This window comes from Rhinolophus sinicus, linkage group LG03, assembly GCF_036562045.2.
Source record: "Rhinolophus sinicus isolate RSC01 linkage group LG03, ASM3656204v1, whole genome shotgun sequence".
NCBI classification, from domain to species: Eukaryota; Metazoa; Chordata; class Mammalia; order Chiroptera; family Rhinolophidae; genus Rhinolophus; species Rhinolophus sinicus.
In genome coordinates this window covers 98,408,929-98,478,896 of record NC_133753.1, presented here as the reverse complement: position 1 = coordinate 98,478,896, position 69,968 = coordinate 98,408,929, and the positions used below count along the sequence as shown (strand labels likewise).

The 69,968-nt window shown below is 54.1% G+C and overlaps 1 protein-coding gene and 1 long non-coding RNA gene across 4 annotated transcripts; one reads left to right on the top strand and one right to left on the bottom strand.

Moving 5' to 3' along the window:
* Positions 1–18,784: 18,784 nt before the first annotated feature.
* Positions 18,785–28,853, bottom strand: LG03H15orf39 (linkage group 03 C15orf39 homolog). 3 transcript variants are annotated; one of them, XM_019751030.2, is made up of 3 exons: positions 28,659–28,853; positions 21,957–24,715; positions 18,785–20,163 (listed from the first exon to the last, which is right to left on the bottom strand). In XM_019751030.2, the coding sequence occupies exon 2, from the start codon at positions 24,664–24,666 to the stop codon at positions 21,964–21,966; it is 2,703 nt and encodes a 900-aa protein (XP_019606589.2). In that variant the 5' UTR covers positions 24,667–24,715; positions 28,659–28,853; the 3' UTR covers positions 18,785–20,163; positions 21,957–21,963. The 3 variants fall into 3 exon arrangements, with proteins under 3 accessions (XP_019606589.2, XP_019606588.2, XP_074184398.1); XM_019751029.2 differs by having other exon boundaries at positions 22,005–24,715; XM_074328297.1 differs by having other exon boundaries at positions 20,011–20,163; positions 21,968–24,715.
* Positions 26,840–45,950, top strand: LOC109457836 (uncharacterized). Its single transcript, XR_012494878.1, has 2 exons — positions 26,840–28,178; positions 45,765–45,950. It is a non-coding gene; the product is annotated as an uncharacterized LOC109457836 (long non-coding RNA).
* Positions 45,951–69,968: the final 24,018 nt, after the last annotated feature.

The following is a 69,968-nucleotide window of genomic DNA, read 5'->3' as shown; positions in this document are numbered from 1 at the left end:
GCCACATCAGGCCTGGTCTTCCCTGGTCTCATGGCAGTCTGGCTTCAATCAGCTGGGGGATCGCCTCCCCAGTCAGCCAGGCTTGGGGCTCCCTAGGGGCACTCAGGGCTCCCTGGGGGCACTCAGGGTCACCTACTTGGGGGGCACAGGGCTGGCCCCCCATGGGGCTCAGTGCATACTTGTAGACAGGTATGGTATTAACCGCCAAGATTTTCAGAGATGGTTCCGCACCCCACCCAGCCCTCAAGAAACACCCTGTGTCCTGGGAATGTGAGAAGATAATAGCCTGTTGTACGATGGACACCTGAGCAACGCTTCCCAGCACGCGGGTGGGCCTGCGCCTCACAGGAGAGGGCTCCCTTTCTTTGGGGAGGGGCCCTGCAGCGGGGTGGCGCTGGGCTGGGAGAGGAGAGGGACCCTGAGGTATGCCCCTTATCCTTATGGTCCTCCTTTCTGGGTGGCAGGGCAGGCTTTCCCCATCTTTGGGGGGCTGCATCAGAAAGCGGAGGTCTCTGGCAGGGTCGCTCAGTGGTTTGGGGACAGAGCTGGGGCCAGGATTTGGATCTCCTCAGGCCCCTAAAGGAGACAGGGCAGCTGGCTGAGCGGCTGTGGGCCAATGCCACCCACTGGTGGTGGACAGAATAGGCCTCTCCTGGTTTGCCGCTGTCCCGGTGGTCTTGACCTCTGCCCAGTCCCTTCTTCCAGCTCACAAAGACCTGCGCTGGTCTCCCGTGGCCTCTGGCACATCTGTTTTGCGAGGCGGCAGCAAGAAGAAAGTCCTGTCATTGAGCGCCTTGGTATAGCCCTTGTTGAGGTCTGTCCCTCAGCTGAGAGGACAGGAGGACCTCCTGGCACAAGACAGGAGCCCTCCCCAGAAGCAGCCAGAGACCAGGAAGTTCTAGCCTTTCCCCACGTGGACTAGCCTGCCCCTTTGGGAACTGCTGGGGCCTCAGGCAGGGCCACACCTGGAGCAGCTCCATCAGCAGTGGCTGAGCCTGCAGTTACAGGGCCACCAAGGCCCAACCGGCATCCTATGTGTCTGGACGTGCACAACAGCCTTTGGCCCCTGGATCTCCAGAGGTTGCTGCCACCTCATCCTCGCAGGCTTCTCCTGACCCAAAGCATCTTGGGGTTGGGACAAAGTCCAGGGAGGTCCCTGGGTTGGCTGTGACCATCCACGCTGCTTCCGTTGGTTGTCTCTGGACCAACCTGTCAGCCAGTTGGAGCACTCCTACGCCCACATCTGGATACCTGCAATTGACAGCCTGGCTCAGGGACAGATACACCAGCCCCAAAGCCTGGATCCATCTGTATCAAGGGCTAGAAACTTTGGGTCAGGGGACTCCCTACTTCTGACATTGGCTCCGAGGGCCCCAGAGAAGGCCGTGTCCTTAGTAATGCAGGGGCCACCTGTGTTTCCATCAATTGCGAACAGGTTGGCCGCCACAGAGCCTCTTCTCCCTGTAGCCCCAAGGTGGTCAGGCCTCCCTGACCGCACATGGCCTGCACATGGCCTCCCCAGTCCTCGCAGTGGGCTCAGGGTCACCCAGAAATGGCCTGGCCTCCAGTTTGGGCCCAGTGGCCCTTTAACGCTGCCATTGACCTCAGCTGCACCCTCTTCAGTTATCATCACACTATCGTCCCCATCGCCTGTACTTCTGTCTTTGCTGCTGTCACCATCAGCTTCCTCACCACCACCATCACCACGTCAGTCACCAACAGCATCTCCCTTCACCACCGCAGCCAGAACTCCTCCGGACTCTCGCATGTCTGCGCTCCCCCCACAACAACAGGCTTCATCCACATCTCCAGCCTGCCCCCTGCCCTGCTACCCGGGTTGTTACAGGCTGCCACTCTTCCGTGGGCAGCCCAGCCTGGGCCAAGTGTCCCCGGCAGCCCAGATTCTTCGGCCACCCTCTTCCTCAGCTGTGCCTCCCACCTTCCCTCTGGCTGCCCAGGCGCCACTGGGGGTGCCGCCCCCCTCCCGGTCTTCTTCCCTGCCTCGTCCTGGCCAGGCCCTCTCAGTGCAGGGTTCAGGACCCTCCTCCCCAGGACAGGCGTGTGACCTGCTCCATGACCTTCAGAATCACCAGTGAAGCCTCTCAGTGGAGCCCAGGAATCCTGCCTCCCTGGAGTGAGGCCGCTGGATGCTGGCCTCAGCCTACCCGGCCCACCTACTTTCTGAGCCTACTGGACCCAGCCACCCCTCTGTGCCCTGGCGCAAGCTGTCCCATCATGGTGGACCGGCTCATGCCCTGCACTGCCCTTTCTGCCCGGTGAAGCCTGCCTCTTGGGAGAGGCCTCCCTGCTGACTCAGACCCCTGCCCCCCATCAGCATCTCTCTCTCTGGCGCTATCTTTCCCACACAGTCCTACGCCGCCTGCCTCCCAAACCATGAGCTCCCTGAGGGCAGCTGGGCACAGAGCTACGTACAGCTAGGGGCTCTGGAGTGCTGAATGAATGAGCGAGTGAATGGACGAACGAACAAACACCCACCTGTGCCTCTCCTTTGGGTGTGGGGAGGAAGATGTGGGGTAGGAACTTAAGTAGAAAAGTGAGCAGGGAGGGAGAGCCCAGGCAGAAATACTCCAGGGGGTGGTGTGGGAGAGGACTCCCCCTGCTCCCCGAGACTCCACCCACCAGGGCACTAGACAGGGATTTGAGGGCCACCTGGCATTTTTGTCCACTCCAAACACCATCAGGGCCAATAGGCCCTCAACATTCCATGCCCCGCCTGCCTGCCCCTGCCGGAGTTCCCAAACCAAACCTGCCTCTTGCCTGGGAACCATGGACCGAGAACGTGCCCCAGCCTGTTTCCTGTCATCCAGGGGGCTTCTATCTGAATCTGTGCCCATTAGTTCATTTGTGTATTCATTCAACTAATTCCTTAATTCATACAACTAACTGAGCACCTAGTGTACCAGCCACTGTCCTAAGTGCTGGGGGAACAACAGTGAGCAAGAGGAGCTTGGCCCCTGCCCTAGGGAACCTATGACCTTCAGAAGGAGACAGAACGAAGGAATGGTGGAGCAAATCCTGAGGTAACTGGAATCATGCTAAGCTACCTACAGGAGAAGTACAGACAGGGTAAGTAGAAGACGGATTTAGGGTGTGGGGTTGCCCAGAGAACACCTTTTTGAGAAAGGGGAATTAAACATTTTTTTATTACCTAGGCATGATTGATTAAACCATTGACTCAATCTCCAGGCCCGCTCCCCTCCCCCGAAGACTGGGGTGGGACTGAAAGTTCCGACACTGAAAGGGGAATTTTAACTGGGATGGAGAGAGGCAGCCAGATGAAACAGCGTGTGGCTTTCTAAGCAGAGGAAACAGCATGTGCAAGGACCCTGAGGTGAGAAGGTGGGCAGAGGCCAATGGGCTGTATAGAGAACAAGATGGGCCAGGGGGCTGAAGGGGAGAATGGGAGACCAGTTAGGAGGAGGGGCTGTCATCCCAAGAGAGAGGTCCAGATCTGGGCCAGGGTGGCAGCTGTGGGGATGCAGGATGAGTGGACTAGGGAGCGATTTTCAATGAAATAGCAGAGAAGGAAAGGCCTAGGACAGCTGCATGTTTGGGAGACAGTTGGAGCCCCATGCGGTTTTCAGTAGAGGGTGATTGGAGGCGATCTCTGGTGGCTGTGTGGGGAATGGCCTGGGTGGCCCCAGGCAGTCCAGGTGGTCAGTGAGGGGCCAAGCCAGGGATAATGCGGGTGGAGAGGGTGAGCTGATGCTGCAGAGAAGTGGGGGGAGGGGCATGATGACCCTCCAGCGCCTCTGCCTGTCCTCAGCTCCAGCCCATCTATCACGAAGGCTTCTCTAGCTTCGAGAGAATTGATGTCCTGCCCTTCAGGTAAATGAGGCAAGTCTCAGACTCTGCCACACGCCTGCCAGCCGGTTTGTGCCTCTGCAGGCCATGAGAGCACTTTCTAGACTGTCCCATCCTGCCAGCCCTACCCAGCCCCCACAGTGTCCAGGAGCACCTTGGGGACCAGAAAGAGCCCTGGATGGGCAGGCAGGAGGGCCATGTCTGATCTTGCCACTGGCTATGCTGTGTGACCTCAGGTGACCTGCCTGCTCTGAGCCCCAGTTCCAGCTGCAGTAGGGATGCCAGGCATGGCCTGAGTGTGGTGGGGAAGGCAGGGGCAACAAGAGCACCAGGGCACTTCCCTGGGGCCGGGACCTTTAAATGACATGTAAATAGATACAAATCCCCTGGGGTGGGGCCCTTTCTGATTCTGAGCCTCTGCAGATGCTGGGGGAGGCCCAAAGCGGGTTTGCCAGTGGATACCAGCCCTGAAATCTCATGAGAGAGGAGGAGAACTTCCAAGTCATCACAACTCCACTTGAGTTGTGAGCTCAGTGTGGACCTTGATCCTATAGGCAAATCCCTCCCAGTGTAGGAATATAGGGGCTTGATTACTGCCAGTGATGGGGAGCTCACCATTGCTATCTCTCTAGGCCTTGCTCCCAGCTGGTTAGAAAATTCCCTTTTTAATGAACTGAAATCTCCCTCTCTGACTTCCCTGCTCTGGGTCTGAACAGAAGTTTTGTCTTCAACTCCAGGATGGCACAGCACAAAACTCAGTAGAAGGAAGAAGGAAAGCCATCCTGGTTCTTGAATCTGCTGGTTTCCAGGTCTCCCTCTACAAACTCCTTCAGCCCCATGCTGAGGCCAGGCTGCGCTTTCTGAGATTCCTCAGACCCTTCCTTCTCTCCAGGGCCTACTCCTTATGAAGCAGGTGTGGTCACACAGCAGCCTAGCCGTTTGTCCCCTCCAATCTTTCCTTAGGGAAAGAAAGAATCTGCGAGACTGTCCCTCTTTGGGGTTCAGTTCATTTATCCTAAGTCTCCCTATTTGGTCCTTGTAAGCTGGGTCTGCAGTCAAAGACAAGTAAAGTTTCCTCGTGGGAGGAACGACTTAACACGTTGCGTAGGGCGGGGTTTAAATCCCTCATACCCCTCTGTTCCGGCAGGTTTTTAAAAGAAACTACTTTAAAATGCACTCTTCTCTTTAAAGCGTAAATGCTTCTATGTCATTTATTATTTTTCTATGGCATTTCTTAGGATTTACTCACCTATGATGTTAGTAATCCCTCCTGGTGTGATACTGCAGAAAGCAGCTTCCTTTGTGCAGTGGGACATGGCAAAAATTGCATATGTACCGAGTTTCTCTTCTCACTTTTTTTGATGCGCACACGGGTGTGTGATATTTTTTCTTTCCTCTTCCCACTATGGGCTCCAGATGCTGCATGGCCAAATCTCCCGAGAGCCTGGCCGGATTGTCTTCCTTGAGGGCCCGCTGCGTATGCACTTTCACAGCTGGTTCCCTATCGCCACTCGTCTCACCTCCCTGTCTTGGCCTCTCACTGCTCTCTGTCCAGTCTTTTGAAATTCTCGTTATCCGTCCTTAACGCATGGCTCAGAAAAAAAAGAAGATTCTCGTGATCCGTACACAATGACTTAAGCCAGACGGGACCCCATTGGGACCCCCATGAGTTAACACAATAAAAGTCAGGAGGTAGCCATACCCCTCCTCCTCACCATTATGGGAAGCTGCTAATGCATGCCCCAGTTGTCCTGCACTCTGCTATGCAAAGGACTTCTTAGAGTGATAAGATATCGCTCTTCCTGCTTAGCTCATGGGATGGTTTTACCTTGTGAGACTTGCTCCCCCAGGGGGTTGTACACACCCACCTTAGTCGCCTGGGGACAATGTGCATCGGTTGCTTTGGGACAGATATCTGGGAATTGGAAGAATTTTTATGGTGTGGTGTGAAAATTTCACAGACCCTGCCTCTAATCATGTGATGCTTATTGTAAGAAATCAATAAATACCCACTACGACCCGATTCGGGGCTCTAGTCCCTTGAGGCTGCGAGTCCCTCGGTCCTCCGTGATTTAACTGTATTTGAGTCTCTGTCTCTTTATGATAGTTTAACCCTCGCCGCCTCCCTCGTCTTCCCACGGCTTGTGTTGTGCAGGTCGCAAGAAGCAGCCAAGGACGTTTTTCTCAGTCTGGCCAGGCTGGCTTCCTGACAGCTCCCAGCCGGCACAGCCTGGCTGGGTAACCCCGTTCTAGGCTCTCCCTGGGTGGGATTCACCACATTCCCATTACAGCCAGCTACTTGGGTTGTCCAAGGGAACTTACTGTCTCCAGCTTTGTGCTCTGCTGGCTACACCGTTAGTCCTTTGCACACCCTCAGGAAAGGGGTCATTATCCCGATTTTATGGAGGAGGCAGCTGAGGCCCAGATGGGTGATGTCACACAGGGAGTGCAGTTTCCTGTGCAATCTGTGGCTTGCCCCCCTTGGGACACTGGCTGACTCATTGGACCAGCCAGGTCCCCATCCAGCCCCAGGGCGGCCCCCCTCCCCCCACCTCCCATGGGCCCCACTGAGGATGTGGCTCTGTAGCTGTGAACGCCTCCCTAGTGTTTGGGGGCCGTGACCAGGGCCCCTCTGAAGACCTCTGGACTCTGCACCACAAGGTGAAAGGCGCAGGGCGGATGTTGGGAACCTGTCCCTCTGACAGTGAGTCTCTACCCCAGCCCACCCCCTTCCCAATGCCTCCTTGTCTGGGGGGTGCCGGGGGCTCCCTAGAGGGGTCCAATGTGTGCCCTGGCCCCAAAGCAGGTGTGGTGGGTGAGGAGGCTCCTGGGGCTTCCTGAACTACCCCCATGGCCCTGCAGGGTCCAACCTGACCAACCTGGCCCCAGAGACCATCAGCATTTGCCTCACAGCCAGGAGGCCCTTCCTGCCCCAGCTCCTCAGCCTGGCTCTGCCCCCTTTGTTTTGCTGGGAAAACAGATCCTCCGGCAGGTGGGGTGGCCTCTTGCTCCCCCTCTGAGGCCTGGGACATTCACTTTGCTTCCCTTGACTGTAGGCCTCCATGGCTTGGAGGTGCGGGGTAGGTGGAACTCTATGGGGCCGCACCCAGCCACGGCTCTGTGGGGAATGCAGGCATGGGAGGCACATAGCCCTGCCCCAGGGGCCCCATTTGAGAGACGATGCCCTACCCAGGGTGGGGGATTGTTGAGGGAGGTGACGGTTCTGTCCTGGGGGCACTTGGCCGGGCTCAGCAACCAGACACCCCCATCCAGGGCCAATGCAGGGTGAGCCACTGAGGTGCTCAGGATCAATGTTTAAGGACACGCGTGCTCCTGGGGTCGTGTCTCAGTGGCCTCACCTTAGCCCTGCCACTGCTCCCCCCGACAGCTCCCAGGCCCGCTCCCCAAAGGCCGTGCCCATGGCGTCAGGATTCTATAAGGTGTATCCCCAGGAAGGTGCCCTGCTCCTCCACAGGTGGCTCAGGTGTTCCCTCCTGCCGCCATGCCTGCCCTGCTCCTCCCCTGGGGCTGTCCTGGGCAGAGGAGGGAGCTCCATGCAGTGACTCTGAGCCAGGACACAGGAGGCATGGGTTTGGGGGCCGTGCAGGGCAGGACTGTGTGCCAGGTAGCGCCTGCTGGCCCTAGGAGGTGGGAGCCCATGCCTGAGGTGTGCCAGTGGGGGCTGGATGCCTGCTTCTGCAAACATGTGCTGGCAGAACCTGTGACACCTTCACTCTCCCCTGTACTTTGCCCTAGTAGTTCAGACCAGTGAGTGGGCATGTACAGCTAATACAAGTTCTAGACCCTCTTTCTCACCCACCTCCAAGGCCTGGCCAATTACATAATGGATCCCCCGCTCTAGAAACCCTGCATCAGGGCTAATGGTGGGTCAGGGCTGGGATTCCCGTGTGTCTTTGGCCAGCAGCCTCTGAGTCTCTCTGGGCTTCAATGCTCCTCTTCTGGAGAATGGATGGAATTTCATTTCAACAACAAATACTCATGTGCTGGGGCCACAGAAAAGAATTAGAAACGGAGCCTTTGATGGGGAGCTGGATAGAGATGAGAAGCTGGGATCAGACACAATATGGTCCAGTGAAGTCTCTTACTGCACAGGATCTTAGTTAATCCTGACATAAGCAAAAAAAAATGTCCCACCAAGTCAGGGGCAAAAGTGCTCAGCTCCAACCCCAGTGCCCAGTCTGCAGGAGGCTCAGTGTCTTCTCCTGGGCACCCCCCTCCCCAAAAGGAAGACTTACACGGGCTTGTGCGACCAGGAGGGCATCAGTTCAACACCCAACTTAGGAGAGTTCTGGGTCCAATCAGCCCACTCCGGCTACACAGCCTGGTGCTGCTCTTGGGAGCCCCCTGAGCCACAGAGGGTGCTGGGCCAGCCCCACCTGCCCCATCCCTGCAGCCTCTTCAGGGGGCTCTGTGCTGCCCTCCTGCTGGCTCTGCCCTGCGTCACACACACAGCTGCCCTGGGTGCCAGCAGCCCCCATGGGATTGGTTTGGGTCTCCACCCTCTCTCCCCCTCCCTAGGGAGCCAGCATCCAGCAATGGGGCACGTTCCCTCTTCAGCCTCCGCACAGAGGGCCCATCACACCCCTTTCAGCAGACACCCACGCACACACCCTCTTAAAGAGGGCTGCACTGTTTATGTTCACAAGCCCCTACAGAACCCCTGACCAGGGAATGGCTTTCTTACATGTCTCCTACCAGAGCAGGGAAAGGTACAAATAAAACCAAAAAGGCATAAGTTGAATTATCAGCAGGACCTTCTTACAGCAACCCTGGGACTGAGCAGAGTATGCGGCATTATTGCGTTAGTTAGATGAGAGCAGGGCTGAGCACCATGTCTCTGTAGAGATCCAGAGAGGAAGCACTGGAGGCCAGAGGGTCTTGGTGCTGCCCCCCACTCTTCCCAGCAGTGGGCGTGCATCCGTGTGCCAGCACAACGTACTGGATACCAGAGTTTGTACATCACACAACTGTCATGTGTCACAAAACATTATTTTACTGTTGTTTTTCAATCATTTAAAAGTGTAAAAACTACTCTCAGCTCATGGGCCATACCCAAACAGGTAGTGGGCTAGACTGGGCCCTCGGACTAGATTTGGCCGATCACTGGATGAGAACGCTAGAGCTTGGTCCTACCCCAGGGCTCCCAGAGAGGGGCCTAGGCTGATGCCACCCCCTGCGTGGCTCTCGGGCAGAATGCAGAGCTGGTGCTATGTGAGGTCAGCTGCAGATCCTGGACCAACCCTTCAATAAGGCCTTGAACCCTGAGTCCCAGGAACTTCGGGGGATGCTGACGAGATATGTGAAGGGTGGGGAGAAGGGGAGGGAGGGGCAGGAGACTGGAGCCTCATGGAAGGAACCCAACAAGGTTCCGTAGAGCTGGGACACTCTTCGCCCTCTCCTGACCCCCAGCTAACCATTGTCCTCAGACCTCTGCAGAACTTTGGAGTTCCAATAAGTCCATGGTGGCTCTGGTGACACAGGGTTCAGGACTGGATGCTGGGGGTGGGGCAGGAGGTGGAAGAGATGACCTGACCTCCCAGGGTTGTCCAACCCCTGACATCCGTGATGCTCCTCCTGCCAGTCTGAACCCTCTGACCGCCAGGGAGGATGTCACCTTCAGGGTTGCACCAGACCCGGGCCTTGGGCTGGACTTGTCCGGGGTCTGCACACCTTGCAGGAAGCTGAGGGCCTCTTGGTGCACATGGGCACCCCAGACCTTGGTCAGTGCCTCTCCCTGCAGGTCTCTTCCCTCGGCAGTGTCCCATGTCCCTATCTGCCTCCTGCCTCAGGCTCACCACCCTGCCTCCCCTGCCTGCCTCCCAGCCTCCTGGACTCAGCCCCAGCGGGTCTTTAGGACAGAGGCCTGGCCCTGAGTCCTGGTAACTCTCCAAGGCAGCTCCAGCTCTAACTCTGTTCCCGCAGCAACTTCTGGGCCCGGATCCCACGCCTGGGACTTCTCTGCAAGCCTGGCTTTGCCTTCTAAGAGGTCTGTGGTCTGGGAGGATGGGGACCCATACCTGCCGCCATTTTCCTGCTCTGCTCTAGGTGTTACCCGCTCCGAAGCCTCAGGCTGGCCAGGTAACCCCATCCCCAACTATCCTGTGGCTCTTGTTATCCTGTTTCTTGGCCTCTCCTTTGTCTTAGTGAACATCTGGCTGCGCCAGGGCTTTTTTGGGGGATTGGCGGGGCATGATGGGCCTTTGACCTCTGAGTCAAGCTGAGGGGTGAGCTGGCCCCTTTCTGACTCACTCCACCTGAGCCCTCCAGCTGGAGCTGAGGGGTTTCCAGCCAGGGCTCAGCCTGACGCCAGTAGCTCTACCCTTCCTGCTGCAGGCACTGGGATGGAGTGCCAGCTTCGGCGCATTCAGCCTGGAGGCCTGAAGCCCCACCCTCAGAGTAACCACATGCTGAGGCCTGAGGATCCTCTCCAGACAGGTATGAGGTCAACCATTTCTGCTCTCCCTGGACATTTACTCTGTGGATGAGTTCTGTCCCCCAGCCGCCAAGGTCTCAGTGCAGACAGTTCCCAGTGGGTGTCGAGAAAGCCTGGGTGGTAAAACCAATATGCCCAAAAGCTCAAAGCTCTGCCATGGGTGAGGGGGTGGGGATAGGGTGACCCAAAAGTGGTAAAGCAGAACCCTCTAAACAGGCCCCACTCACCCCAGTCCATTCCCAGCTGCCTTCCCCTGACCTCCAGATATGACGTGGAGGGGTATGGGGCTGACAGAGAACTAGGACTGCACATGGCCAGGGAGTCCTGGGGGAGGGAGCTTGACTTCTCTACCTCCCCCACATGAGGACCAGCCAATGGCACCTCCAAGAAATAGGGACACGTGTGACTCCAACTGAGTTTCCCCCTAGCCCCAGGGCCAGGTGGATGTGAGGGAGGGCAGGCAGCACTGTCCCAGGATACATTCAGTTATTCCAGACGCCTGGTTTTTGCCCCCTTTTTTCTGCCCCCAGGTGACCCTTCACGCCGCTGTTCCCTCCACTGAAACGCAAACTGCAGGCCTCTCCTCCTACAGCCACAGATAGAGAGGGCAGGCTCTGCCTTCCCCAGACAGAGCCCGGAGCCAGAGAGAGCAGGTACCACAAGAGTCACACAGCAAGGGGTTTCTTTCCTCCTCAGATTCCCAAGGCCTGGACTCCCAGGGCTGGGACAGAGGGGACGTGGAGGAAAGCAACAGCTTGTCACCCACACCCCCACACTGGGGAGACCACCTGACCTTTAACCACAAACTCCCCACACCCAAGGTGGGTAAAGTCTCAGAAAATACTACCACGTCCGTGCTCACCGGGGCCAGGCCCCATCCAAATGTTTCCCTCACTCGCACAAGCCTCCCACCTCTCTACTTCACTTAAGATGGGGAAACTGAGGCAGGGCCACCTCCAGCACACACAGCCAGACAATGAAAGCAAGGACCTAGGCCCAGGCAAGGGGCCCTCAGTCTGCCTCCCCTTGTGCTGTCTTCTCTCCCTGCAGGGCCAGGGCCATGCCAGGGAGGTGGGGCTCCCAGCCAGTGCTCACAGGGGGCACAGCGCAGAGGAAGGAGCAGCCGGGGAGGAAGGGGCAGCGTCCAAGCTGTACACACCTGTCCATAAGTCTGAGGCAGGCCCTAGGGATTGCCCAGCAGCGCAGGCCCAGGAGCAGATGGCGATGATAGCCTGGCGTCCCTCCTCTAGAGCTCTGTGAGGAGACTGCATCCCCTCAGAGGGCCAGGACAGGGAACAGAGCCTGCTCCCCGACACCTGGCCTGGCATAGGGGGCCTGGAGGTATTACTGGTCTTAAGGAAGTGAAACTCCAGTCCTTTTGAGGTATGGAAAATTAAATGACAAGGGGCAATCAGAAGATGGTATAAAAATTCCTTTTGTTTTAGGCATTCATCCAATGTGAGGACAGGAGTGGTACAGAGTAGAGCCTACAGGAGGAGGCGGCAGGGCAGACTGACAGGGTCCTGGAAGGGAACAAGGACTTCTGGGGGCAGCTGCAGATCAGAAGGCTTGGGTGCTGGGGGCTGAGGTGAGGCCTGGCTGATGCGTAGCAAAGCAGAGGGCTGCGTGTGTGTGCTGTGCCAGGGGAGGTTTGGGGCTGGGGAGGTTTGGGGCTGCAGAGGCTAGCCAGGTTCAGAGAGCAGGCTATCCTGGCTGGGGAGGTCTGGGACTGAGGCCGAACCCAACCACTGGTCTCCAGGGGGCGGTAGCAGGCAAGGCAGCTTTGGCGATCTCCCATGAGGCAAAGGCCTTGATCCACAAAGCTCCGATGGCCCCTGGGCCCACGGGAAGAGGAGCTGTTTGGCAGCATGGGTGCAGGGGATGGTCTCTGAACCCAGGATCTGGGAGGGCAGGGGGGCTCAAGTGCATACTGCCCCAAAGGCTCCCCCACCTGCAGGGGACCCAGGAGCCCAGGACCCAGACCAGGCTTAGCTTGGCCCAACACAGCAGTTGGCACCAAATACCAAAGAGGGTGGGCAGGCAAGTCTCCACATTGGGGTTGACTATAGCGGGTGGCAGGTCCCGCTGTAACTTCTCATTCCTACCCTGAAGGGCCCCTGTCCCTACCCCCCACCCCCAAGGCTCTACCCTAATATACGCACATATCCCAGGGAGCCCCTCTATCCATGCAGCCACAACTTCTGAATACAGGGCAGTGCAGGCCAGTGTAGAGGAGGGGGTGCTAGAAGATGCTCCCCAGCTTTCATTATATGTAAAACATCCCCATTATTGTTTCTCATCTTTGGGAGGGAGAAAGGGTATTCCAGCCTTGTTCTCTTAAGCTACCTCCATTACTACAGAAGCCCTTGGAGGTGACCTGGGAGGGAAGGGGGTGGAATAACCAGGCACAGAGCCTGAGGGCTGAGGCTGGCCAGGTGAGCTGAGCCCCTCCCCTCTCTGGGCTTTTGTTTCCTGGCCCTCCACAACCCAGGCTGTGTAGAACCTCATGGAAGGGTTGCAGGAAGATAGATGTCAGACACACCCAGTGAATGCTGCAGGTTTTAGGAGGTGGCACAGACTGTAGCAGGGGACACAGGGAAGGGAACCCATGTACCTTATGTGGCCTCTTTGGAGGTGATGCGACAGAACCTACAACACATAAGGAGACAGGATCCCCCAGGAAAGATGAGCCCGCCAGATGGCCATCAGGCTGGATGGCCGCCACTAGGGTGTGCAGGCTGGTGGAAGGGCCTGGCATGCCCCTAACGGATCTTCCCTGTGGGTGGGATGGGGCACGCAGGACACACTTCCCACACTCGGCCCACCACCAGCATGACACAGACTTGTTTGCTTCTCACAGCCATCCCGGAGCTGAGCAGGCCCATTCTCCAGATGAGTACAAAGAGGCTCAGAGAGGGAAACAAGCCGGCTGCCTTGATCACTCTCCTGCCACCTCCTGCAGAAGTCCCTGTTCACACATCCAGCACCTCTGAAACAGGCACTGTTATCCCCATCACACAGCTGGGGAAAGGGAAGCACAGAGGCTCAGTGACCTGCTCAAAGTCACAGAGTGACAGGGCTGGGCTCAAACCCCAGCCATCTGACTCCAGAGCCTGCTTTCTTGACCACCACACATCCCCATGGTGGGGGCTTTACAAATCTGAATCTGGGAGGTGGGAACACTGTTCCCCCACACACCAGGGGACAGGGCATGCAGCCCCAGGCTTTGGTAGATGACAGTTTGGGAAACAAGCTAGCCCAGCCTCCACTGGGCCATGGCCCGAGCTCTGCTCGGTCCTGTTGTCTGTGACCTGGGGCAACCCCATGCTGGGCCTCAGTCTTCCCCTCTGTCTCACTGGGGATGTCAGTATTGCCTTGAAAGTCAAGTTAGGTAGCAGAGGCAGCTCCACTTCTCAGCAGGCACTGGCCAGAGGAAGCAGGGCTCTGGCTCGTCCTGGAAGGTGAGGCTGAGGAAGGTAAGAGCCTTCCCTATGGGAGTCACCACTATCTGGGTCCTAGTTTAGACCCTCATATGCCGTCCCCTAAAGCCCAACCCCAATGATACTTCTTACCAGGTCGGTATTGTAGATTCAACAGGAGTCCCCACCAAAAGCTGTAAAGTGAGGTGTGTGAGGGTGGAGCAACGCTTCATGGAAAGGTTCTTAGGACAGGGAAGGTTTGAGCTGGGCCCCAGGGCAGTCAGAGGGGTAAAGGGACAGACATCTTCAGAGGGGCTGCCAGGGAAACCAGGAGGGACAAAGGTGTGTGTGTGTGTGTGGGGGTATGTTCTGGAAGTCAGCAGGCACCCCCCAGTCACCAGCGGGCTCGGCAAGGCCAGGTCCATGCGCCAGGAAAAGTAGCCCCCATCATGGGCATACCTGGGCTGCCACAGAGTGTGGGAGGTCTGAGCTGTGCCAGCGTGTGTCCCCATCTGGCTCTAGATACAGCCTGACCTCTGGTTGTAGCAGCAGATGTGGAGAGGGCTCAGCCAGTGGGTGGTAGTCACACTGTTGGCCCAGGTACCTCTTCAGTCTGGACGGGCCTTGAAGGCTGGGCTGGGCCCCAAACCCTAGGCCTGAGCTCCATCCAACCCCGGGGAGCCGAGAAGACTCACTAGAAACAACCTGTGGATTTCTGGGAGCCGGGCATAGAGGACAGCGGCCACCTGAGCCGATGAGAGAAGACTGGTAAGAGGGGGCCTCTCAGCTTGCCATCCACTGGGCATGACCTGCCATTAAGAGTTGGGCTGTGGAGGAACCGTCCTGTGTCTCTGCCCCATGTCTCTGCCCCCGTTGGCCCTCTGTGTTGAGGAAATCAGGGATAATTACATCTCACATGGACCCTGGGGCAAAACAAAGCCCTCAGTCCCACAGGAAGACGGGAGGCTACTTTCCAGGGAGGGAATGACCAGGGGCAGTGTTGTGTGTGCTTGGAGCAGGTAGGCAACATGGGGGGGCAACTGCCTTCTTTGAGGGCCAAGAAAGGAAGATAAGCAGAGAGAGGAAGCCCAGACATTCTACCTCAGGCCCTCTTCCACCGACCTTCAAACCAGGCTTCTCCCCCGACTTGGCCCATAACTCAGATGGCACGCCTCTCCTTCCTGTCCGTGCCGGACGCTGACAGAGTCTGTATTCCTCAGGAGCTGTGCACAGGTGACCTGTGTGACACAGAAGTGGAGAGGAGCAAGGGACCCTGAGGGTCCGGTCTGGAGACTCTGACATGTTACCTGCCCTGGCCATGGGCAGGCCGTGCCGGCACCTCCTGTTAGCTGTGTCTTCCAACTTGAAGGTATCCAAGTTCCAGGCCAGGACGGGAGCCAGACACCCCTTGGGGATGGGGACACAGTGGGATGGAACACAGGCCACCCAGACATCACTGGGGCTCTGGGCTTGCTAACCAGCTGCAAAGACAAACAAGGAGGGAGGCTCTGCTAGAGGGCAGGACTGCACTGGACTCAGGCAGTCTCACCTTCTGGTCAGACTCCTGAGCTGAGAGCCCGCCTGCCCGGGGGTGGGGAAGAGGGCACCTGTCGTCGCCCCAGAGTCATGTTCCCTCCCACCATAGTGGGTACCATATAAAGGGGTGCAGTATATTGGATACTCCTTCCAGCTGGTTGTGGCCTCCTGGGGTGGTCTCTACGGCCCTGCGTGAGTCAGGTTGTGGGTTCCAGAAGTCGTGTTGGGAGGACAGCTAGGTCCCTGGGGTAGAATACTTGACAGGAACATGGCAGGAGTTTGAGCATTGGTTCCTCAGGACTGAGTCCCTCTGCCCAGGTGGCCTTGGAGACACTTGCTGCCCCGCTCAGCCCAGCGAGCCAGGGCCTGGTGTCAAACAGCCTCTCTGCTTGAGAGCAACCTTTGGGGCGTCATTACTCCTCTGCCTAGGACTCAAGCGTCTACGCTGTGGAAGGACCAGCAGTCAGAAAGGAGGGGACTACGGGTCTGGGCTAGGCCAAGGCCTTGGTGTGGGTCCCCTAGCAGTCAGGACCATGCTGGACCCAGAACCCCCATGGGTGAGGGGAAGAGGGACTGGGCTGTGTCCCCCCGAGGTTCCTGATAGGGGCTCCAGAGGGAGGGAGACCAGGGCAAGAGGAAGTGGTGCAGAAGCCTTAGCATCTCCTCTGTAGGGGTGGGTTTGTGGCCTACATCAGGGGGGTGGGCCTGGGGACCAGAAGGGAACAGGGCTACCAGCTGGGGCTTTAAGGAAAGCAAGTCTCATGTGCAGAGCACGGCATGAGCTGAGCCAGGAGTCCTGAGGAACGCCGGAGAGGACCAGGCTGCCGGGGGCTTGGGGCCAGAGGTGCCCTGAGGCCAGGAGAAGGGTAAGCTAACTCCAGATGAAGCAGGTCTGGAAGAAGGCTCCAAGCTGTCAACAACCAGAAAGGACTGGGCTCCCAGAAGCCGTGGTCTGGAAGGCAGTGTTGGGGGAGAACCAGGCATAGCTGGTAAAGACCAGTGCTTTAGCAGCTGGGGACCCTTGCTACCTGCTGGGCGTGAGGCCACTGGGGTGGCGCCACGGTAGGCAGGGCTGGGGAAGACCTGGCCTCTGTAAGCAGGGTCCTGGTGTGTCTTCAGGGCCAGCAGGTGGCAAGCTGAGGGATGGCAGGGTAGGCTGGGCACGGCTGCCCTGGCTCTCTCACATGCAGGAGGAGCCGAGCCTCGTGGAAGACAGGCAGGGTCCAGGTCTGTGGGGGACCCAGGCCTGAGTAGGCAACATCTCCAGGGTCTCTTTCCCATTCAGGGTGGATGAGAGCCAGGCCTCACTGGGGACACTTCAGGAAGAAGAGCTGAGGTCAGCAGACGAAAGACTGGCAGAAGATCGGGTCCCTCTGGCAGAGGGAGGTTTGCAGGGTTTCAGGAGAAATAGCTGTCAGGCTTGGAGTCCCAGCTCTGAACGACAGGTAGGAGAGGAGCGAGGGGCTACAGTTAGGGCTTGGAGAGCAGCCTGCCCTGGCCCCATCACTCTGCTCTGAGAAGCAAAGGGTCTGTAGATGACTTCACCCAGTGGCAGCAGAGGTGGATGGAGCAGAGCCAGTAGACGTTTTGGTTTCTGGCTTGCCACCTGGCCCCAAGTCCTCAGGACTGGCTCTGGGTCTTGTCACAGCCCCTGACTTGATGTGACCATCAGCAAGTTCCTAGACCCCTGTCTCCCCGTCTCTCCATGATGCTCAGAATGATTCCTGAACACCTGGCTCAGACGCGTCTTGGCAATTTGATTAAAACTCAGGTTCCTGGGCTCTACCTAAGCCAGTTCTCGATGGGGCCCAGAAACCATTTTCCAGATGACTTCATCTGAGAAGTACTGCCTGGGCACAGCCCAGCCCAGGAGCCTTGGACAGTTACAGGGGAACCATGGGGCCAGAAGAGCCACATTCCACCAAGGAAACGAGTGGGCCTCAGTCATTTCCCTGAGGGAGGACCAGCACATTTAGCTCCATCCACCACACACCTCCCTTCCCTCAGCTCTCACCAAGGAATGGGATGGGCTTTGGTGGGAGCACTGCCTCCCTCAGACGAGTCCTGAGCACTTCTGTTCCTGCCTCAGCACCTTAGGGCTCCTGGGACAGTCATAGATCCTTCCACAGGACAGGGCCAGGTCTCTGCCCTCAGACTGACGCTCCCAGGACAGAGCTGTCCCTGGGGAGCAGCCACCTCCCTTGGTTGGGTCCAGTGCTACATGACTAGCCCAGCCTCTGCACCATTATGTTCCTCTAGGACACAAGCGGACAGATGGACTCGGGGGCTAAGCAGCCCTGCCATCCTGAGGCCTCAGACCCTGCCCTGAAACCATGGTAACCATAAGCAAGATTTATGCCCGGAAGAGAGCAGGGGCACAAGTGTTTAAGGACGAGTGAGGCAGGGAGGAGGAAGGGATGGAAGAAGAAAGGAAGGGAAAAAATAAAGGAGAAACGGCCCAATCCAGCAAGGCCTTGACGAGGTGGGTGAGGCTGTGCATGGCGGGCTGGGGGATCCAGTGACTCCACCTGTTACCACCCTTTCCTCCTACACAAGTAGCCTCCAGTGCTGCTAACTCTCCACACTAGTTTTCTGTTAACACAGACCACAGCCCTTATTCTCCAGGTTCCAGGACTGAATGTGTTGACTGAAAGCTATACGCTTGTTGGATTTGGAGCCGTGGTTTCGGGCCCCACCCCTCCTGTCCAGTTCCCTGTACCTGACACCCAAGGTATTTTCCCTTTCCCAGACACACCTCTAGGCTGTTCAACTCACACTTCACACCTGCTTTTACTACTCCTTCCTACTGGTCTGCAAGGCCCACTTTAGGCAGCAGCTATTCTGGGACCCGACATCTCATCCCCAGGCGGTGGGCCCTCCTGAGCCCCCACAGCACCCTTCCCCCAGGTCGTCGCTGCAGGGACCATGTGCTGGGGTTGCCTATCTCCTGGCCTGTCCAGCACTGGGGCTGAGTGCCGCCCGGGGGCAGGCCAGGCTCCCGCCGTCAGGAGTCACGCTGCAGCTGTGTGCAGGAGGTATTGAGGTAAACCCACCGTTAGGCTAGCCCCCTGGAGCAGGTGGGGCGGAAATGGAAATCACGGGGGAAGCCCCCTCAGCAGCTGAGAACAAACCTCTAAAGCCCAACTAAAGTGTGGGAAGGGCTGTCTCTCAGCAGGATCGTCACCAGCACGGGGAGTGGGCAACTGGCGGGCACATCCTTGGTCCTAGGAGAGCGGCATGCCTTGGGGTCTGGTGACCAGCATTTCTCACCAGGCAGTGAGTGAGCTACAGACCAACAGCCATCAGGACCCATAAAGGTGTCAGGAAGGAGGGGCTTTCCCAAGCAGAAAACTGGCTGCCCAGTGGGCATGAGACAAGGGCCCACAGGGCCAGAGCTAGCTGGGACAAGGTTGATGGAGAGCCTTCTGGGCTGGGAGCAGGGAAAGCTACAACCTTCCAGCGAAAGGCTAGGCATCTGGTGATGACATACTAAACTTACGACCTGCCCGTCCCCCACCCCCACACACAGAGCCAGGCTGCAGGCCCAAAATCAACCCAAATGCTTTAATGTTTAATGGCCCCTCTCCAGGGCCCACACCCTTATTACAAACCTCAATGAGGCTACGAGCCCAGCTTGCCAGCCTCTCGGCTCAGTTTAGCACTGTAAGGTGACCTACAGCAGGCTGGTGGTGCTCCAGCTTGGACAGCAGCGACATCCTCAGTCCACATCTTTGGAGACCTCCCAGAACTGAGCAGTCATCACTCAGCCTGTCCCTTCCAGTCCCTGCGGCTGCCTGGCTTCCAGCAAACACACAGCTTTCTTGGGATAACACACCAGGTGGGGTTGACAACTCAGGGAAGCCACCAGTGTCAATTCAGGACAGGCCTGGGACCTCCTCAGAGCAGCAGGCCCAGAACAAAGATGCCAGCCCCAGGCCATATCCCTGCACCCCTGTAGCAGGGGAGGGGAGGGGCAGGCTCCCTCAGGGAGCTACAGGCCCAAACCCTGGGGCGACTCTAGAAAGTGTGGGCGTCATATACTCTGTCTACTGTACCACTCCAAGATAACCAAGTCCCAGTGGAGGAAGGTTCTGCCTGGGGTCTGGGCCCATCCTAGGGAAGGAGCAGAGAGAAAACCATGATGGGTGTGTGTCAGGCATCACCCCCACAACAACCCTGTGAGGTAGGCTGTGTTGTCCTGTTTTACAAATGGGGAACTGAGGGCTCAAGAGAGGAAGGAAGTAACTTGCCAGGTTACACAGCAAGAAACACAGGAGCCAGGATCCAAGCCCAAGTCATTTGGGCTCTAAAACCCACATCTTCTCCAAGAAGAAACAGGAAATAGTCCTTCCTAAGAGCAAGCCTCAAGTTAAAAACTCAGGGACTGTCATGCCAGCGGGAGGGGATGGGGGGCGTGAAGGGGGGGCGTGCGCAGGTGAGAGCCAGAGAAACTCGTTGGGCATGTCCACCCGACCCTGAACAGCTGTGCAGGTGGAAGGGAGGGGTACAGAAAGTGATCCCCAAACAGTAGCTGTCCAAACAGCACGAGTCACCAGCACTACAGGTAATGGCTCCGGTTGCCCAAAAGCTGTGCGTGGGGCGCTGGCTGGGCTGCGCCTGAGGTCTTGTGGCCCCAAGTGGGCAGTGCCAGGCCATTGAGCCAGGCGGTTTCCAGCAGACTGCGAAAGCGGGCCCTCAGTGTGGAGCTGCATGGGCTGGTGATGGGAACAGGAACAGGTGAGGCACCGCGGGACCCTCCCCCAGCAGTCGCCTCTGCTTTCTCCTGACCAGGGGTTGGTGGCTTCCTCCTGGGCTTCCTGGCTTTGGGGACGGAAGACTTCTGGGCCAGGGCTAGGCTGTCTGGCTCATCTCTGGCCACGGTGGGTTCTGAGGAGGAGGGCACAGATCCAGCCTCAGCCTCCAAGACACCTGGAAAATGAACACAGTCAGGATACAGACTCCAACAGCCTCAGGGCCTCTCTCCTGGCCTCCACAGCCATCTACACCAGTGCTTCTATTCTGTTCCAGGCCAGTACGGCCCAGCAGGGTGACAGAAATCAGACCCTTCTTCCCTACATGGGCCCGCTGGCCAGACCATCACACCGAGAGGGCGTGCTTCTCCCCAAGTGACGCCAGAGCTCATTCTGATGAGGACACCGCTCAGGCGAAGCTGTTTGGGTGCAAAGACAAGAGGAAAGGGGCACAACAGGCCAGGAACCATTAGCCTGGTCCAAAGGCCCACTGTACAGATGAGGAAACTGAGGCATGGAGAGAGGGCCATACAGCACAGAACACCATCTTTCTGCTGGAGCCCAGGCAGGGACTGCCATGAAAGCAATGCCCAGACACAGCGGGGTATGGGAGGGGGCTCCTGACCAAAAGCATACCTACTTAGAAGGGAGGCTGCCCGGGGAACACTATCTAAGGACACCACAGAGGCATGGCACCCAAAAGATGGTGGGGAGGACCCATAGCTCAGTGAGGGAGTGGGGACCGGAGTACCAAAATCCAGCCAGTGGCAGGAAGCTGGGCCCATATTTTCTCACCAGGTCCGACTCCTGCAGGCCCACTCAGAGCAGACAGGGACTGTGAAGAGCCTGGGCCCCACTGTCCAGCACGCAGCCCAGGAAAAATGACCCGTCTGTCTCTGGGCCACAGACAGCCAATTGTATAGGGAGAAGACAGGGCTGGGGCGGCCTCTGAATGATGCATGATACCCACCCACATTCTCTCACTCAAAATAGAAAGCTCATATTTATATTTTCTTTTCACCGTTAGGTCAACTACCCCAACTTCTTAAGTGCTTTGGGGTCAGCAATTTTTGTCACCCAGACTGCAAGCTCCACACTTGCCCCTCATTACCACAGGCCCCTTCTCCACTGGACCTGGAGCCTGAACCAGGTAAGAGCCCAGGGCTTGCAAGGCTGTCAGGACAGGGAGGGGACAAGGAATAGTTCTATGGATACAGCCCGGACAGACTTGGTGGTAAGAAGGCAGGAGAGCGGGGAGAGACAGACAGAGCGGGATTCGGGCATTGATACCAGATCTCCTGATGCAGGAGAGGCAGCAACGGACACCTTGGGGCACCGTCACCAAAGTCCCGGAGGAAGCAGTGAGATAGTGTCACACTATGTGACACCGCAGCAGCTCCTGGGGGCAAGATCAAGCTACTGAACTGATCAGGTGGTGGCCCGGGACACACAGAGCGCACTGGAGGGCAATGTGCACAAGACACCATTTAGTTGGGAAAAGCAAACTGCAAATCAAGGCCCCAACTCATTGGGAAACTTTTGTGACTGCAAATACTCGGGAAGACTGAAAGCTGCACACCAGAGAAGGCAACCGTGTTGGGGCTGGAGCTCAGAACAGGGAAGGCTAGGCGGTATAGACACGGGAAACGACATCAGATAGAAAACAGGGCCAGCGTAGACCCCAAGAGCCCAAAGCAGCCTGCAGCAAAGACACAGAAAGCACAGCAGAGGAGGGGGGCAGATTCGGGAGGACGCAGGGCCAGGATGGCCAGGAAAGCGTTTCCATGTGGACAGAGCAATTGGCATGTTCAGAGGCTTAAAGGCTATGAAGGCTCTCAGGGATGCCTGGAGGCTCAGAGCCCACCCAGCAGGCCAGCTCCTCCCCTGGCCCCAGTTCTGGGGCCTCCTTGCCCTTTCCAGAGGCCCAGGACCCCCTCAGCCTCTGGCTGTGAGCACACACAGGCCACACACCTGCCACTCACACAGCTCCGGCGGTGACTGGGGCAGTTGTGTGCTCACCCAACTGGCGGCGTACACAATCCCGCCACTGCAGGCCTAGCAGGTCAGGGTAGATGTCAGGCAGCTGGCGCAGTGCCAGCAGTTTCAGCATGCGTGAGGTGCATCCCCGCAGCGCCCGCTCCCGCAGCGCCCGCTCCTCGGACAGTGTGGTGGGCCGGAGCTCCACGCGGTGCTCCTGCAGCACCAGGTCCACGGATGCAGGGGGCAGCCTTGGGAAGAGCCGCTCCTTCACCAGGTGGATGGGGACAAAGATGGCACCAGCCCGCACCACGTGGGGGAAGGGACACTGCTGCGTGCACACAAAGCGCTGCAGCTGGGACAGCAGCTTGCCCAGCAGCCCCTGCACACCCTGGCAGTCCTGCCACGCTGCCTGGCCCCAAGGCCCGGCCATCTCAAGCCATTCACGCAGCTTCTCAGGCGGGGAGTGGGCCACCGAGCCCGAGATGGCGTCACACAGGGACTCATGCAGTCCTGCAAAGTGCTGCTCTGGGGAGTCCACTGTGGCAGGGGCAGAAGCTGGGGTCGGAGCCTGAGCTGGAGAAGGCGATGGGGCGGCAGTCTGGGCTGTGGTTGCCACGGCCACAGCTGGAGGGCTGGGCAGCGCCAGGTCGAAGCAGGCCACGGGCAAGGGCTGGGTGAGAAGCTGTAGTCCGATGGGCACAGACGTAGGGGTGGGAGAAGGCTGAGCAGAGGCAGGGGCTGAGGTGGGGACGGATGGGACCACGGCTGCAGGCAGGGGTGCGGGCCGGAGGATCTTGAATTTTCGGAACATGAAGGCCACGGAGCTGTGGAAGTTGGTCTTTGGAGTGGCTTCTGCGGTCACTGGCACCTCAGAGACTGTGTTCCCCAGGGGTGAAGCATCCATGGCTGCAGGAGGCTTGGCGTGCACTGCAGGACTAGGATCCTTGGTAGGAGACTCTACCACAGACTTCTTCACACTCAAGTCCAGTGCCACCTCCTCCCTAAGTGAGCAGTGCACCCCCGAAGGGGCCTCCTGGGTGGGAGGGGTCCCCCTGGAGTCTTTGTCACGGCTGTCCTTGGGAGCTGGGGGTGCGTCAGGCTCAGCTGCGGCCTCTGGCCCCTGCACATCCAGGTAGTCACGGTAGGGGGCCAGGCTGAAGACGTTGTCAATAATGGGCATGGGCGGAGAGCCTGACGGCAACGCAGCCTCGTTGCGTGGAAGAGCCCGGCGCGCTTGCGCACAGTGGGGGAGCGCCGGGGGGGTTCGGGGAACTGGACTGTCTGCGATAACAATGGGTGCCCCAGGGTGCTCACTGAGCTGGGGCTGGAGTTTCTCTTTCCTGCAGCTAGGCAGCCACACTGTGTCCTCGGCTTCCCGTACCAGCTTCTCTGCAGGCCTCACAGGCTCTGGGCATGGCTGACTGGCAGGCACAGGCTGGCACGCCCGCTGGAAGGCACCGGGCTGCGGCACAGCCTGCACACAGTTCTGGGAAGGCGGTGACCCTCCGAGCCCCGGGGATGCTCCACAGAGAGAGAGGTCCTCCCTGGCATAAGGAAAGCCCAGAGTCTGGGGGGCAAAGTCCAGTGGGCACCGTGGAGTGATAGGTGGCTCCAGCTTGAGGCTTGGTGAGGGTGCTGGGAGGGGAGCAGGGGAATAGGAATAAGTGTCCAGCCCCACTGGGGGCATACAGTGTGTCTGGGCTGCCTGCTGCCTCAGGTAGGGGCTGTTCAGCCCACCAGCTGGGTACCCAACCCCCTTGTGGGCTCCCAGAGGCTGCAGTGGGGGAACTGAACTGTAGTTGCTCTGCTTCTCTGGGTGGCGACAGGCTGGAGGGCAAGACAGGGCCTGTGGAGGGTGGGGCAGTGGGTAGTGGGATGGTACTGTATCCTGGTAGGTTGGCCCTAGGGGTTGAGCCAGCTGGGTCCAAGGACTGGGGGGTCCCTCGGACAAAGCCTGCTTGGGGTCAACAGAGTAAGGACCTGTGTACTTGGAGGCCAAGAAGCCCGGGCTGTGGATGGTCCGATACTTGTCCAGGAATGTCTGGCACGGGGAGAAGCTCCCTGATGCTTGGCACGGGGAGAAGCTCCCTGAGGAGTCTCTGCCAGATCCCCCAGCTGGCACCCCACGCAAGAAGGTGCCATCCAGGGACTGGCCCTTGCCAGGAGCCAGAGTCAGAGAACAAGGTGGGTCGGCTGGGGGTATTAGGGGCCCAGCCACCATTGTCCAATCAACATCCAGTGACCTCTTCGCTGCCCCTTCCCCCAGGCACGTTGAGAGCCCGTAACACAGAGGGCTGCGATAGACAGGTTTGGGTGCTGCCAGCGGCGGGCCTGAGTAGGAATGAGCCTGGGGACTGAACGGCAGGAGTTCGACAGGACCAGGGTCCCGCACCTTCTCAGAGCTCTCTGCTGGTGGACGGTAGAGCAGGCAGCCAGTCAACAGGTTGTCTCCCCGAAGTGGGGGTCCTGCCACGCTGGTAGGATACAAGGGTGGGTACGGGGTCCAGGATGCCAACCGCTCAGACCCTACTTTGGGGGCACTCCCCATGGGGCAGGAGAAGTAGGCACCCTTGTAGCTGCAGGGGTCCTGGTTACCAGCAGAGGGAGGCAAGTTGTGCCCAGGCCCAGAGTCGGCCTCCAGGCGGGGCAGCTTGCCATACATCACAGGCCCCAAGGTGCCCAGTGGCCGCTTCTCCGACATCACTGTGAAGGCTTCAGCCCTCCGGGGCCCCAGCTACTCAGCTGCTGACCTGGAAGACAGAGGGAGAGGCATGGGCTATCAGGGAGAGAGGCATGGGCTGTGAGAACAGGCCACAGCTAAGCAATACAGAACCGCTGCTCTTGCTGGCTTATTGCCACACCTAAGAACTTGGCACTTACTGTGTTTCCCCTAAAACAAGCTGGACCATCAGCTCTAATGTGTCTTTTGGAGCAAGGATTAATATAAGACCTGGTCTTACATTATAGTAAAATAAGACCAGGTCTTATATTAATCTTTGCTCCAAAAGATTCATTAGAGCTGATTGTCCAGCTAGGTCTTATTTTTGGGGAAACACGGTAGTACATGCTCAATAAAGACTGAATGAATGCGTGCATGAGCCATATAACACAGAAATTCCCAGCTTTATTGTTTAAGCTTCAGAACCCTTTGTTAATGAATTCTTATGCAGCCACCCTACACATACTCCCCTACCTCCACTTAGGAGCCCCTGTTCTGCATTCCTCCACATGACTCCCAAGACCCGTCGTTGGGCTTCAGACTTTGCAGGACATAGTCTGAAGATCATTTTGTTGGCTACTCCTCTCCTCCATATACAGATGAGGAGACCATTCAACCCAAAGTAACTGATGAAAGAGATGGGACAAGAGGCAGGCTTCCTACTTCCCATGACAAGCTCTTATTCTAAGATGCCATAGTGATCTTAAGATGCCCACTACAGCCAAAATGGGGAATCGGGCATTGTCTACAAATTCAGATTCCCTGTGACACTGTTTCCAAAGAGGGCCATATATGCAAAGCGAACTCCAAATGCCAAAAGAGCCAAGACCAAAGAATGAGGCAGACAAGTCCAGCTTGTCGATTAATGAGTTTAATAGGGAACGTATGGACAGAAACGCAGTCCTGGGCGGCAGCAAAACAAAATGGATCCCAGCACCTTCCACCCCCCCCAGACCATATGCTTGATTCACCTACGCAGCGAGAATGTGGGTGATCGAAGGGATCAGGTGCCGTGAGGCTCTGGTGCCAGAGCAAGTTAAGAGCTAGATAACATCAAGGGCAACTTGCCCCGAAGGGAGAACTCATGGAAATCCTGTAATCAGACCAGAGCTCTGTGTACATATTCCAGAGCTCACTCAGGGGAAACGGAAGGGGTCATGGGTCCAGGTTCACCAAGATATCAAGATGGCAGATCAGCTTTAAGATGGAGTCATTTATGTTCCACACAAGATCTGACTTGCCAGTCCTATTAAAAATGGCAGAAGCTAGGCCTGGAATCCAGGTATCTAGGCCCAGAGCAACACAAATACTGTTTTTGGTTCCGGAGGGTGGAGATGACCCTCAGAGGTGGCCAGGTGCATCACTTTAGCCCCGCCCCCAGCAGGAGAGCCAAAGTTGTCCTGTAGATGGCGCTGTGGCACCAGCTGGAAGGCTCCAAAATTGTAGGGGAGAGCCTGTGTTGATCTTAGTCCCTAAACTACAGTTGGCTATTCCAAGGCATATGGGGGCAGCACAAGACCAGGACAAGCAGGTGGGGAGGAAGGAGGATGTGAATGTCCAGGGAGGGAGCCAATACCGCCCACAGAGCACTAGTTGGCAACTACCCCCATTGTACTGATGTTAAAACTGAGTGCCAGAAAAAGACTAAGGCCCTGAATGAAGCAAAGTCAAGCAAGGATTGGGACCCAGGTCCAGAGAGGTCAAGCGTGGGTTTCCTCAAGGCAGCAGGTACCACCCAGTGATCTATTAGGGGTCATGAGGCCAGTCTGTTGGGCCACATTAACCTGCCTCTACCTCCCCCAGCACCCTGTTTCCTGAAACCCTCAGGTGGCTTAAAAAGAATGAATCAGCTCAGTCTTGCTACGATTAGGCCATGGGCCAGGTGTCACAGGTTTCTATCACCAACAAGCCAAGACCAGCCCCCTCTTCCAGCCCTCTCCTCCCTTCTGGCTGGTGGCCATTGACAACCACAGGCTCAGAGTTAGGCCAGCACATTTGGGGACAGGAAAAGCCAAAGGTGGTAAGGTATGGGGGCCCACTCCCATCACAGCCTAATGGCACCAAGGAAACCAGGTGGGACTCTCAGACAGCTGGCCCACCTCCTGGCCAGCCTAGAAAACGGATGCCCCAGAGAAAGCAGGGAGGGGCATCAGGACCATAGGCCCGACAGCAGTGCCCTGTAACAGGGACCTGCATCCTAGGGGGACGCAGCTTTGCAAGAAGGGGTTGTACGGTTGTGGGGTGCTAAGCCCTGCCATCTGCCCTGGGGAGCTCTGGAGTAATTAAGTGCTGGCTCTGGTCTCACCTCCCTCACATGCTCCTTGGGGCCTCCCCATACCCACCTCCAGTACTAGGAATCCTTCTCTCCTGGGCTCTGTCCACTGTGTGCCCTTCGCCCTAGAGACTTCCTGAGACCCCTCCCCCCGCTCCCCGGGGACGCAGCCAGGAGAGGTGAGGCCACTTGGCACCCTCAGGAGTCTTTAGGAGAGAGATGGGTGTTCCAGGGAGCCATCAGAGGACTATGAAGGGGAAGGGGGTGACTTTACCTCCTGACAATAGGAGATGGAGAGCACAGTACACACTCCCTTAAGCGAGGCTCCTCCCCACTCAACGCAATAGCCAAAAGTAGGTGTCTCCTTCCCTGACCCACGTAGTGAGGCAGTACGGCAAGCAATTGCTTGAAGGAGGGTGGGACTCCAGGCCGCAAGGTCACATCATCCTTTGGGCCAGTTTGCTGGCTGAGGTTGGAGTTGGGCTGGGAGGCCCCAGCTCAGCCAGGGCCCAGGGCAGGGTCCGTAAGAGCCCAACAGAGCTTTGTCACCCCCACCCTAAGCAGCAGGGGAGGCAGCCAGCTTGTGGCCCAATTCCCTTTTTCACCTCTAGGGGTTCTCCGGATAGACGTTGGGAAAGACCAGGAAGAACAGAGTGATCCTGCCCAGCTGTGGCCTGCGTCTGGCCTCTCTCAGAGGACTGAATCGGACCCCCTCCCCGTGTTCTCACACCTCCTGGAGCTGAGGTTCTGGGCCCCGCTTTCGCTAGAACGGAAAGTGGGCAGCCCAGGCTACAGTACAGGGAAAGGAGTCAGCGGATTGGCCTCCACCCACTTTCCTCCGCCTTCCCCGCCTATAATTTCGTTGCTTGGGGCCCTCAACCGACCTGGCTTTGGGGCTTCCGGGTATCCCCACGCTCTGCCCAGCGGCACTAGGGCGCACGTGCACCCCAGCAGGCTGATGTACAGGCCGCCGCCACGCATGCAAACCCGTGCCTGCAAGTATGTGCGTGGCCCACATCTGCACACACGCTCCTCCAGAACTGCGTTCTTGCCTCGCTCGGGCCCCGGCACATGTGTGCACGCAGGCAGGCCCTCGCACCGAGCCCGCACCGACCGACACCCAAAGACTGGCGGGAGACTCGGAGCAGGGGGCAGCCCGGCCGCAGAATCCGGGCAGCCACTGCCTCAGGGCGATCCCGCCGGCCTGGGCTGCGTCCAGAGGGTGAGTCAAGCCGTAGCGAGGAAACCGCAGGGCCGCCCCGTCCCAGTAGGGTGCGTCCACGGCCCCGCGGTGCCTCAGTGCCCGCCGCCCAACAGGCCCAGACCCCTGCCGCCCCCTCAGCTCCGCCCGGGCAGTCCACGTGAGCCGGACCCCGCGGGAGGTCCGAGGGCTCGGCCCGCGCTCCTTCTCGCCAGCCCTGCGCCGGGGCCCCGCCGGAGCTCCAGAGCCCTACTGGCCCCGGGAGCCTCGAAGTCGGGGGAGAGTAGGAGCAGCGGCGCGACCCCGGCCCCGCAGCATGTTTGCAGGGGGCTGTGGGCCGGCGGCAGCCAGGAGCTGCCCCACCTTGGCCCAGGCCCGGCGCGCTCCATCCCCGGACCGGCCGGTAGGGGCGCCCTGGGGTAGCGCCGCCTGCCCCTTCCCCACGCGCCTCCCGCAAACTCGGCCCAAGTTTCCGCGCCGACCAAGCGGGCGAGCTCCTACCTGCAGGGCGCCAGGCTGCCGGCTGCCGGCTGCCGTCGCCCAGGGCCGCGGCAGCATCCTCCAGCGCCGCTGAGGCCGCTGGTCCTTGTCTGGCCAGGCCCTACGCGGGAAGTCGCGGTGAGCTCCGAGCCCAGAGCCACCCTCCTCGCGGCCGTTCGCGCCGCCGCCGGGCGCCGTCTGCGGTCCCAGGCGGGGCGGGTTGGGGGCGGAGCGGGGGCGGGGCGGCTGGCGCGGTGGGGGCAGAGCCCGGCTGCGCCTCTGGGAGCCTGCGCTCCCTTGAGCCCGGGGTGTCGAGGGCCTGCGTGGGCTAGCCCTCCAGGGACTCACTCGGCCAGGGGCGCTGTGCACTGTCTGTACTCACCGCACTCCGCGAACCAGTGCCCGTCGCGCCCATCGCACGCCTCCATTCAGCCACTCCGTTACATCATTCATTCATTGCCACTTTCTGGCTACATGGCCTTGTGTATGACACTTGACCTTCTTGAGCTTCAGTTTCCTTATTTTAGTAAAACTGGAATTACATTATAGTAGTGGTGCTGTAAGGCTTAGAAGAGGTTGTATTAAAATACCTGGCACACAGTAGGTTCTCTGAATCCCTTGGCCAGTACTAGTGGCATTTCGTAGTGGAATGAAGAAGAACTCCTTAGCCGTCCCCTAATCTCGGTGCAACCAGCAAGGACAAATTCCAGACAAATGTATCTCAACTCCTGTTAGGGCACCACACCTGTGTGAGGAAGGGGTGATTTTCCCATCCCTGTAGTGAGCCAAGAATGAGGATGCTGGGGGGTTTGCTAAATGACCTCAGTGTGTACCTCTGAATCTTTTTGGCAAATCTCCCTCAAGAAAGGCCTGAGCACCTGTAGCCTGGGAGGTGGGATGGGGTGAGCATTCCCAGCCAGGAATGGTATGTTGCCCAGAGAGAAGCTGGAGGGGTGGAAGGGCTGTCCCCATTTGCCCTGACTCTCTGCGCCACCTGACTTGGGATGAGAAGCCCCTTGGTGCTGTTACCTTCTCTGAAGAAACCTGGTCCCTCACAGTTTCTGGTCTTGCCAAGAACTGGGTACAAGTGTGTGCAGTGGAGAAGGGGGATACATGTGGACATGCAAAAGTTCAGAGCAAGTTCATGGGGCAAAACCACCCAGGCCACCTGCTCAGATCCCAAAGGTCAGGGCTGCCTGAGTCAGAAGGCAGCTCAGGCCTGAGGCCACAGGTTCGAAGAGTCTGGAAGCAGCTAGAGCAGCTGGAGCTGAGGAGGAGGTAAGAATAGGAAGAGGAAGCAGAGGTCACCTGGGGTGGGGGAGGGGAGAGGGTATCACTTAGTTGAGAGCTGCAGGGTCCTTAGAAATAGTCTGGTGAGAACCGGGGAGCAGACTCAGAGATGGTTGGGTCACATAGCAGGCTGGGACAAAAAACCCAGATCTCCTGGCTCCCAGCCTGGGGATCTTCCTTCTGCCACACCTTAGCATCCGGAAAGTGTATCTGTGTTCTGACAAGCAGCGGTCATGGTCAAACCTCAGGTTACAGGCTGCTTATTCTTCGCTACTCTTACTTCTCACCAACTCTGCCCTTCCCTCCCACTCTTCCAGCACAACACCCCTTCCCCCACCTCCACCCTGCTATTGGAGGGTGAGGAGGAGGCAGTGTTCTCAACTCTTAGGGTTTAGGACGCTCAGGTGTGTGCTCAGGTGGCCAGGTGTTCTCTCCAATCTCTCTGAGCCTGAATGAGGCCCACCCAGACCAGGATACGCCTGATAGGACCCTAGGGGCCAGTTAAGAGTCTTCCACCCCACAGAGTCTTGTCCTAATTCAGGGGCACTTCACCAAGACCACAGTTCTGCTCCTTTAATCAGTGTCTTGTCCATTCCTTTTCAGTATCACTTAAACACCTTGGAATGTAAAAGAGAGGACACAGGGTAGGGGACTTGGCAGCCACTTTGTAACTCTGAGCCTCAACTTCCTTATCTGCAAAGTGGGAACCGTGAGATCTGCCTCATAGATAGAGGTGAGTGTCAAACAAAATTAGTGTGGGAAATTGCTTATAAGCTGTATCAAGCTCTGTCGAGTGTCAGTTGACTGTGAGTTCCTGAAGAACCTGACCTTGCCTTTTTCTTCTCTACCCCAAGGGTCGTGTTCAGAACCTGTGGAGAGAGGTGACTATCAAGTCTTTGTTGGATAAAGGATGGTCATCAATAGAAGGTGGCTCCCCTGGGAGCCCTCATGTGTTTATTACGCTGTAGTCTTAGAGAAGAGAAATGATATTGGAGTTAGAAGGAACAGTCTGTCATTATGTGGGCTTCCTGGGCAGAGTTAACAAAAAGTAACATAGAAGAGACTGGAGGGAGGTTCACACTCATCACCTCCTTCACCATACCAGGTCTGCACAGGCGTCTCAGGCACACGCCCCATCCACCCCACCATAGACACTGGTTACTCCTCCTGGCTCCCTGGGAATGTGAGGTGAGAGGTCAGCTCCCTGAACCTCAGATCATTACCTACAAGGTTATTAACAACAATGTGTCTCCCTCTAATGAAACCACACCTGCTGTTTACAAATCTCTTTCCTTCCTCGGAGGAGCTCATTCTCACTCCAGAGGAGGGAGATGTGGTGCTGGCAGGCACGCTACAGGCAGAGAAATAGAAAAGTATGGCACCTTTCCCCAAGACACACAACAATGGTCTCCCCAGTTCTTTCAGACCCAGCTATGAACATTGCCTCCTCCAGGGAGGCCCTCTGGACTGCTATTACAGTACTCTCTGCCCTCTCTACTTCCTTATCCCTCCCCTACTCCCACCCAGCAGAGGACTATCTCAGTGTTGGTGGGTGGGCAAGGCAAGGAGCTCCTGCTTGGAGCATGGCTCTGTGCCAGTCACTTGATAGACTTTGTCAATTAATACTCACAACAACCATATGAGGCAAGAGTTTGAAAAACAAGTAAATTGAGGTTTGACCTACTGAGCTGTGTAACCTTAGGCAAGCCCGTTGACTTCTCTGTTTGCTCCTCAGTCAAATGGGCATGATGAGAACATGTACCAGGGCTTGTGTGGATTTAATGAGTTCACAGCTTTCTCTGTAGTAAGCCCTCGACCAGAGGTAGCTGTAGAGAGGTTGGTAGGGGGAAGCGTCTTCCCCAATAGCCAAGAAAAGGAGGAGCTGGGATTCCCCCAAACCCTTCTGAGAGAAGGCTCAGGCACAGCTGGTGGTCAGGAACCCTCTGCCACACAAGTACTCGGAGCCTAAGATTGGCTGCACCAGTGGTCGGCAGTATGGGCTCAGAGCGCCTGGGTTGGCTAGGACCTGGGCGTGGGGCAGGGTTGTGGAATCTGATCGGAGTGAGCTGAGCTACTTCCCAAAGGTGCGCTGGCAAGCTGGAGCTTCCTTTCACCCGGAAGTCTGGGGAGGCAGCCCTGCCATGGTGAGCTGGGATTCAGGAGCACCCCCCCAAACTCTGGAGGAGCCCCACCCCTACCTCCAGAGGAAATCAGTCTCTCAGAGGGTGATCCCAAAGACTGGGAAAGGTGGGTGGGCCCCTCTGGAGGACAGCGCCTGCCAGCCTGCTGGCTACAAAAAAACCCACACACAATAATTTGGGGACCTTACTATAAGGAAGGGGGGAGCTCTCTGATTAATTAACAGCCAGGGTGGGTTGACTATCCTTCCCATCCTTCCTTCCACCAAATATTGAGGCCCGCCCCCAGGCTTTGTGGTAGCAGTGAGTGGGTCCCAGGTGCTGTTTCCCAGTGCAGGGAGAGAGGCAGGGGGAAAACAGTCATGGGACTCTAGTGTGGTAAGTGCTTGTGTGGGGATGAGGCTGCCATGGCTGAGAGAGGCCTAAGGAATAGGGGCTGGGCCTTGAGTCAGGGGAGGGCCCTCCATTCAGTCTGTGTCAGAGTCCAGCCACTGGGGCTTCTGGCTTGGTACTGGAAGCAATGGGAAACATTCCCTCCCTACTTACAGAGTGGTCTTTCCTATGCCCACATCTGATCCTAACTTCCCCCCGCCAGCTTGGAGCCTCCATGGCTCTCCAGTGCCCCACTCGGGCTTCTGCCTGCCTCCCAACTGCCCCTGCAGTCCCCAGAGCCAGCCAAGGCTCCTTGCTGGGTCACACCGCCATGCGTTGTAACATGCGCTCCCTCAGTCTTGGCTGCTATCTGGCTCCTTCCTTGCTAACGCCTGTCTGCCTCTAAGGCTCAGCTTAGGCCCCGTCCTCCAGTAAGCCTTCCAGAGCTCCAGGCTGGGTTTGGTCGCCTCTTCTGAGGCCTCAGAGCATTCGGCACTCATCTGTGTGCTAGCTGCAGCTCCCTGTGCTAATACTGCCTGATTACAAGCCTGACTCCCCTACTAGACTGCGGTGGGATCTCCAGAGCAGGCCCAGGGTCTGCCTGAGCTGTGACTCCAATGCCCAGCAGGGTGGAGTCAGCCGTGGTTATGGGGAGCAGGGCTCATGGCACAAGAGGACTCTGCACATCTGAAACGGAAGAAAGGCTGAAAACCCTCCCCAGGCCCAGTGGTAAGGGCCTGAAAGGAGTCTCTGCTTCCCAAAGCTCCCCTTCACTCGCCCTCTCAACCTCCCAGCTACCATCCCCCATTTCAACATGGGAAAACTGAGGCCCAGACAGGGGTAAGCAGCTGCCCAGGGTCTGGGCCAGGAGGGCCTAGAACCCAGGTCTCCTAAAGGCCTGTCCAGTCTGTACCTTCTTGTTCTGACACTGCCTCTCCATCCCATCCCCCAGACCTAGGATGGAAAAACACCTGGCTGAGCTCCACCTGCATGCCTCATGCTGCCTGCAAACCCATCCTTGGAGGCCCCCAGCCTGGGGCTGGGGGTGTGAGAAGAGGCGGGGGAGCCCCTAGGAAATGGGGAGAGGCTGATGCAGTGCTCCCTCAGTGTTGCAGCAGTCTGCTCCTCCCTCCCCGGAGCCTGGACTTCTGCCAGCCTCCCTAATCACCTCCTTTTCTTTCCCCATCCAGCGCCTCTCTCCTGGGATCCCCTCCCCCGGCCTCTGTGCACTTGGCCAGCAGCACAGCTGTTCCCAGGACGGTGGTTTGGGCCTGGGCGGCCTGTGTTCACAATCCTGACTCCTGCCCAGTGCCCGCCTCTCGTTGGTCAGCCTTTGGCCTCCATCAGGAATTACCTTCCCCCAGCTCTCCAGTTCAAAGGTCTTGGGGGGCTGCTAATCCAGTTCCTCCTGGCCCTGCCGCAGCCCCTTCCCTCAATGCTGGAGCACTCTCCCCTCCTACCGTGGGCAGGCCCATGGACTGTTCATGGAAGCTTTCCTGAGGCCGGCTGAGGCAGTGGGGTCTGGGCCAGGTGGTTGGCACTGCCCCCTCATTAGCAGCCCGCTGGGGTTTCTGTCACTTAGGGCTGGTTACCAGGCAACAGCGTTGGAGGGCTCAACTCTGGCTTGGGGCTGGCACAGGCTGCTGATGAGGGAAGAGGCTGAAGCCAGGCCTGCTGAGGCCAGGGTCACAGTAGGGAAGCCTCGTGCTCCCAGGAAGGGTGGGGGCACTGCCTCAGCTCTGCAGCCGCAGATACTCCTGTTATTGTCTTAGCTTAGACCCTTAGCCCTGCCTGAGGAAAGGGATCTCCAGGGTCCTCCACAGAAACACCCACACGCAGAGCCCTCAGGTTTCCAGAAGGCTGAGTGGGAGCAGAAAGGGACACTTTTCCCTCTTTAGGGCTCTTTGGCTCTGTGGCCTTACTGACTACCACACTGTGGCCTGAGGTGTAGACCATGAGTCAGATTTCCAGTTTTTAGGGCTTAGGCTTTGGGTCTAAATCCTGCTGTGCCTCTCAGAGGTTGTGTGACCCTGGACACACTGATTGCCTGTCTGAACCTTGGTTGCCTCACCTGTAGAATGGGATTATAACCCGTGTCCTGTAAGGCAGTGCGCAGTGTAGAAAATGCTTGTCGCAGTGCCTGGCACAGGGTCTCCTCTCCAGGCCTGTTACTCACTTCCCCCAAGCCCTGCTGTGTACTCAGCCTCAAGCATCCCACATTGCAAGGAGGCAGGGTTGCACGCTTTACAGATGCTGACAACCTGCACATGGCGACCTCGCACGGTCAGGGGATTCAGGAATGTGCCATCTTCACGTCCAACAATAACCTTGTGTCCCCACCCTGCCCCTTGCTCCCCCATCCCTGCTGACTTGATTGTTTTTTTAGTTTAACACTCATATAGCCTTTACTGTGTACCAGGCACTGTTTTAAATGCTTTACAAATATTAATGTGTTTGATTTATCCAATCCATTTAATGGATTAAGTCACTTAATCCATTTATTTTATTAATCCATTTAATATATGAAATGAGTTAATGCGGAGGTGGACCAAAGAGCTGTGGGGGGACAGGGGCCTAAGCACACCCCCCTCCCATGCTGGGGTGACTTCGGCTGTGCTGCTGGCTGGATTGGACACCAGTCCTGCCTCCTGCCACAAAGCCATTGTGCACTGGTGTAGCCACAGGCAGATCAGAGTTTTAGGAAGAGCAGTGATGGCTAATTAAAACTTCTGCTCTGGGAGGCCCCCTGGGGGCCAGGATTGCCTCAGTCAGTTCTCTTGGGAAGGGCCCCTAGTTGGCCCCCTGGGCCCTAGTAATGATGCAAGCTCACCAGGCAGAGGATAACAGGCAGGGAGGGAGGGAAAAGGGGGAAGGAAACAGGTTGGGAAAAAAAAACACAACAATCCTCCTCCCATGGTGAGGGTAGTGACTTGGGAGTTCCCAGACCATCTCTTAATTGCTGAGTAACTTTGGATTAGTGGCTTGGCTTCTCTGAGCCTCCATTTTCTCATTGAAGGGTAGAGATAATAAAAACTCCAGCCCTGGAGGGTTGCTGTGAGAAGATATGGATGAAAAGTACCTACCATGTTTCCCCAAAAATAAGACCTAGCCAGACAATCATCTCTAATGTGTCTTTTGGAGCAAAAATTAATATAAGATCCTGTCTTATTTTACTATAATATAAGACCGGGTATAATATAATATAATATAATATAATATAATATAATATAATATAATACCCAGTCTTACATAATACTGGGTCTTATATTAAGTTTTGCTCCAAAAGACGCATTAGAACTGATTGTCCAGCTAGGTCTTATTTGCGGGGAAACACAGTAGCACAATGCCTGGTCAGAAGTGTGAACTCATAAAATTGGAGCAGTTACTATCATGTTTTTAAACCAGTGTTACTACCAAAGGCCTTTCATACCCACAAGCTTGTCTAGTTCTGAGAGCATCCTGGGAAGGAGGAGAGTAGGGATGAGCATTCCATTGGGGAAGATGTTTAGCCTCCACCTTTCTCTCCTGGTGACCTGGGTCTGAGTCCTGGGCCCTACGAGGGTGTTGGAAGAGCAGGAACAGGGGTGACGGGGTGCTATAGGAGGTCAGACAGAAGGTCACAAGGCAGTCTGGGATTCAGATGGAACCAGAGCCCACAGGATGGAGAAGACTTAACTAGACAGAAAGTAGCAGAGATGCTTGTTGAGGGTAACAGCCTAAATAAGGGGCTGAAGAGCAAAGTGCAGAGTGGTTAGAAGCCACAGGCAGCCAGTAGGGCTAGACTTGGGATGGGCTGAGACATCTAGGCCATGTGACTGACAGCCCTCTGCTACCCTGCTAAGGCCTGGGGTCTGGCCCTAGGCTGTGAAGAGGGGAGTATGGGGAGGGAAGAGGATGCTACTTTTTTCCTTTCTGGTTGCAGCAAAGTGGAACTCACTAACTCCCCTGTCCTCTGTCTGGGGCTTAGTCTCATTCCCCATATGTGAGACCTCTATTGTCACAGCACAAAGCCATCTCCCTGGGCTCTCCAGCCCCTTTGGGAGGCCACACAGCCCCAGACCCCTCCAAGATAACCCAGCTCTGTGACGTCACCTCTGTTGTCACAAGCTGCCTCCAATAGTACCCAGCCCATGCCTGCCCAGGACAGGGCAGTGGCCTCTTTCCTCCTTGGTACTCCTACCAGAGCAGAGCACTCGGCCCTCCAGGTTCTCAGTGAACACTTCCAACAAGGGTGGCCTCAGAACACAAGTCCCTTTGGGCCAGGGCCCGGGCCATGGTGTGGAGACCAGGATGCATTTTAAGGCAGCTGGTCAGCCCTAGTAAATCAACCATTTCTGAACAAACACTGCCTGCTCTGGGCCTGGGTCTTGGGCTCCCTCCCTCCCTTCTTCCTGCAGCTCCCTCCCTTTGTGCAGTCCCCACCTCCTGTCAACCAGGCCACATGTAGCTCACTTGGCTTCAATTAGCTCAGTAATTAGCACCTCATCAGGCCTGTCTGCCTTTGCACAGCTCCTCTGGGAAGGGGTTCCAGGAGATCTCCATGACATCAGGGCCTAGGGCTGGGGCAAGGCCAGGCAAGCCCAGGGGTGAGACTGCAAGGCCCCTGTGGCCTCCCCACACCCACAGCTTGCCCCCCCACCCCCACCCCATTCACTGACATGGGTTTCCCAGCATAGGGCAATGGTGCCACCTGAGGAGCCCCACTCAGGACAGGGCTTCCTGCAGCAATCCCTCAGCTCCCACACACACCTCCTCAGCAGCTCTGCTTATTTGGGGACCCCTGGCTGGCTGGGAGCTGAGGGAGATGGGCAGGGCAGGGGGAGGGGTAGGAGGACAGCCAAGTCCCCAAGGTCTCCTAGGAGAAGGAGGCAAAGCCAGTTGGGGTCAGATCAGGAAGCTGAGGTGGAGTCGGCATACGGGTGGCCTATGGCTGGTGGACATAGAAAAGGACACAGAGGAGACACAAGGTGCTGTCTGAGAGTGTGTGGGGCCAAAGCACAGAGCAGTGGCTCTGGGGTCGGGCAGGCTGACAGGTCCCCTGACTAAGCTCAGTTTCCCCACCTTTAACATCAGGACAGTAATAGGAACAGCCCCTAGGCTCCAGAGAGGATAATAGGTGAGGTGTGGGGTGAGCAATAGTGCCATGGGGTGGGAGGCAGGTGGCAGTGGCGCCCAGGTCATGGGGCAGGAGGTGAGAATCAAGGGAAACCACCTTTTGCCCACCCTCTACCCCCACCCGACTCAGAGCTGCACTGGCTCAGGGAAAGAGGTCTTGATGGGGGCTGGACAGGGCTTCCAAAGTCTGCTCAGGCTTGGGGAGAGGGAGAGCACATCGAGCCTGGGTAACCAGTGTGAACCGCAGCACAGAATATTCAGACAGGCAGGAAGTCAGCCTGCCCCCAGCTGAGGCCCACAGACTGAGGCAGCGTGGGGCTGTGGTCAGTCATGAGACTCAAGCCCCAGCTGCAGGAGAGGCAAATAGCCTGCAGCTGGGGAGAGGCTTGGCTGGGGCAGGGCCTGCTTCCCGGGTGAGTCTCCAGTTCAGGCCAGAAAGTCCCACTGCTGCTTCGCCCTCCTGGCACTGAAACCCCAGTACTGCCTCCTTCCCTGAGATGAGCATTGCCTTCTTAGGGATGGTCTGGTGAAAAAAAATGGCACCAACCACTTAAGCCAGGCCCAAAACCCGACTTGCCACTCTTAGCTGAGGGACCTCGGGCAAGGCCCTTTACCTCTCCGAGCTCCAGGGTCCTTGTGTGAGGGATGATGACCCCGACCCAAGTTCATGGTGAGGGTCCAGTGCCCAGTGTTCCCACACACTTGAACGGGCCTGGGAGGCAGTAAGTACTCAGCGGGGCCTGTGTTCCTCCTTCCTCAGAAAGTCTTGGGACCCAAGAAAGTGTGGGGTTGGAGGCTGCTTTCCTTGCTCTGGAAGTTCTGTGAGTCAAGGCGGGGATGCCAAAAGCCAAAACCCCCTCCCCAGTCTCTCTTTCGTCCAAAGGCTCAATGTGGCGGGAGAGGGGCAGGCCAGTCCTTCCAATAACATCCCCTGCTTTCAAGCCTCTGGCTCCCTGCCCTCCCTCAGCTCCCCCAGCCCAGCCCACCGCCTAGTCCCTGTTCTTTCCCTATTCCTACCAGGATCCTGATTCGGAGGCAGCAGCCAGGAAGCGTACCAGGACAATCCTAGTATTAGGAACAAATGACCTTGAGGTGGGTTTGTTCATTTAAGGAGAAGGGACTGAACTCCATGCCTCCTTGTCACTAGTGGGCAGTCAGAGGGGCTGCCTTTGCCCTGGCACGGTCCGCTTCGCCCGATGATCCACTGAGTGGCACCCTCCGGAGGTCCAGAGGGACTTCCTGTGGCCCACACCTCGGGTGCTGTGTGCTGACCACCTCACCCTCCAGGAGCCACGGTCCCTGCTTGTTCCCAGAAGGGGCAGCTTGAAGCCCTTGAGGGCAAAATGTTTAATGAAAGAATTTTGGGGCAGCTGAGGAGATTGTGCCCACTACCCAGCCGGCTATGGGGCTGTTGGAGGTGGTAGGGAATGCTGGTGAACCCAAGAGGTGGATCTCGGCTTGGAAGTGAGGCCTGCCCTGCTTTGGGGTTTACACCAAGTTCCTCTACCAGACTAGCAAAAGCACGTTTGTGTCCTGGCTGCACCCAGCTTAACTTGGTGACTTCAGGCAAGTCACCGCACATGGCTGACCCATTGTCTCATCTCTAAAATGGGGCTGTTATGCCTTTCTTATTATGGAGGGGGGAAGGAGACCTCAAAGGAAAAGCAAGTGGCACATTGCTCACTTGCTCACTCACTCCCACCTGCCAGGGACAGGGCTGGCCCCCCACTTCGGACAACTGCCCGGGACAGCCTCTAGGGATGGGTGAATGCCCAGCTCTCCCAGCTGGACTCCCTTCTGCCTCCTCAGCGCAGAGGAAAAGGAGGCATGGGGTTACCACCTCTCCCTCCAGGTAGTCCTGTCACTTTCTGCCAGGGCACCTCCCACCCCATCTAGCCTCTACCTGCTTCTGCAAGGCCCTGAGGGCACCTTATCCCGTCCCTCCCTATTTCTCACCTGCCTTCTCTCTCACAATCCCCTCTTCTGCCCCATAGGGTGTGTGACTCCTGTGTGGCTCTAAGGCCCAGAAGTGCACCCAGCCCCCTTCATCCTCTCCTCCACTTCAAGGTCTGAGCCCAGGCTGCTCCTGCCCCACCCCTACCAAGCTGGAAGACCAGAACAATCCAGACAGGGGTTTCAGTCCCAGCTACCTCTTGCCTCAGTTTCCTCATCCCGTAATTTGGGAGTAAAAATACCTAAAGATATTGTAAATGAAAAAGGGGCTCTGTAATAAATTCAACAAATTCAGTGACAGAAAATAACCTTACAGGGTGATCTGATCATAAATTCCTAACTGAGCAGGTCATGGTGGATAGTCAACCCCCAGGCCTATGAAAGGTTTATCTGTGACTTAAGCCAGCCCTTCCCTTGTTCTTGTGCATCTAGGTTAATGCACCTTTGAAATGCCAGAGTAAACCTCTTTCTCAGACCCTTTGGAGCCTAACCACCCTCAGGGAAGCACATAATCTGTTAACTCTCCTATAGTCCCATCAGAGAGATTCCTGCCTTGCTTCCTTTCCCTTTACTTTCAGGTAGTCTTCCTTGTGGTTCCTCCTTAATTCCAAACTTATAAAAGAAGCTGCAAAACTGTCATTTGCCAGAACATTTGAGAAGTTGCTTCATAGCATGTCATCAGCTTGGCTCAAATCAACTTTTATAAAAAATTCTCTACAGGTTTGGCTGTTCTTACATCGACAGTATGTTGTGAAACTAAATTAGAAAACCAATATATCTGGTGTACATGTCAATATAAACAAAAGGAATGAATGGATAAATAAGTGAACAAACCCTTGAGTCCGCGCTAACTTCCTTTTTTAAAAACTCCAGTTAGCAAACTCAGATGCTCTGTTGCTCACATTGTGTCACTCGGGACCCCCCATCGTGGGCCCCATCTCTGTGCTGTTGAGGTCCCCCATGCTGAATACACTTGCAGAGGTGGGAGGCTGCGTCAGCAGTCAGAATGAGGCCTGGTGGGGCTTTCTCTGACTCAGGAGGATGTAGAACAGCAGCCCAGACCCCATGCTGTGGCTCCTTCCCAAAGGGCCTCATGTCCTTAGCTCGCAGCAGAGGCTTCATGCAGGGCTGCTGCCAGCCCCCATGGACTGAGAAAAGGCACCACTCTGGGCGCATACAGTCTGTGCCAGGACCATGTGCTAGATTTGCGTGTGGAGCATGTGCTAGATTTCAGGAACTAGACGCCATTTTGGCTGCACGCCCTTGTGCATTATCCAACCTTCAACTGGCAGGAAACCAGTGACCCCCACCCCCACCCCGTAAATCTGAGAATGGCTGAGTGGCTTATGTTTCTCCAGGCAGACTTCCCGCGCAGCAGCTCACCCTATGCCCATGGCCTCCAGGCCCACTCCTTTCCAAGCTGGAACTGCCCCCCACAACTCCCCAACCACCAGCCCTTTAGCCCCTCAGCTGACTGGCACAAAGCAGTGTTGGTGTTAGGCTTTGGCCTAAGGTCAGGATGGAGGAGAGGAACAACATCTCAGCTCAGCACAAAACAATTAAACGCTGGCTATCTTGTTTTAAATCCTATCAGCTGTTTCCTGTCCTGCCACACCCCACTCAGGTCACAGGTCTCTGACATCTTCTTGGGTTCCACTCCCCACCCCTGCCTAAAATGCCTATTCTCCCATTCTCATTTGTAGCAATTAGCCCTCCACCCCCACCCCTGCAAACCAGATGCGTCTCCACACTTCTGAGCCCACCCAGGCAGCTCGCTACGCTAGGGGCACCTATCAACCCAGGCCACAACCACCTTCAGCTGCAGTGTATCTTTTAACAAGCTGCACCCACTCTTGGTGACCCCTTGCCCACCCACATAGAGAAATGGACAAAGAATGATAGAAAGATTCATTCATCTGGGATTTTTTCTTTTTCTTCTTTTCCATTAGTTTGGGCATGTTCCCACCTCATCATTTTTAATCTGTCAAAGCCAATCTCAGACACATTTTAGATTGTGAGCACATGTCACAGGTTTGCCATAAACTGGTTAGCAAAGGAACCACTCAAGGAAATCAAAACACAATAGCTTCCTCCAGAATCCTGGGAGAAGTTAAGTAATAAAGTAATTTGGAGCACAAACACTAAAGCCAGACTACCTGGTTTCTATCTGAGTTTTGCCCCTTTCAAGTTGTGTGACCTTGAACAAGTTTACTTAACCTCTGTGTGCCTCCATTTCCTCACCCGTGAACAATGGATAACAATAGTACTTACCTCATAGGGTTGCTGTTGTGCCTGAAATGGAATTGAATTCAAGTTAAATGAATTAATAGATATAAGCTACTAGCACAGTGTCTGGCACACAATAAGCATGATAAGAGTGTTAGATGTTATGAGCAAAGTTTATATAGGAGAAGAAACAGGAATGTTAGATAAGGTTGTTTAACTATGTACAGGTCTGGTTAGCTTTACAGGGCTGTAAAGCTGTCACATTCGTATCAGCTGTGTGGGTTAAACCTGGGTTATACCAACCAAGACCGTCCTTCCGGATCGCCAGGTGTGGGCTGTTAATCAGAAATACCAGCTGCAGACGTTTCTTGTTTTGGTTTTGAGTCTGGGATATCTTTCTCTCCCAGAGTCCAGCCTGTATCCCTGACTGATTATCAGGAACATCTTTTAATCAAGCAGAGCTTGGGAAGGGGAGGTGACAGAGGGGATGAGCAAGCTGGGGTGCCTGTTCCATCAAACAGAAGGTGCTGGCAGGGCTAGTAGTGGGCCCTGCTGCTACCCAGAGGTGGCCAGGAGGTGCTGGGCAGTGAGGCCTGGGACTGGGCAGCTAAAGCTCGTCTGTGGTCCCGGCCATGAGAACAGCTCTCAAGGGCTAGCCCTAGTTCCTGGCCGCAGGCCACACTGTCTTCTGAACCCTTGGCCTTCATGGAGCTCCTTCCTTGAGTTCCCAGAGCATTGGCAGTCTCCAGAACCCTCTGCCCAGCCTTCTGCCAGCCTGAGTGTCCTGTGGAGGAGGGGAGGCAGGACTGCAGGAGGACCCAGCCAGGTTCATCTGGGAGCCAAGAGGGCCTTGGCAGTTTCCCAGGAGCTGGCACGGTGCCTCCTCCTCCACCCCCGACTTCCCAAGCTGGTCAGGCCCTGGCACAGAGCATTCAGTTAATAAAGCTGTGTTGCTGTTGCTTGCTAAAACCAAACAAAGATACAACAAGGTCATCTGACATTTAGTAGTTCTATCCAATAGAGATATACCAGCTACATAGTTTTTAAAAAATTTTCTAGTAGACACAAAAAAGTAAAAAGAAACAGGTGAAATTGATTTTAATAATATATTTTATTTAACCCAATTTATCAAAAATATTTCACATGCAATCAATATATGAAATTATTAATATCTTTCATTTCATGCTAAATCTGTGTGATTGTACACTTCTAATACATATCATGGGGACAGAGCCAGGAGTGCAGTTTCCAGGCTCTCGGCCTCACGTGGAAAGGTGCTGGCTCAGGTAGTAAATGGCCATCAACTGTGATTGGATGGCCATCAGCTGTGGCTAGTTGGCTATCAGCTGTAACCAGTGAGCCATTGGCCACTAATATAACTGCAGTGGCTATGCTAACAGAAAATGGGGGCTAGCAAGAAGATGGTGGCTGAGCTGGCAAGAGCGGATTGTGGTTAGCAAGTGGGGTTGGTTGACTGGCAGAGAAGTGGACAGCGGGTTGCAGATAGTATGGCTCCTGCTGCCTGTGTCTCCAACCCAGCCTCCAGTGAGACTAGTGGTATGACTCCCCTATCTATGGCTCCGTGGGTGTTCCTTTTTGGCTTCACCATATCCTTCGTTCTTGTTCTTATGTGGGGAGCGGGAGCAGAGACCCTGCAGGTCGCCTAGCACGACACATGGTGGAGCTAGCAGGGTCCCCCACACGACACATATCAATGAGGACTAACCACTGAAGGGGAGGAAAAAAGCTTTTCCTTTTAGGTTCAGTTACTGGGGCCTGTGAATTGAACTGACAAAAAAACAGATTAACAGAGGGGAAAAAGTGTTTTTCTACACATATAGGAACCAACAAGCGAAGCAGCTGGCTTGTTAAATGATTAAAGTTAGGAAAAGGGAGTGGGGAGAAACAAATAGATTTCTTTAGGAAGACAAGTAGCTTTTTAGAAGAGATGGAAGATAAGATTTGTGATAATATTTGTCTATAAGGTATGAATAGTCTCATCTCCTTCAGGGCAGTAAAATTGGAGAGGGGATTCATGGCAGCCTCATTTCCCAAAAGTTGCTGCTTTTGGTCAAGTAAGGGAAGCTCCCAGGAGGCTTTCTTCTGCATCTTTTGAACTCAGATGTCTTCAGCTTAAAATAATCTTCATGCTAACTCTGAGATTCCGAGGGGGTCCCCACACCACATTTCAAGTGCCCAACAGCCACACGTGGCTAGTGGTTACCTTATTGGGCCGCACATGTGGAGAATCACCAAATCCTGGAGTCCCAGGACTGGAGAGTCCTGGAGGTCCCAGGAAGCGTCCTTCTGCTGCCTCTCAGACCAGCTCTGGCCCCTGCTCTGCTTAAGGATCTCCCAAGTGTGTGTTGCCCACTGCCTCTTCTGAGCAAGCTGGGAGGTGGAAACTGTCATCTTGGGCAGAAATCTCCCTCCCTACTATGAAGCCCAAAACTTTCTCCAAGCGCTGGCACAAACCCACTGTGGAGATGGCAGGCAGAAACTGTTTCATTTTACTCAGAGAGTCGATGTCCCAAGAGCAAGTGGGGAGAAGGTGATGCCAGCACACTGCTGAGTCAACCTTCCTCTGCGCCACTGAGTGGTCTCTGAGACCCGCGGAGGTGAGAGCCCACGTTCTGGGTAACAGGCTTTGCGGATACCCGCTACGCAGCTAGAGAGCCCAGCTCCGACTCCCAGCTGGTATTCGGGCAGCGGGTGCCCCGGGCTCAGATCACATCTCTCCTCCCCCAGCTGGGAGGCACGCAAACCTAACGCAGCGCCCGGGTTTCACAAACTGAGGCGCATTTCCTGCGCGGCCACGGCAGAGCCCCCACCCTCGAGCTGAACGGGTTTTCAACCAAGTCCCAGGAGCTTCGGGAGAAAACTTGAGGCCTTCCTGCCCTGGCGGCCCGCGGAGGGAGGCGCCTCGGCAGCCCTCTGCTTCCAGGCCACCGCGGCTAGCGTGGATTTCGGCGACCTGGCCGCTGGGGCGGGAAGCTCCTGGGACGCCTGATGTAACCAGGCACCCGGCTTGCAGGAGAAGGCCCCAGGGCGGCCGCCGCCTGTTTACAGAAGCGGGAGGTGACCGGATGGAGCTCCAGCCGCCGTGCCCGCGTAGCCTCCCATCTCTGGCTCTGGGCGCATTACCCGGTCCTCCCGGGGATCCGAGGGTCCAGAGCCTTGGAACAGAGGTCCGAGGGCTGCTTGGCTCCCGCGGGGTATGGTCGTGTTTCAGCCTTAGACGTTCTAAGACCCGGAGCAGAGGTGGTGCCAAGGGGTGACCCTGAATGGGCCTGAGTCCCCAAAGCAACTCAAAATAACATTCAAACCAAGTAAAAACCTGGAGCTTGCTGTGCTCAGGCGACTCGTATTTGAACACAGCGTCTCCACTGCGGTGGTAGCAAGTCCCCGCATCTCTCTAGTCTCAGTTTCCTCATCTGTAGGACAGGGAGCACGTTGCCATGACAGTCTCTGATTGAAAGCCTTGTGGGAAGCACTCCTCTGGGCCCTCCAGAAGTCTGCCTCGGGGGAAAAAACCCTGCAGCATTTCCCAGGGTCCCTCCCTGATTTGTTGGCATGGAGTTTGCTCCTGATGGGGGAGAGTTAAGTCCTCATGCCCCCACTCCTGACGGGGTGAGAGCCCTGTGAGCAGGAGCATTTGGGGGCCAGGTCTGAGCCAGGTGTATGGAGCATTAATTATGATTCTGAGAGTTATGTCAGTCCCGTGAAAGGCATACTAGTGAGCGCCCTGACCAGGTAACTCCAGACGCAGGGTGGAGCGTGACCATCTGGACAGCTCTATCGGACCTCAGATGGGGGCACCGCACCCAGGCTTGAGCATAAACGGAGAGCTCTCTGAGGGCTCATCGCTCAGGCCACAACTGACAGCTGACAGCCCCTGTGCTCGTCCCAGACGGAGCGCTTGAAGCCTCGTCTCCTGACTATCTCAGCCGCCAGTCTGGATGCCCGATGCTACACGCCCTATCGCCGAAGGGACTCTCGCTAAACACCAGACTCACTCATCCTTCTTTTGCAGGACTGTTCGCCTTGCCTAACCCTACGGCGTGCAAATCTGTGTGACCCTCTTGTGTGAAACCGCCCTGCCTGGACTATTGGAGGCCGTCCTCTGGCCGGAGCCTTGGTTGATGCCCGTGGGAAACTGAGTCAGCAGGACTAGATCCATGGCTTTATTCTAATAAAGTCTGACGTGGAAAGACAAAAACGTGTGTGTCTGCTACTTTGACACAAGCTAAGGCAGGACGGTATAGATTTGGAGAGGGTGTGGTGTGGGAAGGGCTCCCTAAGCTGGAAGGTAAGAAAAGAGGGGAGGTTCCCCTGGGGAGAGAAAAGCCTGGGGGAGCTATAAGAACAAGCATATGGGAGGTCTGGCCAGAGAAGAGGGCCTGGGGGGTCAGGTGGGGACTAGCAACTCATCTAGGCCAGGAGGATCAAGGGAAGTTCTTGAGTACAGGTGGCAGATCAGGGGCAGATGAGACATTGTTGGTCCTGTCTCCATTCAGGCTCTCCATTTCCAAGCCCGTGGGCATATTCTCTTTCCTCTGTGGGCCTCAGTTTCCTCCTCTCTAAAATGGAGTCAGCTCCCTGTTTTGCTCTCAGCTAAGAAGGTGCTTCATACCTGACTGTGTGAGGGGCTCATATACAAATGTGACAAAGAGAATGGTGTCAGAGAAGACCTTTCTGAGGGGCGTCTCTCTCCCCTGGATTCCCTGGCCCCAGAGGGAGAGGCCCCAGGCACTTGCCCTCCCCAACCCTGGCAGCAGGTCTGGGATGCCGCTGGGCTAAGCAATATTTGTGCCTCTGATTTAGTCAGGGGCTGCTGGGATGTTCTGTCCTGCTGCCCATTCTTCCAGTCTTCTTCCTTAAGCTGTAAAGATCCTGGAAGAGGACAGAAGTGCAGGGTCAGAACTTCTGGGTCCTTCTCCCAGCTCGTGTCCTGTCTACTCCTCCAGGATGCCCTCATCCCAGTGTGTTCCTGAAGTTCGGGACCCAGGGCTAGGCATTGTGCAGGGCCAAGGGACACGTGGCTCCTAGGGGCCTCCCCTAAGAGCTAGGACCTTCGGTCTCAATGTGAGCTCAGCAGCTGTCTTGCTGTGTGGTCTTGGGTGAGTCCTATTACCTCTCTGAGCTAGTTTCCTCATCCCTGAAATGGTGCTGACATGGTTTGGGTCAGTTTCTGGAACTTAGCAACTGTTTTCTTCCCTAGCATTCCTTCCAGGGCTCTATACTATTCCCCTAGAAGTTTGGGCCTGCCTAGTTTAACCAATAAAAATAACAAGAGTAAGAAGCTTCCAGCATTATTGAGTGCTCTGTACAATAGTGTGCTGGTAAATGTTTAACAACCAGCTCTAAAAAAAAAAGTCCTGTTTGGCAGTATTTGTCTGATTTCCGTGTTGTTAATATTATCACCATGGCCCTTTCAGGCTTCTAACGTGATGTGCTGAGTGCCGAATCGGGAGCCGCTGAGCTAGCTCCAGCACAATACAGTAGACACGATTGGCTACAGAATTTGCCAGGCCCCATGCAAAATGAAATTTCAGGGTCCCTTGTTCAAAAACCAGTTTTTCCTTTTTTCTGCGATTTCTCCCTCAAGCCATCATAATGTTCTTTTTATTTATTTAATGTCGCACTCCTCCTAGCTGAAGCCTACACACAGGGCAAGTGCAAACCTTGACAGGTGGGGGCGTGGGTGGGCAAGCCGCAAGACTCGGCATGCACATCTGGGGTCCACTGACTACCAGGTGGCCCCTCCTGCCGGCCACCAGAGAGATGCCCCAGGAAGCCGAGTTGGGCAGCTTCCATTCCCAGAGGCAGGCAGACCCTACCCACAAGCCAGGATATGCTCTGCACCCGGATGAGAGGGGAGGGACGCTTACCCTGTCACGGGGGCCCACTGACAGCACCATATTCCTGCCTGTCAAGGGAAAGGTGGCCATTGGTTGGGGTCGGAAAGAGGAGGAGGCCAGCTGGCAGCCAAGAACTTGTTCCAGGGAGGCAGAGAGGCGGCAGGCGGCAGGACCACGCCGGGAGCAGGAGGCTCCGAGCCTCCAGCACAGGCTGCACTGGACCTCACTGCCAAGACTGAAATCCAGAGGCAAACTTCTGCTTCATTACAGTGCTTTCAGCCAGGCTTGGGGCCCCTCTGAGGTTAGGGCCCTGTGGGCTGCTCTGGTCTCAGACCCAGGAAGTGGCCCTGACTGTATGTGTCATCCAAGCCAGAGAAGAATGGCCCCCCACAGCCTCCTGAGGAAATTCAGTCCTGACATCAGAGATGCCTGGGGGTCCTGGGGGCAGGAAAGCCCAGAGACTCACACCCCCTCCGCAGGGGAATTCTCCTCCACTCTAGGGGAAGCATTCACTGCATTGCAGCTTGGCAAAAACTTGTCAAACAGACCACAAAGGACAGCCTTATATGGGACACTTATCATCCATCATCGGTATGGTCTTCAGTATATATTTGCACGGTGCCACTTTTCTCTCTCTCTCTCTCTCTCTCTCTCTCTCTCTCTCTCTCTCTCTTTTAAGGAGGGCGCAGCTCACAGTGGCCCATGCGGGGATTGAACCAGCACCCTTGGTGTTGTCAACATCATGCTCTAACCAACTGAGCTCACCGGCTACACCACTTTTCTCTTTTTGAAAATGCTGTCTAAAAATGTGTCTTTTGCCTCTAAACAAGTGAAAGATAACATCTTGAAACCCCCAATTCCCTGCCCACCATACAATCCCCATTGTGTGCTTTGGTCTATAGAGCACCCACAGCTGTAAATGTCTTCTCCATACTGATGTTTATCCTCGGGGTTGAAGCCCAAGATTGACCCAGTTTTAGCAAATTTAGAACAGTTGCTTCTTGGCTTAAAGAAATATTTCCACTTATCAAGAATGCTTGTTTGTCCCCTTGAGGGGAATTACCAGGGTGCTCCAGGCATCTGCTTCTTGATAAAGAGAATTTGGAAGGGGCACTTCTCACACCACGCTGGGATGGGTTTAAGTTCTCAGAAGTGGCCAGATGCTCTGGGCCAGATGCTGGAGGGGGCGTGTTACCCGGGAGGAGGGCTGAAAAGTGTGTGCGAAGGATGAGAGGACCCCACTCTAATTCCCCTGAGCTCTGTCCAATAACGACCTGCTGTGGCGCCCAGGCCCAGCCCTTGCTCGAGCTGACTGATGAGGGAAAGAGGCCTCGCTGTTCCGGACGAGCGTTCCCACAAACACGGAAATACCCAGACAGGAAGTGCCCTGGACCTTAGCGTGAGGTGTGTGTGGGTGCATCAGCCACAAACCACTTTATAGCTGATTGAGAAAAGCTGCCTGGTTAAGGAGCAGTGGGTGTCCCTCTAGCACACTCTTTCATTGGCTTCCTCATAGAAATTGAAAGCAAAGAGTGTTTTGAGTCTAAGGCAGCCCTCTTACTCCTGTGCTGATCTTGGGCAAGTCCTGGACCACATCCAAGTTCAGTTTCTGCATCTGTAAAATGGGAAAGGGATGTGTACCTTCAAGGCTGTGGTCAGGATTAAACAAAGGGTATGTATGTATGTTTATAAGTCAGACACAAAGCTGGTGCTACAATAAAAGACGGTAATTGGGTGACTGTTATTATTATTAGCAATCAAATAGCACAGATAGGGTCTCATTCACTCCTGAGTCCCTGGTGCACAGTAGGTGGTACTGGGGAATGTGAATTCAATTATTGGGCCTTGGCTGAGCTGCATGTGAGAATGGCTTGTGGGGGTGTGGCCACAGGCAGCAGAAGGTGGAGGTGTGAGTGAACTGTGCTGGGCCCCTGTGGCCTTCCTCCCCAAGACACATGTCAGAACTGGAATAGAGGGCCACGAGGGGGAAGGAAGCGGGAAGGGGAATCCTCGGCCAGGACCCGCATTTCGCAGATGGAGAAACTGTGTATCAATCTGCAGTGAATGCGTGACACTAATTCCACTGGCTTCAGAGTAATTTTGGAACACAACCAGAATAGCCCCTGCTATTGCTCTTGGCCAGCACAGCCCCAGCACCTGGCCCCTGTCCACTTTTAGAGTTGGATAAAATACCACATCACAAGTCATGGATCCAGCCACCAAGGATCTTGGTGATGAATCCCAAAGCATGGGTGAGTTTGTTTCCCAGGGTGAAATTCAGCTAGTGGGAAACAGGATATGGGAAGCACCTGGGAAGATAAATTCTCCCTCCTTTCTCTCTCCTTGGACTGCCCCAAGGTGCAGCTCCTCCTTGCAGCTGTCTGCACACACCCCCAGCCAGAGCTACACGCCTGCTGAGTGACCTGCTGGACGGCCTGCTGGGCTCACTGAGGCTTGGGAAGCCTCAGCAGCACGCTGACACATCACACAGTGCATTTCCTTTTCTTTATCCTCACTGCCCTGGGCTAGCATCTCCCAATAAAGTACAGTCGTCCCCCCTTATCTGAAGGTGATATTGTTACCAGGAAATGATGTTGAAACCTTGGCTCTTGTCTTCTTGAAGTAAAGACTTCAATCAAGAGATGGAATTTGTGCAGCATGAACAGCAGAAATTTATTAATAAAAGAGAGTACACTCTGAGACGTGGAGCAGGTGGCCCCAAGGGAGGGAAGCGGCCTCGCCTCACATTCTGTGAAGACTTTGTTTTCTTTTTTTTTCTTTAAATTAAAGTTTATTGGGGTGACAATTGTTAGTAAAGTTACATAGATTTCAGGTGCACAATTCTGTAATACATCATCTATATCTCACATTGTGTGCTCACCACCCAGATTCAGTTCTCCTTCCATCACCGTATATTTGACCCCGTTTATCCTCTTCTAGAGCCCCCCTCCCCCCTGACCTTCTGGTAACCCCTAAACTATTGTCTGTGTCTATGAGTTTTTGTTCTTTCAGTTATTTGTCTTGTTCTTTTGTTGTTTTCAGCTTATATACCACATATCAGTGAAATCATATGGTTCTCTACTTTTTCTGTCTGACTTATTTCCCTTAGCATTATAATCTCAAGATCCACCCATGTTGTCACAAATGGTCATATTTCATCTTTTCTTACCGCCGAATAGTATTCCATTGTGTATATATACCACAACTTCTTTATCCAATCATCTATGGAAGGACATTTTGGTTGTTTCCATGTCTTGGCCACTGTAAATAAAGGTGCGATGAACATTGGAGCACACGTGTCTTTATGGATAAATGTTTTCAGATTTTTTGGGTAGATACCCAGGAGAGGCATTGCTGGGTCAAAGGCCTTTATTTCTGTGGGTAGAATTGCCTCCCCGTCTCCCTTCTCTTATGTCTCTCCTCCTTTGAGGTGCCTAGTCCTCTGGATTTAGCAATGCATTTCTTTGATTTAGGGGCATGTGAAAACATATCCCTTTGATTTAGGGGCATGTGTAAACACATGGTTTTCGGGGATGTGTTTACACATCCCTTTGGGGTGTGTGAACACTTAGAGTCCTATTGGGCTAGTAAGGTATTGGTGACAGTCAGGATGTGCCCCCCCCTTCTGTGACTTCTAACAACATATCTCTTTGATTTAGAGGTGTATGTAACCCTGGAGTCCTGCTGGGCAGCTGCCAGGGGTCTTGACCCAAGTCGTAGCTGCAGCAAGGGGCTTTCTAACCGGGGCTAAATTTCCCCCTCTGCTGCTTATTTTTAACTGTCTACTTACCCTATCATTATGTTCCAAGAGGGTGCCTGAAACCATCGTGGATAGTAACAAACCCTATATATACTGTTGTTTTTCCTCTACATACATACCTGTGATAAAGGACAATTTCTAAGTTAGGCACAAAAAGACATTAACAACTATAACTAATAATAAATTGAACAATTATGACAATATACTGTAATAAAAGTTCTAGGTATGTGGTCTGTCTCTCTCAAAATATCTTATTGTTCTGTACTCACCTTTTGACTTAAAGGAAGCACTTTATGGCTTCTTGTTGGCCTATCCAAACTGCCAGCATCTTTAGTCTTGCACTTTGGGGCCATTATGAAGTAAATAAGGGTGGCTTGAATACAGCACTGCAATATCAGGACAGTCGATTTGATAACAGAGACAGCTCCTAACTGACTAACAGTCAGGTTGTGTATATAGTGTGCGCACGCTGGACCAAGGGCTGGGTCACAACCCAGGAGGACAGAGCAGGAGGGCTTGAGATTTCATCATGCTACTCAGAATCGTGCATAATTTAGAACTTAGGTTTATTTCTGGACTTTTTCATTTAATATTTTGGGATCTTGGTTGACCAAGGGTCACTGGGACCGCAGAAAGTGAAGCCACAGATAATGAGGAAATACTGTACTAGCACCTTAATCCTTGGGTCAAGCTGTTTTTCAGAGGATCCAGAATAAGGTAAGACAGCATTTCCAAATTATTCATATTTATTACAGGACTTTCTACATAAGAGATCCCATGTAGCATTATTCCGTCCATTTAGATAACAGTCTCTTTCCATAGGACACCACACATACACATTGCTGTGGGGCGGGAGGAAAAGGACCACAGTGCCTAAGCTGTAGGTGATGCTGTAGCTGATGGCTCTACTGGAGGAAGTGCCCTCTCTTCCTATGGAGGTGCGGCCTGCAATGTTATTCTGCCTCGGCTCTGGTTTGAAGTTCTTCACAGCAATATTCAGAGCCTCCTGCCAGAGATTGGCTCTTTATTTCAAACTTTTTTGTGCATGTTGCTGAGAAAACTCAAGGTTATTATACTCTGCAAGATTCTTAAACTCTCTCTCTTTTTTTTTTTTTTCCCCAAGTCAAGTTGTTGTTCTTTCAGTCTCAGCTGTGGAGGGCGCAGCTCAGCTCCAGGTCCAGTTGCCGTTGCTAGTTGCAGGGAGCACAGCCCACCATCCCTTGCGGGAGTTGAACCGGCAACCTTGTGGTTGAGAGCCCGCGCTCCAACCAACAACTGAGCCATCCGGGAGGCAGCTCAGCTCAAGGTGCCGTGCTCAATCTTAGTTGCAGTGGGCAGAGCCCACCATCCCTTGCGGGACTCAAGGAACCGAACTGGCAACCTTTGGAGTCAGGAGCACGGAGCTCCAACCACCTGAGCCACCGGGCTGGCCCCTTAAACTCTCTTTTTGTAATTGGTTCCTGTGTGAAGTTTTCCCACATCGACAACCCATTCTCCAACACCAACTGGGCGTGTCCCTCGATTTAATTCAATTCTGACACTATCTACCTGGAGTTAGTGTCAGATCCTACAAGTTAAAGGGCTCAGTTCCACCAGACTGCCCCCACTTCAGACACCAGTTGCAAATGGGGTGTCTGGGTTACCCACACTTCTGCTGGGCTGACTACAAATTCAGGGCTTCCCATACCCCGTTCTCCAGGTTCAATAATTTACTAAAATGACTCACAGAACTAAGGAAAACACTTTATTTACGTTTACTGGTTTATTATAAGGGACAAAAATAAACAGCTCAACGGAAGTGATGCATACAGTAAAGGCACGGGAGGGCAAGCGCTGAGCTTCCATGCCCTGCCATGCCCCACCCTCCCAGCACCTTGAAAGGTCTCTGAACTCATTGTTTAAGGGATGTTATAATCCAATCTCCGAGTCCCCCAATCCCCTCCTTAGGGGTCAGGGTGGGGGTGGGGGATGGGGCTGAACATTCCCATCCTCTAATCACAGGGTTTTTCTGGTGACCAGCACCCCCTCCTGAAACTATCTAGGGATTCTAACCTGAGTCACCTCATTAGCATACACTCAGGTATAGTCAAAAGAATTTGTCATGAATAACGAAGACACTCCTATGCTCTAGAAATTCAAAGGACTCCGGGAGCGCTGTGCTAGGAATGTATATTGTATATACAGAGACTCCTTGATTTATGATGGGCTTCCTTTTTCTCCACCTGCTTACATTCAGTGATCAGAGAACCGTGAATTAAACCGAAAAAAGACAGCTTAACACAGGGGTGTCAAAACTTTTTTCAACATTTTTTACCAAGGGCCATATGTGGTAAAATACACAAACAGCCGGGCCACTCACTCGAGGTGAAGTACGTATTGCCTCACCTGGTTTATTTAAGTAAACTAAATATGTTTTTGGAATTTGCTGCGGGCCAATAAAAAATGGATTGCGGATGCAGTTGGCCTGTGGGCCGCAGTTTTGACACCCCTGGCTTAACAGGAGAAAAGACAAAGTTTATTCACATACCTGTGCAAGAGCTCACAGAAAGTATGGCCCAAAGAAGCAGTTAGAATTCGGTGTTTCTAGACCATCTTACTTGTTTTCAGCTTTACCGAGATATAACTGACATATAACACGTGTAAGTGTAAGGTGTGCAATGTATTGATTTATGATACACTTATATGTTGCAAAATGATTACAGTCGTAGTGCTAGCCAACACCTCAAACATGTCACATAATTATCATTTCTGTTTTGTGGTGAGAACACTTAAGATATACTCTCTTAGCAACTTTTAAGCATATAATACAGTGTTGTCAACTACAGTCACCACGCTGTACATTAGATCCCCAGAACTTATTCCTCCTATAACGGGAAGTTTGTGCCCTTTGACCTCCATCTGCCCATTTCCCCTACTGCTCAGTCCCTGGCAACCACCATTCTACTCTTTGTTTCTATGAGTTTGATTTTTTTATTTTTTATTTATTTTTAAAGATTTTTTTTCTCATTTTTTATTGGGGAAGGGGAACAGGACTTTATTGGGGAACAGTGTGTGCTTCCAGGACTTTTCCAAGTCAAGTTGTCCTTTCAGTCTTAGTTGTGGAGGGCGCAGCTCAGCTCCGACAGGTCCAGTTGCCGTTGCTAGCTGCAGGGGGCACAGCCCACCATCCCTTGGGGGAGTCGAGGAGTCGAACTGGCAACCTTGTGGTTGAGAGCCCACTGGCCCTTGTGGGAATCGAACTGGCAGCCTTTGGCATTAGGGGCACAGAGCTCCAATTGCCTGAGCCACCGGGCTGGCCTGAGTTTGGCTTTTTTAGATTGCTCATATAAGTGCCATCTTACAGTATTTGTCTTTGTCTGACTTATTTCACTTAGCATAATGCCCTCAAGTTCCCTCCATGTTGTCACAATTGATAGGATTTCCTTCTTTCTCATGGCAGAATAATATTCCATTGTGTATATGTGCCACTTCTTTATCCATTCATCCATTGATGGACACTTAGGTTGTTCCCATGTCTTAGTTACTGTGAAAATGCGGCAATGACCATGGTGGTGCAGATATTTCTTCGAGATCCTGTTTTTATTTCCTTCGGACATATACCCTGCAGTGGGATTGTTGCATCATATAATAGTCCTAGTTTTAATTTTTTTCAGGACCCTCCATACGGCTTTCCATAGCGGCTGCACCAATTTACATTCCCACCAACAGTGCATGAGGGTTCCTTTTCCTCCACAGCCTCGTCAACACTTGTTTTGGCTGGTTTTGTTGATCATAGCCATTCTAACTGGGGCGCGGTGGTATCTCCTGTGGTTTTGATTTGTATTTCCCCGATGATGCCTGATACCCAAGCACCTATCTGTGTGTCTGCTGGCCATCTGTACGTCTTTTTTGGAAAAATGTCTGTTTAATTCTTTTGCCCATTTTTAAATTGGATTTTTTGGTTTTTTTGCTATTGAGATGTATGAGTTCTTTATATATTTTGAATAGTCACCCTTATCAGATATTATATACCATCTTAATAACGGAAGGGGAAGGGGAGAAAGGGGGGAAAGGGAAAACAAACGACTCTTGGGAAAGTTAAATGGGCCCTTAGGAGAACAGATGGGAGATATGTCAGATTTGTGATGATGTCTGTTTAAGTGACTTCTTATCCTGGTCTTAGATGAAGGGATTCAATCTTCTCTGGTTGCAAAACTCCCAGGGAGGGGATTTATGACATTTGAATTCTTTTGGGAGGCTCTGTTTTTAGGCAGATAAGGGGAAGTTCAGAAAAAAACCTCTTTTTGCATTTGTTGATTCTCAAATATCTTCAGCTCAAAATAATCCTTAGGACACAGTGGTGTGTTTTGTACCCCTCCAATCATTACAGGGGAGAGGAGGGGAGATGCAGACCCTGCCTGGAGGTCACCTGTTGGTTTTCCAGACACGTTCTAGGCTGCCCTTCCTGGCTAGTGTTGGGGCACTAAGGGGCCTCCCTCTGCTCCTTATCAGAGTTTGCTCAGGGCTAAGCTGGAGCCATTCCATCCCCCACCCTAGCCCCTCCCACTTGGTACATGGGGTGGCTGCAGGCTACACTAGGAACCTCATCCACAGGTGACTGAAGCTGGGATGGGGTGAGGCGGTGGGCGGCTACTGCTGGGCTGGGAAGGTCCACTCGGGCCATCCTCTGTCAGGGAAGCTGACCACTTCCCCATGGAGTCAAGGTCCCCCCGGGGGGAGACCTGGCCAGGTCCCCCCTGCAGAGCTGCACAAGCAGCGGCACAGGGAGCACGTTTGATTCTCATAGGACACCGTTCTCTAACACTTCCCTCCTCTACGTGATTACACCGTGAAGATTCTGAAATGAGACAAATATACGACGTAATGAAGCAAAGTTTGCATTTATCAAACAAAAATATTACACCTCCCATTTTGCACTATTTAACAATTTAAATTTTAAACACAGATGAAACCTCCAAGCTGTCACACAGAGTGGTAGCACTGAAGGCACTCAAGTTCTATTTGTTTGTGCAATCACTGCTATCCTGGCTTATTCAGACCCCAGTGTTTCAACAGAGTATGCGCCTCAGGGACCGGAGACAGGAATGGCATCAGAGCTGGAGGGGTGGTTAGGGACCTCATAGGAAACCATGTTGGTAGCCCCCCTCTGCATGTGTGTTATGAACTTTCATGTAGAATACAATATTTATTAATGAATAAGCAAGGAAAGGTGTTCATTTTAAGCTTATTGTATTTATTATAAAAATTCAACAGTAATTGTAGCAATTGTTTAGAACTTTGACTGATGAAACACTTTTTCCTAGAGGAGTATTTTGTTACTGACGTGGTTTACAACTGCCAGCACATGGTGAGAATATAAGGCAGATGGACTTTATTCTGTGTGATTATTGTTTCTAAATTCTCTGCATCCAATGTCCACTTTATTGCTTGGACTTGGGGTATATAGCTCCTACCATCCTGACCTTTATATGCCACTGGCACAAGCCCACCCAGGCCCATCATACGTCACCCTTGAGCCAGAAGCTGGCCGACCACATTACTGAGACGTCAGGCCCCAGGGCTGAGGACACGTCCGGCTTTCTCTGGCCTCCAAGACCTCCCCACCCCTGACTCTACTCCCCCACCTTAGGCCTGGCCCTACAGTTCACTTGAGACACGCTCTTAGAGATGGTTCAAGTGGAGAAACTGAGGTTGCAAGTGGGAAGGACCCTCTCCTGGTGGTGAAGCTGAGGGCAGGAATCTGACCCAGTTACGAGCCCCCTTGGTGATAGTTCAGACCCAGCTTGGCTTCCCTGGCACAATCAGGGAGGAGGAAGGGGAAGAGAGGCCAGAGACTGAGGCACTGCAGGGGTGATTTGCGGTCAGACCCCAGACCCTTCACCTGGGCAGGTGAGAAGGGAGACCCTTCACTTACCTGGATCCAGGAGGCACTAGAGAGAGGTGAGGTCTAGCCCTGAAGAGTGAAGGGGCTGCAGATGTCAGTCCTGCCTTCACCTGGTTGTGGGAATGAGTTGAGTCAGGTGACAGGAGCTGGGACAGAAATAGAGCTGGGGGGGAGGGTAGGCCAATGGCCAACTACTGATGCCCAAAGGAAAGGCCTGTCCTGACAGCAGGATGTCTAGGCACTGCCCAGGCTCACCACCCATCCCTCCAGCCCCCAGCCCTCTCTCAGACAGGCTAGCTAGGATCTGGGGAAGAGATACCCTTCCTGGCCATCCTTCCAGAGTGGGGTCCTGTCCCATCAGCTGGGGTCCCTCTGAGGGGCGTTTCTGAAAACCCTCACAGCCCTGTCAGGAGTAGCCCAGTTCTACTCTTGACCTGCACTCCCTCCCTGACAGAAAACTCAGCTCCCAAAAGCCAGATCACTGGCCCCTGGCTCTGCTGAGGGAAGGTCTTTCTTCTTCTGGAGCTGGAACTTCTCTTCCTAAAACTCACCCCATTTGGCTGGCATGGCCCCAGACACTGTTGTAGGGGCAGAAAGCTTTTCCCTTCTTCCCTTCTAGGTTCTTTGGTTGGCTCAGTAATTAAGTTGACATAAGATTAACAGGAGAAAAACAAGTTCTGTATGTATGGGAGCCACGTAAAAATATGACAAGCCCACAGTCAGGTGATTAGGCTTATACAACCACCCTGAACTAAGAAGAAGGGGGTCGGAGTCTAGGGCTTCAAAGGGGGTGAAGACAATTCACAGTAAGATGAGAGGAGCACATGTTTGCCCTGCCTACAGGTAAGTCTTTCTGATATAAAAATTTATCCCTGCTAATAACTCTTTTCCTGGTACAGACCCCTATCTAAATCCTTTTAGGCAGCTAAGGGGGAGGTAAAAAGCTCTTCCTGAGTCTGCTGGACCCCAATTATTTTCAGCTCAAAATACTCCACGTGCCCAAGTGACACATTCTGGGATGGCACATTCTGCTCTGTCTCACTGTCAAAGCTGTGGGACCAATGATGTGGGATCTGCCCCACTAGTTCTGGTTTATGATCAGGTCCCTCCAGCCTCCTCCAGGCTCTCAGCCTGCCTCCAAGGTCCATTCTGGTTCTTTGTCACCTCACTCTGTGGGAGGATATGAGCTCCCTGTTACTGGAGGGATGCAACTCAAGGCTAGCAGCCTGCCTACCAGAGGTCTTGTAAGTGTCAGGTGGTAACTGGGTCTAGATCCTCCTGGGGGGATTCCCAGCCCTGGGGGAGGAGGGAGGAGAAATAGGGGAGGCAGGGAATTTGGGATCTCTCTACACTCCCGGGAGTTGAGGCTCAAAACTATCAGCCAACTAAGTTGTTGTTACCTCCTGAAAACAATGCCCTGCCTGCCAGCTGAGGGGTGGGGGTGGGGTGGAGGTGTCAGGGGGAAGGGGGAGTGTTTGGCTGGTGAGCTCAGGCCTCCTAGACACACAGGGAATGCAGAAGGCCCAGCTTGGACTAATCCAGGACCACCCCCCTCCACACGCAGTCACCCCCCCCCCCCCATCAGCACCTCCCTGACACAGGAAGACAGAGGACATTCACCCTGCCTTGGTTAGCCCTGTCCCACCCACATGGGCCTGTAGACCGTGCCCACCCAAACCCTAGAAGGGGCCAGTGAGCTCGTACTCCTTCAGCTAGACTCAAGAAAGTACTTCCCTAGACCACAAACAGTGACCCAGGCACAGAGGGGCTTCCAGGTATGAGACGGGCTTTGGAAGCAGGAGCGATGCCCGAGGAGTGGAGAATGATAAAATATCTGCAAAGTGAAGAATGGGCATGGCCGAGATGGGGCCGGTCACCCCAGTGTCTGACCAGGTGCTGAGGCCTAGGCGTGCCCACACACATGCAGGCAGGGTCCTCACTGCCTTGTCAATCTCCATCTCACAACAGTCCCCTTTCACAGCTAGTTCCTATCAGAGACCTGGGGCTAAATCCCCAGCTTCATTCAGTCTGGACCTTTCCAGAGCCCTTCACATCAGCATTTGTGATCACAGCCTGACCTACTTTGTTCCCTCTGCAGCAGGTTCCTTCAGCATGGTTTTCATTTCCTGGGATGGGTGTGTGTGTGTGTGTGTGTGTGTGTGGGGGGGGGGTCCCCTCTGATTCTTGACCCTGATATTGATTTTACAGTCCCACCCACCTCAGAACTTTTTACCCTTTCTAGCTTCCCCTCCAAGAGGGTTGTGAGCCAGGGAAGGGGGTCTAGTTAGCTCAAGGACAGACTCAGGGCTCACAGCTTCTAGGGCATATTAGATGAGATTTGATTTCAGACCTCAGAGGCCAGAACACTCCCAGCAAGGGTTTGGGTAAGGCAAGTGAGGCACCAGGGTGCAAAATTCAAAGAGGCACTCATCCTTGGCACTAAGAGTGAGCGCCTCATTAATCCCCCCCCCCCATAAGCACCCTGCTGGCTTTACCCTGGTCCCAGCCTGACCTCCAGGGGAGAAGGGTTGATGAACTTAGTCCTTCTGCAGGCAGTCATGGAGGAGTAAAGCTCCGTGGAGCCAGAACCCAGGAGATCCCCAGGGGTCTCCAAAAGGAGAAAGGAGCCACCAGGCAAACAGAGGCCAAATGTGATGCAAACCAGCCTCTTAGAGGTTTACTTGGGGGTGGGGGTTGGGAGGCTGAAAAATGGAGCAGACTGCAGGGAGGGGATGTGTTCAGTACTGCACCCACTGAACAAGCGGAAGGCTGAGTCTCTAATGGGGAGGGAAGCTTCAAAGAGAGGTGTGTGCAGGGAAGAGTGAGGCGAAGCAGGCAGGGGATAGGGAATCCTCACAGAGGCTGGTTCTGCTTATCATACCAGCTCTCTAAATGCCCCAGCCAGCCCTCCTTCCAGGCCAACCCCAGCCTTTTCCAAGAAGCCCACAGAAGCTCTCTTCTGAAAGAACTTCCTGCCCTAGGCTCACCCCATCAGAGGCTTAGCCTAGGATATTGGGGGACAGGACTGGGAGAAGATGGATAGCGGGGAGCTGTTGTTCTCTTCGTTTCCCTGACCCTAAGTCCTGGGAAATAATATGAGTGCAACTGGGTGAGGCATTCTGGGCCCTTCACTTCCAATGGGAAGCCTTCCTTGACTTACCCCACCCCCGCAGCCCACCCCGATACTTACTTACTTCATGAGGGGGCATGAGTGTGTGGCCTGGAAGCTCCAGAGTTGTTTGGCTTAGGTGTCCTGCCTCCCTCATCAGACCATGTCACCCTAATCAGATATGATGACATGGATGTCCCCCCCATCCATCCATCAGTGTCCCTCTCAGCCCAGCCCTGGGAGATCAGGGCTGTGTCTTCCCCTCAATAGGACCACCTTAGGATAAGCCTCCTAAGGGGGATAAGGCCTCCCCTGGCCTGTAAAGCCCCACAGAAGATACCCCACATATACACCTCCGCCCACCTCAGCCACACACCCCTACCGGGGGTTCTCAAGACACCACTAGGGAAAGAAGAGGACAGGATTTTAGAAAAGTGGCCAGGAGACCTTGAAACCGCCAGTCAGTGTTCCAGGGAGCCTGTCCAAATCTTAGTGTGTGGGCGGAGTGATGCCACAGACCCCATTAAGCGCCGCTGGAACATACATTCTGAATGCAAGTCCTCCTCCTCCAGGATATGTATAAGGAACAATGACGGTGAATTCATTACTCACTTGCAGGGAGAAAAAACATCAAAAAACCTTTACCTACAGAGAAAGCACAGAATCTGTGTAACCAAGAACTGATCTTATATAGGGTATGGAAAGCATGCTGTTCAGCAATTGGCTGACGTTCAGAAGCTGAACTGTGCAGATTAGCTGACTATCAGCCTTTAAGTTTAGGGATTGGCTGACTTTCGGGGTATCGCTGGGGAGTAAGGCTGCTGCTGATTGGCTGGCTCTCAGAAGCATGGTCACTGGAAGGAGGCCACCACTAATTGGCTGGCTCTCAGGGTAGGGAAGTAAAGCTGTCAGTGATTACTTGGGCCAGGTTTGAAATGGACCTGTAGTGACTTGCTCATGGCTTAGGACTTGGACCCAGAAGTCGTTACTTTCTTGAATTTAGAGAATAGAAATGTTTTATTGTCAGCTCCTCCTATAGTCCTGACTTCTCCTGCCTCTGGCCAGACAAGCACTGATTAGCTGTGCCCAAACTTTGTCCAGAAGTTAGAGTCTGCCTAGCCCTGGTCATTCATTCCTTCAACAATTCTTTCTTGGGTGCCCACAATGGAAACTAGAGTTCTAGAAGGTAGACTGGGGCCCTTCCTTTCTGGGACTGGTACACACTCTTCAGGGTAGCTGATCCCAGAGCTTGTCGCCCAGAGGGTGTCCCAGTAGTTTTGGGGGTCTATGGCTTATTTTACCTCTCAGGCCTTCAGGGAAGGCCGAGGAGACTTGGTGGCTGAAGGTTCTGGCCTCCACTAGAGGCTGATCAGGTGGAGCCCAAAGCCTGCTGGGTGAGAACTCAGCTGAGGGAGGAGACTTGGGCCTGGGTCCCAGAGCAAGGAGAAGGCTGCCATTAGACAGCAGAAGCCCAGAGGGTGCTTCTATGGGACTTGTGTTCAGCGTAAGGAGCCAGGTGGGCACCAATGGCACATTCCCCCATAGTATTTACAGGCTCTGCCTTATTCCAAAGAGGATTGGAAACTAAGCATCAAAAAGATTGGAACTTGTCAGTCTTCCTCGTGCAGCACACGCCCTGCATGCATGGATGAAGGAATAGATAAATGAACGAGTGGGTGATGGATGGATGGAAGGCAGTAAGGGAGTTGCATGATGGATTTGACAGAACTGGTAGAAGCCATGCCCTTCCTTTCCTTTCCTCTGTAAATCCAGCCTAGCACTTGCTACCCCGCTTGCCCACACATGTACAAGAGTGTGGACTGCCCACGGCTCTCCAGCTGCTCTTGCTTAGGCCCCAGCTTGAATCCCTCATGACCTTGCAGGGCTCCCAGTCGTCCTTAGGTCAAGTTTTGGTCCTCACCCTGACTCTACCCCACCCAGCCCTGGATAGTTGAGGATGTTCTGACGTTCTGGATGAGTTGGCTTTAACTGCTCTAGAAAATGGTAGAGTGCCTTTGGGAAAAACAAAATACATCAATTTGGGTCCTAGGTCAGAAAAACAAATTTATATTTGGCTTTGGTCTGGGTTGGTTTTGGCCTTTAGCCACTGGTCAAGGAGAGCAAGAGAGCAGGGAGGATTGTTTTGGCCCCAAAGCAAGAGAAATGGTTTGAAGCCCAGCTCTGGCCAGAATCGTGTCGGGAACGGGGCCAGGCCTTCACCCATCTGGGCTGTTCATTTCAACACACGTTACTGAGCACCTGCTATGCATTAAGTGTGGGGCAGGGCACAGGTAGACTCTGACACAGCCCTCAGGGGTTCAGGATCCAGTGGGGAGACAGATAAGGGGGAAGGGCCCTCAGTGCAGTGATGGGGTTATGAGGGAGGCAGTGAGCACAAGGGCTGTGTGAGCCCGGGAAGGCTCAGGGGAGCGTGAAGAGTCACATCAGAAAGGTGTCGCGGAGGCAGGACCAGCCACATAATCTGTAAGGTCCAGTGCAAAACGGGAACGCAAGGCCTCTTGCTCAGATTTCAAGATGGCAGTAGCAGAGCGTTAAAGCTCCCACGGGGCCCTTCTCAGACTGGGGCCTGTGGGACTGGGTGGATTGACACGCAGGAAGCCGCCTTGCTTACATGACAGGTGGTGACACCTGAGCGGAGTCGGAAGGATGGGCGTGAGCATTGTGAATGTGCTGGCGGCCGTGACCCAGCCCAGTGTGTGCTGGGACCTGGCCGCCCTGTACTATTCCCAGAGGCTCGTTTCCTCAGGCCTGGGTCTGAACCTGTCCAGGGGCTGAGGCAGCCCACACGAGGTTTCCCAGGCTGCAGGAATCACGTGAGGGTACCAGCTGTCCTTTCCTGGCAGGGGCCGGGGCTGGGAGTGGGGGACACAATCATTTTAATCTGACATTACAGACTTCCTACTCATTGGGAGTTAAAACAGCGTTTTTTCTTAAGAAATGAAATAAATTTTTTGTGTTGTATTTGGCAAATAAATAAACATACAAAAGCGGAGTGAGAAGACTGAAAAAAAAGCAGTGGCTACTCTACGAACTCGCCAAATCTACGCTCCCTGGGGCCCTCCTTCTTGATGACCATATGTCTGTCTCTGGAACAGCCACAGGTGACACTCAGCCAGCCTTGATGATAGCTGAGGCTGGCGGGTGAGGGACAGGCAATTCCAGGAGTTTGATATCTGCAGTCAGGAGACCCCAGCTGGAGGGAAATCTGTCTGGTTTCTGCAGGGTCAGGCACCAGCTCAGGCCGAGAGCTGCTGGGAGGGTGGCTTTGAAACCCAGTAGGGAGATAACAGGAGACAGAGAAACCAAAGTCTCCCCTGATAACTGGCCAGGAAACCAACACAGAACAAAACAGAGCGATAAGGAGCGGACCACCCCCCTCAAGGCCAGCCAGCTTTAAAGGACACTTCTTGCGGTGGACATGGGGTTTAAAGACTGGGCTGCGCATAGAGAGATCCCTTGGTGGGGAGCTAGACATAAATGAGTCACTGCCAGCTGCTTTGGTGGCTTCCAGTGGGTCTCCGGCTGCATAGCAGCTGGGTGCCTCCAGCCTGCTGAGTTCTGGCCTCTTCTCCCAGGGTCAAGGTTCGGTCCTTCTACTTCAGGTTTCCTAATCTAAAGCTGTTACAGTTCTGTTTTGTTTGAAAACAAAGGTATATAGACTGTATTTCTAAGAAATGCTGCATCCAGTATCTCTGTGCCAAGGCCTTGGGAGCCATGTGGTGTGATGGAGAGGGCCTGGCCTTGGCTGCACACGCTGTGTTTGTGCCCTGACTTACTTTCTGTGAGAAGACAATGAGCCCAGTGGGGCAAGGCTGTGGGAGGATGGAGACATGGTGGATAGAAAGGGCTTGGCCCGTGCTGCCCTGACCACAGCAGTGGCTCTGCCTGGGCCCTGCGCTTTAGAGGCTCACTCTGGTCATCCCCTGCCAGCTCCCTGCCCCATTGGGACAAGGGTAGACTCACTTGGAGCCACACCCCTTCTAGACTACATTCTGGGTCCCCTGCTTACAAGGCCCTGAGCCCACACTCCAGGCCTGAGCTGCCTCTGCCTCAGCTTGTCTTCTCGAGGGCAGCAAGCACATGTCCTTCTAGGCCCAAGAGATGGCCAATGGTGGCTGTTGGTGCAGGAGGACATAGGGAGAGTACAGAGCGTCTGGATAGACCTTCTGGGGTACCCACACACTGAACCCAAGGCCGCTCCTGATGCAGGATGGAGCCTATGACAGGATACGTTCCAGTCACTATGGTGCAGCAAACCACCCCAAAACTTAGTGGCATAAGAAAAGAGCAATCGTCTTATGTTCTCTCACGGTTCTGGAGTTTAACCATGCTCAGCTGGCTGCTTCTCTTTTGGGGTCTCACATGGTGGCAGTCAGATGGTGGCTGGGCTAAAGTCAATCCAACAGCTGCCTACCTGGATGCTGGCTGTGGGCAGAGCACCTCTACCTACGCTGGGCATTCTCATCACATGGCAGCTGGGGTCCAAGCACAAGAGTCCCAAAAGGAACCAGGCAGAAATGATACAGCATCGTTTCTGCTGTGGTCAGAGGCTGCCCAAATGAGAGGGCAGGGCACACAGGCTCCACCTCTCAGTGGGACAAGTGTCAAAGTCCATTGTGAGAAGAACACAGGGACCGGGATATATTGCTTTGAAATATACAACATGCTACAGGAGAGAGGGGGCACGCCCTGGGGAGCAGCCTCCACATGGACTCCCCCCAGGCCTGCGCATTATAGGGCAGCAGCAGTCTTGTGCCCCCCCTGTCCCTCTGGTCCAGGTGTCCTCCTCTGTGGGAAGCCGATGTGTTTAAACCAGCAGGCATCTGGCCAATCCCACAGCCAGTCTCTGACTACCGACCTTGTGAATCCAATAGCAGCAGTGAGAGTAGGGGCCTTGGCGGGAGGAACGTTTGAATTAGCCCCCAGAGTTCTTTCTGGCACAGGGTTCATCAGGAAGCCCTACACTTGCCTGCAGGAGCAGAGGGAGAGTCTGCCCCATGGCCACAAGGCCTCCCCTCCTGACTGAGAGCACAGACCCCTGGCTTCTAGGCCTGACTCCCTCACTGTGTGTCACAGATAACGCACCTTTCTTCTGGGCCTCACTCACTCGTCAGCTGGGGGTCAGAAGGTTGAGGCTAGGGCTGGCCCCAAACCTCCGATACTTCTCCACAACCAGCAACAATGACCACAGGGCCTCATACCAGCCCCAGCTCTCCTGTTACCTTCCTTAGGAAAACACATCACCCTTCCAGAATGCACCATCCTAGTTTTGATGGGCGCTATTTTCCCAGATCAGTGCTCAACAACGGAAGTTCCTTGAGCCTGACTTCACACCCTGGGGCAATTTAACCAATCTCAGACCTGTCTCTACACAGCTTCTCCCAGGCACTGACCCACAGCTGGGCCTGCGCCATTCAAACCTCTCCTGCTATGGCCTCTTTCTCAGAGTGGACACTGGGCTGGAGGAAGCAGCAGATTTGCATCACTCAATCAGGTGGTTCAGCAGGAGGCATTTTCAATTTCTGTGGGGATGCCGGGAACGCCAGCCAGGAAGGAGGCAAAGGCAACTTCAGCATAATATGGTGAGGGCTGTTCTCTCTACAGGGAAGATGGTGGAGGGCATGTTAATCAGAGAAAAACCAGGGCCTCAAGCAAGCTGGAAGGTACACTTTCTCCACTCTGCGATCTTTGGAAGGAAGAAGGCCTCCTGTCAGGAGGAGACTTTGCCTCAGGTCCTGAAAAGGAGAAAACTGGAGACAGCTGTGACTGGTGCAGAGCAACAAGCAGGGGAGGAAGGCTGGATCACCTCCCGACCTCAGATGAGAGCCCACCCCACAGGGGACGCGGGAGACCCAGGGGTCCCTCCAGGAGGCTAGAGCCGGGTTTCAGTGCTCTGTGAGGAGTGGTGGCCAGTCCAGCGGGGGGAGAGCTTGCAGAGACACCAGCCCTGGAAAGTTAGAGAGAGGACTAGGGGGAGGGTGGGGAGAGTGTGGAGAAGAGGTGGGTTAAAAAAGGAGGTTTTCCCCATAGGCACCCCAAGAAGGCCCAAGCTGTAAGGGAGAGCCCCCTTTTGCATAAAGTTACCCAAAGGCATGACCTTACCCCTAGTATCCATTCCAGCGCATAGTATATCCCAGGCTTTGGGACTGAAAGGATCCCTTTCAGTAACTTGTTTAAGCTTCCTGTGGAGGCAGCAGGACTGGGTCCAGGAAAGACAGGGTGACACCATGTATAAAAAGGGGCTTACCTTGCTTGGGGCACTGAATGGTAAAGGCCTCCCTAGAGTTGCCAGGTTTAGCAAATAAAAACGCAGGACTCAGTTAAATTTGAATTTCAGATAAACTTTGAATAAAATTTTTTACCATAAATATGCCCCATGCAATATTTGGGATATTCTTATATCAAAAATAAAATATTTTTTTTTATATGAAATTAAATTTTAACTGGACATTCTATATTTTGTCTGGCCGCCCTAGGCCTGTCCCTCTAGGGTCCCCTGTGGCTACTCACAAGGACCGTCCCCAATACCCACTCCCTGAAGCACAGGGAGAGCCAGACCCTTGGCAACAGAAAGGGGTGGGCTTCCTCCATGGTACCCTCCAGAGTTTCCGGCAGGCTTCACCTCTCCCCAGCTCTGCCCCATTGCCTTGCCCAGATTTTTAGATGTGGCATTAAATAGCCTATCGCTGACTAGGCCCAGGAAGATGCTTGGCGGATGGCACTCCATCCTGCCCCACCTGGGCATCCACAGACATTCACTGGGGTCTGTGGCACCAGCCTTGTTTTCTGGGAAGTCAGGAAAGATGACTGTGGGGCTGGGGCTTAAAGAATGCTTGGGAGGAAATGGAGATGGACAGGAGGAAAGCAACACATGTAAATACATTCTGGTAATACCAAGCAACTCCCTTAGCATGGCTGGTGTTCTGATGTGGGGTGAGAGTCTGCAGGAGGCCGGGAGGGAAAGACCAGTCACATGGGGTTTGGGATCTTATGCCAAGGCATTCGTATTTTATCCTTGGCAGTAGGAGGCTTGGGAGGGATGCTTCAAAATTGTCTTTGAGGGCCGTCCCGGTGGCTCAGGTGGTTGGAGCGCCGTGCTCCTAACACCGAGGTCACCAGTTCGATTCCCACATGGACCAGTGAGCTGTGCCTTCTACAGCTAAGATTGTGAACAACAGCTCTGTCTGGAGCTCAGCTGCAGTGAGCAGCTAGAGGTCGGAGTGAGCTGCTGTGTGCCACCATGGGCTACCATGGGCTACCATGGGCTACCGTGTGCTGCCGTGTGCTGCCGTGTGCTGCCATGAGTGGCTGGCCGTTGATCGATAACCAGCGACCGGCTGCCTCAGCCGGGGGAGCGCAAGGCTCATGATACCAGCAGGGGCCAGGGAGCTGTGTCCTACACAACTAGACTGAGAACAACGGCTTGAACCAGAGGGGGGCGGCGGAGGTGGAAGAAGGGGGAAAAACAAGAAAAAACAAGAAAATAAAATTGTCTTTGTTGGTAAAGGTAAACAAATAAGGAACACAATACAGTAGAGCAGTTTTCCAAGGTGGCCGTGGATCTGGAGGTCTCCAAGATCCTTTCAGAAGATCCACAAGGTCAAAATTATTTTCACAGTACCACTGAGACGTTATTTGCCTTTTCACTATGTTATTGGCCTGATCACTCAAAAGCAATGGTGGATAAAATTGTTAGCGCCTCAACACAAATTAAAGCAGTGGCACCTGAAGGAGCCACGATAGGCCCTTCAAAACATGCCACTTGGCACAAGGACTATTTTGACCTGAAGGCAACTGAGAATCAACAGATTCAGGAAGAGTTCCTTGTCTTCCCTTTAGCTCATAAAAGCAGGGCATCAATTTCCTTTTGTGAAGGTATTGCCCCCAGGACAAGGAAGGGAAGAGCAACTCTTGTCACTGGGGATGGAGAGTAGACACCAAGATGAGTCTGCATAGACAGATCTTACTAAAATAACCCACATCTTCCACTAGTTCCTTCATATATTTCCTAACCACTTCCCCACGGTTTATTGTGCCTTGAAACCCAAATAACCTTTCCTTTGTTAGAATGGTATATAACCCCAAGTCTAACCACTTCTTTAAGTTTCACTTCTTTTCTGTGAACTCCCATGCATGTAAATATTAATAAAAATGGTATGCCTTTTCTCCTGTTAATCTGTCTTTTGTTAGTTTAATTCACAGGCTCCCAGATTCTGAACCTGAGTGGGTAAAGGAAAAGTTTTTGCTCCCTGACACACCAAAGTGTACTAGTAGCCACTGTATTCTTTATTTCCATGTATTTGCAATAAAAAAAAAGTTTCACTTGTAAATGTCCTTGATGGAGCAGTAGAAAGTATTAATGTTATTAAATCTAATTCTGTGGGCTGGCCCGGTGGCTCAGGCAGTTAGAGCTCCGTGCTGCTAACTCCGAAGGCTGCCGGTTCGATTCCCACATGGGCCAGTGGGCTCTCAACCACAAGGTTGCCAGTTCAATTCCTCGACTCCCACAAGGGATGGTGGGCAGCGCCCCCTGCAACTAAAATTGAACATGGCACCTTGAGCTGAGCTGCCGCTGAGCTCCCGGATGGCTCAGTTGGTTGGAGCATGTCTTCTCAACCACAAGGTTGCCGGTTCGACTCCCGCAAGGGATGGTAGGCTGTACCCCCTGCAACTAGCAACAGCAACTGGACCTGGAACTGAGCTGCGCCCTCCACAACTAAGACTGAAAGAACAACAACTTGAAGCTGAACAGAACCCTCCACAACTAAGATTGAAAGGACAACAACTTGACTTGGAGAAAAAGTCCTGAAAGTGCACACTGTTCCCCAATAAAGTCCTGTTCCCCTTCCCCAATAAAATCTTTAAAAAAAAAAAAAAAATCTAATTCTGTGAGTAGTACATGTCTTTGTTTTTAATACTCTGTGTAAGAAATGGAGAAGTACTTCTGCTGCTTACCAAAGGATGTTTGTTGTCTCAAGGATAATCACTCATGGGACTCTGAGTTGCCAGCTGAACTAGCTTTTTCTTTCATGGAACACCATTTTCACTTGAAAGAAAGACTGACAAACTGTGGACGAAAAAGGGGCCACATACTGAACCTGACAAGCTCAGGGGATGCCTGCATGGCAGGCCCTGCAAACTCAGAGACTGAAAGTAATCACAGGGGATGTTCTGAACATAAAAATTCCTACTAAAAGCTGTTCGTGGGGTGTAGTCACAGCTTAAGCCTGTAGCTTCCTTGACAAAGGTCAATCTTTCTTTAAGTGAGCCTATCTGCTGTCTCTTTGCATCTAAGATAACATACCTTTGAAATGTCAGAGTAATTCCCTTTTTCCAGATTCCACAGGGCACAACCTCCCACCAAAGCATGAGACCATAGAACCCCTCATTATTATCTTGTTGCCCTAATACCAACTCTGTGTGCTGTAAAATGTTAATTGTCCTGTACCCACCTATATAAAAGAAATATGTTTCTCTTTCCTTTTACTTTTTAATCCAATCCCAGAGATTTCCCCACTTTGCTTTCTCCTGTCTCCCTAATCTACCACCAGTGGATTTCATGTAATCCTCCTTTATGTCTCCTCTTTTTATTCTAATGTATT

Bases quoted from the DNA above. Each gene is read 5' to 3' on its own strand.
- LG03H15orf39 (XM_019751029.2), bottom strand. From the start codon at position 24,666: ATGTCGGAGAAGCGGCCACTGGGCACCTTGGGGCCTGTGATGTATGGC. The intron at 20,164-22,004 runs GTGAGCACACAA...TTCATTTTCCAG, and splicing joins TTGTGTACGCCGCCAGTTGG to GTGTCTTGGAGGCTGAGGCT.